General features: G+C 38.5%; 1 protein-coding gene across 4 annotated transcripts; it reads left to right on the plus strand.

The window, feature by feature from the left end:
• Window positions 1-1,665: 1,665 nt before the first annotated feature.
• On the plus strand, window positions 1,666-54,470 carry LOC104586286 (indigoidine synthase A family protein). Of its 4 annotated transcripts, none has more exons than XM_010243459.3 (13): window positions 1,666-2,069; window positions 2,493-2,604; window positions 3,566-3,676; window positions 4,409-4,491; window positions 23,394-23,453; window positions 41,242-41,302; window positions 44,904-45,010; window positions 45,114-45,191; window positions 53,504-53,549; window positions 53,652-53,772; window positions 53,854-53,939; window positions 54,165-54,245; window positions 54,348-54,470. In XM_010243459.3, exons 1-12 carry the CDS (start codon window positions 2,007-2,009, stop codon window positions 54,236-54,238), a joined length of 1,002 nt encoding a protein of 333 aa, XP_010241761.1. In that variant the 5' UTR covers window positions 1,666-2,006; the 3' UTR covers window positions 54,239-54,245; window positions 54,348-54,470. The 4 variants fall into 4 exon arrangements, with proteins under 4 accessions (XP_010241761.1, XP_010241762.1, XP_010241763.1 ...); XM_010243460.3 differs by having other exon boundaries at window positions 1,706-2,069; window positions 54,165-54,241; XM_010243461.3 differs by lacking the exon at window positions 23,394-23,453 and having other exon boundaries at window positions 1,718-2,069.
• Window positions 54,471-72,089: the final 17,619 nt, after the last annotated feature.

Genomic DNA, 72,089 nt, shown 5'->3' on the forward strand with positions numbered 1-72,089 from the left:
ACTCTTGGCGCTTGTGTAGGTTTCTCCTCATCACTCTCTTCATTGTCACTAAGTTTGTCAATGAGGGCATTGACTTTCTTTCTTTCGCATTAGATAATCACTTGTCCAATGCATTTTGTTGTAGATGAAGCAAGGTGCTAGAGGTGTGGTGGGTCTCCTGGTGTACTTATAGCCCTAGAAGTTGTTGGCTTCTTATGGCTTCTTTCCTTGTTGTTGATAAATTAGCCTGTTGGGGTATGGTTGCTTTTCTCAGGTGGAAGTTAACTGTGGGTTTATCCCACTTAAGCTTGTGCTACATGGACTAGGTGGCTGGTGGTCTGCTTCATCGGGCTTCTTCAAATCAACAAGTTGCTCAACCATGGCCATGGAAGTTGCTAGGTCTTTCACCTGTCGTTGTTGTAGCTCAAGCTCAACCCATGGTTTGAGTCCATCCATGAAGTTGAACAAGAAGTCCTTGTTAGACATTTCGAAGATCTCAAGGGTCAAGGCTGAGAATTCTTGGACATAGTCATGTAGCGAGTCCTTATGCTTCAAGTTCTTCATCTTCTTTCGTGCAAGGTACTCAACATTCTCAGGGTAAAGTTGGTGCTTGATCTCTTATTTGAAGTCGGCCCAGGTTGATGGTGCGCGTGCCGCGGTCAATGTCCTAACAACACCTATGCTACCATAAAATGGCAATATCATTTAAATACATAGTAGCCATTTGTACCTGAATTTGATCATCATAAATGCTAGTGGCAGAGAAATATTGTTCAAGTTGCCACAGGAAGCTGTCAAGCTCACAAGCTTCTCGAGCACTCGAATATGGTGTTGGTTGTCATATCTTGATGGGTGTTGGGGTCAGAGTAGATGAGGCACAAGAGGAATTGGCTATTGCCCTTTTTAGAAGTGTCACCTCGTTCCCCATCTCATCTAGTTATGCTTGAAACCAATCCATTAAGCCTTGAAGGCTGCTTTGGGATGGCCCCGCTTTCGAGTGTTGCAACGTGCCTTGGATCTCCCTGAAGGCGTCATTGAATTGACCTTCTAGTCCCACCACCATATTCTCCATTGTCTCCATGTTGAGGTGGAGTTCATCAACCCGATCTCGGGTCTCCCCTACTGTTGCCTCGTAACATAGGATATGCATGTCCATGCTTGCTAATTGATCAATGGATTTGTCCCACTTGCTTGTTTTGGTTGTACAACTCTTTAGGGCTTGATTTTTGGTAGGCTTGTCGATGGGTGCCTCATCAGTGTTGTGGGCTTGAGCCAACCCATGTAGTATGTCATCGGTGATGTCGCAATTGCTCTTTATTGTTTGTGCTGAATGTGGGCTGACCAATGGGGTCCAATGTGTGTTGAATGTCACGGTTGCTCTGATACCAACTATCATGAGACTAGTCATTAGGACCCCATGCGACACTTGGTATGCATTGAATAAGCCTACGAAATAAAGTAATAACACAACAAAGGGAACAAAGATGACACAAATTGGTAAAAAACACTTTTATATTATAATAGTTAGTAAATACAAGCACACAAGTTTGTGTTGAGGGACATCGTATTTAACCTTTACATGGTCTTGACACCACTCAACTAGCTATCTCTATTATCACAAAAAATTGCATTAAAATATTAAAAAATCATACTATATAATTACAATAATAATATCTTCATTTTCCCATTCTCCATAGAAAATGTGTAAATCCCCCCAAAGACACTTGATGGCGAAAAAATGGTCACTTGTGACAATTTGGTGAGGACTAATGTCACATGTCGCTGTGGCCTCTGGGTGGTATGGTACACTCTCTGGAAGGTTTCAACTTTCAACCGCCATGGCTGGAATCTCTGAATTGGGTTTGGAATATGATAACCATCAACGGCGTATAGAAAACGAGAAAATGGGAAAGAACCATCGACCGCAACCGGCTTGGGGAGTCAGTCACTGAGGAAAGGAAACTTAAAAATATATTTTCTTTGTTTTATTGTCGCTCTCTCGCATCTTACCTCTCTCCAGACCAGACATGTCGTCGAAGGCACTCTCGAGGCTGGTTAATCTTCGCAAGCATTTTCAACACACAGACAAGGTAGATAATGATGATCCTTTGCTTTCCCTTTCTGGGTCTTCTAGACCTTTTTTGTTTGAGTAAATTTGAGGTCCAGATAGTTAATCCCCTGTTAACAGTCTACCTCTCCTTGCTTGCTTGCAATTGGCAAGGCAAAAGAAAAAAAGTAAAGAAAGATTAGTTTATTCGTTTTGACTATGACTGTGTTCATAGGTTCTGTTGCAGGAATTAAAATGAAAGAAATACTGATCATCGGCTATATATTAAATATTTGTTTTGTTTCCTCCTTTATAGTTTATTATAAAAATTAGCAGCATGAAAGCTCTTTTCATATGTACATCGATTGACGATTGACTTTTCTTTGCTATTTCTCGTTTATATCTTAAAATGTAGTATGGAAATAGGGTAATTTGCAAACTACTTAGTCTAGATTTTACTTCATAGGGCGATAAAGATGGTAATGGTGGATGCTACTTGAAGATATCACCAGATGTTTCTGAGGCTTTATCACGTGGGAATGCAGTGGTTGCTCTGGAGTCCACCATTATTTCACATGGTATGCTTTTTTTACATATTATTCAACCAGGTTTAGTGGATTCAATTAGAATGTTTTTGGCAGCAGACCAGTTACAAGGATTATTAATTTTTTATTTTGAAAGAAAAGCTTTATTGAATTATCAAGAAAAGGCGAGTGGGGGGATGGGGCGTGTAACCTGATCCTGAAAACAATACAAGAAGCAAACACTCTATTCATTAGCCTAGAGCAAGAAAACAAAGAATTTCAGGAGGAATAACGGGTGAAAACCAACGATCTCTGAATTGCCTCTGATTGATTTTCGATCATTGTCTCTCAAACATCCTAGACTTAATACTCTTTTTCTTTTTCTCCATTGTCACTCGTTCTTGATTTGGGTCATTCTATTGGTTGGTTGGGTTTTCCTTCACACCATCAGAATTGACTTCCTTTGCTGGGCTGGTTATACATTCAGTATTCATTGTTTGTTTCACCTGGAAGAACTTTGTATACTCATTTGATGGGATTTTCTAATGAGTCTATGGAGTTATTCACTAGCACTAATTACCATACCATCCCAGCAGCTATGCTTCACACAATAGGCAGAACAAATTTAAACTTTTTTGTTACTGTGCTTAAGTGGTACCTTGTGCATTCCTGCTTCTTTATCACAATTACACATTTGGCTTGAGGATTTTTTTGAACATCTTTATTAATACTATAATAATGTTTTGATCGGTGCCATTGCTCGGTGCAATGGGAAAGTCTTAGGCTGACAAACTTGAGAATGAGGGGTTCAAGTTGAGAATGTCCACTTTGTGCTGGAAAATGCCAAAGGTTTGGTCTGTATCTGGTTCACCCTTCCCAAGACCCCCCATAGCTGGGATCAACTTTGGGTAATGGTCCTCTCTCTCCTACTCAAAAAATAAGAAAAAAGTGCATATTTACATGATGAACCTTTATGTTATTTACACTCTTGACTTTATTTATAATTTCCATTCAGGAATGCCCTACCCTCAGAACTTACAGACTGCAAAAGAGGTGGAGAGTATTGTAAGGGAGAATGGAGCCATTCCAGCTACAATTGCTATTTTGGATGGTGTACCATGCATAGGTATCTTTCTTTCATTCCATATTTAACATTTATTAGAAGTTCTTGTTAGAAGGATTCAAATGGTTTGAATAAGATTCATTAAATAAAAATCAAGAAACTACAAATAGAAGAGGGGAGATAAACTTTCTTATCTCTCCCCCAAAAGGTGAAAGCGAAAATTATGTTCTACTGATGATAATTCTATTCTAAAAAAAGGTAATTCTATTAAGGGAACACTATCATACAATTGTTTTAAAAAATCTAGAATTTGAATGTGCTACATTTATATAATAAAAAAGTTTATTAAATCCATTGCTTAGCAGAATATGTTGCATAGGTTTTATATCTAAGCGCATTTCAATTAATTAAAAAATGAATCAAAGGAAAATAAATCAGGAGGAACTGCATATGTCTATTGGCTCATGCATGCTTTACTAAAAAATGCATTCAAATCTTTGATTAGCATACTATTGCATCAGGGTTTTTATTTGAGAACCTTTCAATTAATTGAGCAATCAGTGGGAAAGAGAATCAGGAATAACTGCACATGGTAATTGGTTCCTATGATTCGTTTGATGTGAACAGTCTTGAATATCAAACCAATATTGTGTTACCATGGTATTTTTTTTTTAAATTCAGCTGTGCTTCTGATTGTAGGGTGTTGACAATATATAGATGGGAACCTTTGACAAGCTTCACTCCTGTCCATCTATTTTTCCCCTTTCATGCAAATTCATTTCTTTTTTTTGGTAGGTCTGAATGATGAAGAGTTGGAGAGGCTTGCAAATCTGGGCACTAGAGCTCAAAAGACAGCTCGAAGGGATATTGCACATGTTGTGAGTTATTGTCTAATCGAGTATAAATTGAAAATTGATGAAACTTGTATCCTTACAGAGTCATCATCATCATCAAGCCTTATCCCAAGTTCCCAACTATATGGTGTTGGTTACATAGAAAACACTCTAACTATTGAATAGGAAGAGGTCTTATTGGAAAGCATTTGCAATGGGACATAGAGATCAATGTAATCCTTGGTTATAACTTTGTGTTCTGGTTCCTAATTGTTAAACTTATATATGCTGTGTATATTGACACTGACATATTATCACATCTGTAGCTCATACGGGCATCATTTTCCATTCAAGACTTTCCTAGCATTTGGGTCAGATTTTTTTTTTTTGACGTATAAATAGAAATTTCATTAAAGATAAAAAAATTTACAAGAGAAAGGTGAAATTAAATCACCCGAAGGAAGAACCATTTCACCCCTACTTCACAAAGCAAGCTTATAAACACAGGACCTAGACCAAAAACAGGATTTCACCTCCCAGAGACCATACGAAAACAAAATAAAAAATCCACTCTCAAGATGACATCAACTCCAAAACATCCCTAAAAAACAACAAACATCCACACCAATTTACTCTAAAAACCAGAAGAAACCACCTCCCTACCCTCCTCCCGACAACCACAATTGCTCCACGTCAAGGACCTCTTTCTGTCCCTCTCCCTCATCCCACGCCTCTCCCCCTTCCTTTGGAATGATGCTCTTTACGCACTCTTCCTTTTTCTGTCTCTCAAACTCTTCAAAAACCCTTCTTACAAAAGATTCACCGCCCAGAAAAAAAAGACCCAAAGCTTTACCTACTTCCACATCCCTCTCCACGAAATTTCTTAAATCCAATCCTCCATTCTTCCTCTTCTCAAAATCTGATTTCAATTCTCCAACATTCCTCCCAGCTTCACCAAAACCCTCTTTTTCCTTCACCTCAAGAACTCCATTCCACTTCAGTTCCCCTTCTTCAGAACTCAGAGCAACAGTAATCTGCCTGCCTAATTCATCAAAAGTCTTATGAATTGTGGCTTTTTTCTTGTGAATACTCTTTTATATTTATTACTAGGACCAGCCCCAAAAATTCCATCTTTCAAATACGAGAACACTTTAGTAACGTTTACAAGATGAGACGTGATCCTCTAGGCTTCTTCACAGCCATCGACCCTTCACCAGTAATCACATGAACAGGCCAACCTTTTCTTACCCAACTCGACTCCAATCCTTCCAACTATCACTTCTTCAATTAGATATTCATTGCTATTCCTTTGGCTACCAATATCGGCCTCCCCTTCAAAGCCATTGGTCTTTTGTCAGCACACTGTTGAAGATTAATTAGTTTTATGATGTTTTTCTGAGTAGATGTTTATGTTAGTTGTTAGATAGGAGGTGGGGACCATAGTAGTTATGTGAGTCCAAATTTTATTATGTTTTTTGAGTGTTATATATGCTGTTTTATGTTTTGCTGCCCTATAAGGGCATAGTTGTCTTTGTACTGTTCTATTATTTTAGTATAAATAATAAGTGAAGGGGGCGGCCATAATTATTGCTCTCTTTTCTTTCAACTTCTCTTCTTCTCTTCTTCTCCTTCTCTCTTCCTTCTCTCTCCAAGAAACTACTTTCTTTCATATATTTTTTTTTAATTCAGCAGATTTCTACTTGGTATCAGAGCAACGACTAGGGTTTCTTGAAGCATTCTCATGCAGCCCTAGATCAGCCGATTGCATGAAGAAGTAAAGGGCTGATCGATCTACTATAGATTGCCCAGTTCTTGGAGTTTTTGGTGGGATCTAGACATTAGGAAGGTCATCTACTGTTCGGCATCAAAATCAGGGAGAACTGGAGTACGGGGAAGAGTCCCAGAAAAGTTGGGACTCTTTGTTTTTGATATGATCTTGGGCGCCCAGGTATTGTTAGTTTTCTTTTGATTTTCTGAAGAGGGTGGTTTGGTTTCTAAAATTTTCTAGGCCTCCCGGAGTGATCGATTCACTTTTCTCTCTATTGGGAGGCATGGGGAGGAGAGAGATTTCCCTCCAGCTAGGGTTTTCTTCTTCCGGAAGGGTTGGTTTCTGTGTGTGTGGTATTAAATTATTTTTTGAAGATCTCCAATCTATGTTTTCTTACTGTTGAACTGTTTGAAGTAAAATGGAGAGTTGGAATATCGAGATGAAATCTACCGGTACTGTGGGATTGGGTGTTGGAGGTAGTAGTGATATTTTTGGGTTTGGGATCATTACTACAGTAAAACTTGATGGCACAAATTATTTGGAGTGGGCACAATCAGCTAAGATGGCTATTGGTGCTCGTGGAAAATTAGGGTATCTCCCAGGCAGGGATGAACCCTGAATTTGACATTTCTAGGCAGCATATTCTTTCTAGGGAGGGTGTGACACTCTCTCAGGCCTATGCTTTTGTCTCTGGAGAGGAGAGTAGGAGGAATGTAATGCTGAGATAGGCTGGGATTGACCAGTCGGCTATGGTTAGTACAACAAAACCTAAGCCGAATGGAGACAGGGGGAGTAGTGAGACTAGAAGGGAAGATAAGAAGGACTTGGTGTGTGATTATTGCAAGAAGCCTAAGAATACCAGGGACACTTGTTGGAAGCTTCATCCAAATCTTATGCCTGCTCGGATAAGAAACAATAAGGGAAATGCAAATGTAGCCACTACAGGAGACTCTTCAGCCCCTCTCTCCCAAATTGATTGGGAATCCATTGCAGTAGCAGCAGTGACAACAGAATTGGAGAGATTTGGACAGCTTATGAGTAAGAAAGATTCACCCAGCCCTAGCCTTCCAGATGGACAGCAGAATGCAAGAGCCAACTACACCACTTCCTTTGCACATACAGGTAGTCCATATGCAACTGCGAATCTTGCATCCACTTCAGGTAAGGAGGGACCTCCCTGGATTATAGACTCAGGAGCATCTGAGCATATGACTAATGCCCCTACCATTTTCAGTTCCTATCAGTTGTGCTCTGGTAGAGACAAAGTCTCTACAATAGATGGTTCACAGATGCCTATTGCTGGGAAGGGGACAGTTACAGTGACCAATGATATAACTCTCTCCTCTGTTTTACATGTCCCTAGACTTCATACCAACCTACTATCTATTAGTTCTTTGACAAAAAAATTGAATTGTTCAGTGACCTTTCTTCCTAGTAATTGTGTTTTGCAGGATCTGGAGTCAAAGAAGATGATTGGGAGTGGTCGTGAGGTGAATGGAGTCTACCTTCTGGATGAGATTCCAAGACATTAGGGTCATCATGTTAGTAGTAGCAGTAGTAATTGGTCAGAGTCAGTAAACCAGATTATGCTTTGGCACAATCGCTTGGGACATCTTTCTTTTAATTCTTTGAAATGTCTTTTCCCAAAGTTGTTTGAGTCTGTTCAATTATTTACTTTGGAGTGTGAGAGTTGTCAGTTAGGAAATGCCAGAGAGTACTTTGAGAAGTACTTTTGCTTTTAATATTGTTCACACTGATGTATGGGGGCCATATCAAATCCCTTCCATGGGAGTATTCCGTTACTTTCTCTTGTTTGTGGATGATTATACACGATATTCTTGGCTATATTTGATGAAATCACGTGATGAGGTTCCTAGCTTAGTACGACAATCCCACCAGATGGTTCTCACACAATTTGGAGTGAGAACTAAGGTTTTTAGATCAGATAATGCCAGAGAGTACTTTGAGAAGGATCTAACCACGTATCTCTTAGAACATGGTGTAGTTCATCAGAGCAGTTGTGCATATACACTACAATAGAATGGAGTTGCTGAGAGGAAAAACAGACACATTGTGGAGGTGGCAAGGAGTCTTATGGTGCGTGCTTCAGTCCCTGTGCAGTTCTGGGGAGATGCAGTTCTTACAGTCGTACATGTGATTAACCGTGTTCCTTCACGGACTTTGGGGTTTAAGGTGCCATTTTGCCTCCTTTTTCCAGATGGAAAGATATTTCATATACTTCTAAGGGTTTTTGGCTGTGTTTCTTTTGTTCACATTCTTGGCCCTCATTGCAAGAAATTTGATCCTAAGGCCAAGAAATGTGTTTTTCTTGGGTATGCTCAGAACCAAAAAGGGTATTGCTGTTATGACCCAGTGTCGAGGAGCAGATTTGTCACTATGGATGTTACATTTTTTGAATCCACATTCTTCTTCTCGAGTGGTTCTCCTCAGTGGGGGAGTTTTGGGGAGGAGAACTCACAATCTGTTCCTCTTCCTGCTTCTGTGGTGCCTCCATCGGTTCAGCCAGCACCTGCACCATCAGTTCAGCTAGCACCTGCACTATCAGTTCAGCCAGTACCTGCACCTCTAGTTTCATTATCTGAGCCACTACGGGCAGCCTCACAACAATATCAGCGCCGGTAGATGATGGTTGACTCCACACATCCTCGACCCACACCACTCTCTGTCAGTCTTTCTGAAACTCCAGATTCGGCAGATACAATTCCAGGTATTCCTCTTGAGCCTGTTATGTTTTCTGATGATAATGTTTTTGTTCCTAACACCACTGTTGCAGCTGATCCCACTGACCTTGATCTTCCCATTGCACTTCGTAAGGGGAAGAGAAAGTGTACAACCTACTGCATTTCACACCATCTTTCCTATAGTGCCTTATCACCCTCCTACCGTGCTTTTCTTTCTTCCCTGGATTCTGTGTCTATACCCAGGAATGTTACTAAGGCTCTCTCCAAACCTGAGTGGAAAACAACCATGCAAGATGAGATGGATGCTTTAGTCAAAAACCAAACTTGGGAAATAGTTGATCTTCCCCCAAACAAGGAGACAGTCGGATGTCGATGGGTATTCACAGTGAAGTATAAGGCCGATGGCAAGATAGAGAGGTACAAGGCAAGGTTGGTAGCAAAAGAGTATACTCAGACCTATGACGTTGATTATCTGAAAACCTTTGCACTAGTAGCTAAGATGAGTTCAGTTTGTATTCTTTTATCTCTAGCAGCCACCTATTCATGGCCCTTGTTCCAGCTTGATGTCAAAAATGCTTTCCTCATGGTGACTTACAGGAGGAGGTATGTATGGACATTCCAGTAGGCTTTTATGAAAATGTTGGTAAACGAAAGGTGTGCAGACTCAGAAAATCTCTGTATGGACTGAAACAGTCACCTAGGGCTTGGTTTGACAGGTTTAGAGGGGCACTCATTCGTTTTGGATACACACAGACACAATCTGATCACACCCCTCTTTGTGAAGAGGAGAGATGCTTTGGTGTCAGTTTTGATTGTGTATGTGGATGATATAGTGGTGATAGGAAATGATCTAGAGGAGATTGATGATCTCAAAAAATCATTGCAGCAAGAATTTGAGATCAAAGATCTTGGTGAGCTCAAATACTTCTTAGGGATTGAAGTTGCAAGATCCAAGCATGTGATTCTCATTTCACAGAGAAAGTATGTACTTGACCTACTACGAGAGACTGGGAAGCTGGGGACCAAACCAGCAAACACTCCTATTGATCCAAATCACAGAATTAATGGTGTGGATGGTGAATTGGTAAAAGATGTGTGAAGATATCAAAGAATGGTGGGCCGACTGTTGTATGTGTATGACACGACCATATATTCAGCACTGGGAAGCTATTGAGAGAATACTTGCATATCTAAAAAAACACCCTGGCAGAGGTACTCTTTTCTCAAATCATGAGAATCTGAAGCTAGAATCTTATATAGATGCAGACTGGGCAGGATGCTTAGATGACAGGAGATCTACATCAGGAGTGTGCACCTTTGTAGGTGGAAACTTGATCTCCTGGAAGAGTAAGAAGTAAGCGGTTGTGGCAAGGTCAAGTGCAGAGGTTGAGTATAGATCCATGTTTCATGGTGTCTTAGAACTTCTTTGGGTTAGATCTCTTTTGAGTGAGATTGGGGTGAAAGCAGAAGAACCTATGATGTTATACTATGATAATCAGGTTGCAACCAATATTGCCCACAATCCAATTCAGCATGAAAGGACAAAACACATTGAAGTTGATAGACACTTTATAAGAGTTGCAGCTGGTTGATGTTCTCACTAAAGGGGTGGCAAGGAACAAGCTTGAACATGATCTACACAAGTTGGGAATGTGTGACATTTACTCCCAACTTGAGGGGGAGTGTTGAAGATTAATTAGTTTTATGATGTTTTTCTGAGTAGATGTTTATGTTAGTTGTTAGATAGGAGGTGGGGACCACAGTAGTTATGTGACTCCAAATTTTATTATGTTTTTTGAGTGTTATATATGCTGTTCTATTATTTTAGTATAAATAATAAGTGAAGGGGCGGCTGGAATTATTGCTCTCTTTTCTTTCAACTTCTCTTCTTCTCCTTTTCTCTTCCTTCTCTCTCCAAGAAACTACTTTCTTTCATATTTTTTTAATTCCGCAGATTTCTACTCACACGATGTCCTCCCTCACTTGGTTTAGCAAATACTTTGTAGAAGTCGAATCACATTCATGACTACAAACAACTTATTTGAGTCGTTCAGAACCATCAGAAACCCCACACTATCCGTCATCATTATCTTTCCTACTAAAGCCGTCTGAATCTCTAAAGTTTAAATGCAGTTGTAGACTTGGAGCAATTGTCTTCTATGACCTTCAAACTCTTCTCCTCCCATGCTTCTTTCTTCCCTCAGTCCAGATCCAAATCTCATTTTAACCCAAACCCACTTCTCACATAAGGTTCCTTTCTTTTTACTGCCCCTATCCCACGTAACCAAACCACTCGAGTTCCTAGAGATTCTTTTAAACCTTCCCAAATTGCCCCTCCCTCTTAAATCTTTCAACTTCTCCTACTTAAATCCACTGGCCCTTTCTTTTTAAAGCGGGCCCACTCAGGCGCCTCTCGACCCTAGAGCTCACAGGTGTTGAGTCCCCTTCCTCTTTCGAACCCACCTCAGCCATCCCCTCAAATTTTTAAAACACTTCACCTCATTCCCTCCCTGACTCTTTGCTTCCCACCTCCACTATCATCAGGACCCGCCACACTGCCCCCATCAATTAAACGTTTGCCTATAATTCTGGAAATAGCCTCATCTTCAACCTCTGAGACCTCCTGTTTGAACTGATCATTTGTCTTCCACACATTCTCAGAAGACCCCTGAAAACTTTTGCAGTTCACCTTCCTCCACAAAACCATGTTTCCAACCCACCTCATCGGATAAGAGCCTTCAACAACAAGACACAGATCGTATCTCTCCAGAAAATTGAAGAGATAATGGCGAAGACACCATTTGGATATCATCATTTTTTTTTCTCTTTTTGAGAGAAGGTAAAGTATCATTTTATTAATATGGACAAAAAATGTATAGCAAGATGATGTACTAAGGAAACAAGAAAAAAACTGTTCCCTCTAGCCTTGATCCCCACCCTGCTTTACAAAAAGCATAGCATGTTCAAAAAAGTATTCAAAACCTACACCCCTCAACAGCCTTTGACCAGACAACCAAGAAAACATCTTCCCCACAATTTTCTGAAAATGGAGTCAACGGAACTTGCTCTTGAAGACCCAAGTGTTTCTTTCTTGCCATAGACACCAGAATACCACTGCTGGGGTTAAATTCCACACCAATTTTCCTCTTTTACTCAGACCTTGCACCCTCCAAACCCTTTACAAAGTCTTCTACCGATCCTGGGCAACAGCTTTGCACTACAAACAAGTGTGAAATTCTGTTCCAGATCTCTGAGGAATAACTGCAGTACAGTAAAAGGTGATCCACTGTTTCCAGTTATCCTTTGCATAGAACACAGCTAGTTGAATCCAGTACAGCACCTTTCTGATAGAGGTTGTCCCTTGTAAGTATTCTGTTGAGGTAGGCCGTCCAGACATAAAAAGATATTTTTGAAGGCACATTTTTATACCAGATTATGTGGGTTGGAACTGAATGTCCTGCACTGTCCAAGGCCTTGTAAAAAGATTTAACTGTGAATCTACCAGTCTTCTCCCGCTTCCAGATTCTACTGTCAGACCTCGCTGACTCCACCTGTGTACTATAAAGGAGTAGCAGTAGTTCCATCCACTCCTCCACTTTCCAATCATTTAGATGCCTACTGAATTGTGGGATACATACCAAGATACCATCTTGGATTTGCAAGCTTTCAGCAACCTTAGCTTCTTTGTTTACTGCGACTTCAAACAAAGCATGGAACCTTTCGTAAAAAGGCCTCTCCCCACACCAAAATCCTTCCAAAATTTGACCCTCTCCCCATTTCCTACCTTGAAATTCACACCTTTTTCAAACAAGTGATAGGCCTTTTCAATTTCTTTCCAAACCGAGCACCCATAGGACTGATTTGAAGTTCCTGGATCCCATCCAAAATTTCTCACTACACTTGACCTGGACCACCCTTATCAACAACCCTCCTTGACTGTCCCCAAATCTCCAAAACCACTTTGCTAGCATTGCAGTATTGATGTTTTTCACCCTTCTAACCGCCAACCCCCCTAAGGATTTGGGCTGACAGACCTTGTTCCAGTTTACCAAGTGGTACTTCTTCTCTTTACAGCCTCTCCAGAGGAATTCCCCCATCTTTTCAATGTGATGAACTCCAAGTCGATGGAGCTTCTTTGAGGGAGCTCCTTCCTCTAGAAACAGAATTAAGAGAGAGAGAAAGAAGAGAAAGAGGGAAGGAAATAAGTTGGTTATGATTTCCCTGGGAATTCTGTTCTACCCATAGGCCTTATATAGGCTTTCTCACTTATAAGCTCATCATTACCATGAGCTATGCATGTGGGTGGTTATGACGTGGCCTGCAGTTGTAAACAAATCGCAGGGGAGGTTTGTAAAGCTTTGCTTGGGCCACTACTGCTGCTGCATGGGCTTCACGACCCATGTGGGCCTGGCTTTCCTGAACAGTATGGGCCTGGTGATCTGATGGTGGGTTATCCGCCTGGGATCTATCATCTCCCCACCCTTAAGAACGACCTTGGCCTCAAGGTCAAGATGGGGAAATTGTTCTTGCAACCGACTGAGGTCTTCCCAAGTGGCATCTTCTGGGGGAAGGTTCGTCCACTGAACAAAGGCATGCTTCACCACTTTATGACCCATCTTTATCCAGCGGATGTCCGTGATGACATTGGGCTCAACAATCATCTGCCCTTCACTCGTAAACTCAGGCAATAGTGGCTTCACCAAAGCTGCATCTGTCCGGCATGGTTTGAGGAGCGAGACATGAAATATTGGGTGGAGTCGGGCAATATTCGGCAAGTCTAGTTTGTAAGCCACTGCTCCCACTCTCCCTGAAATGCGAAAGGGGCCAAAGAAGCGGGGTGAGAACTTCTGCTAAGCTCTTTTTGCCAGTGATGACTGTCAGTAAGGTTGTAGTTTCAAGTAGACCAGGTCCCCCACTTGGTATTCCACCTCGCGATGTTTCTTATCATACTGCATCTTTATGTAATTCTGAGCCTTGAGTAAGTGACTCTTGAGTGATTGAAGTGCTTCATCTTTGGCTTCAAGCTGCTGTTCGACCTCCGCAACTGCTGAAGTGCCCTTCTCATAGGGTAACACTGAGGGTGGCTCCCTTCCATACAAGATCTTGAATGGGGCGGTCCCTATAGTAACATGATAAGTGGTATTATACCGAAATTCAGCCCATGGGAGCCATTTCAGCCACTGAGTAAGTTTCTCTCCTGCGAAACATCTGAAATAGGTCTCTAGACAATGGTTAACTACTTTTCTGATTGTCTGTCAGTCTGTGGGTGGTAGCTGGTGGAATGATAAGTGAGAGTACCCTGTGTCCCGAAAGTATTCTTCCCAGAATCGGCTTACAAAAGTGGCGTCCCGATCCGTGATGGTAGTTGTTGGTGTACTGTGGAGCTTAGCCACTTCACGAATGTAGGCCTGAGCTACTTGAGATGCCTTGTAGTGGTGGGAAAGCACAACAGTGCGTGCACTTTCTCAATCTATCCACAACAACCAGTATAAAAAACATCCCTCCAGACTTAGGCAATCCCGTAATAACGTTCATAGTTACCTCGTCCCACACCTGATCTGGAATGGGTAGGGGCTGTAGCAAACCTGCTGGAGTTTGGGCCTGATATTTCTGAGTTTGGCATACAGAACAACTTGCAACAAAATCCTGTACCGCCTTCTTCATTCCCCGCCAATAGAAGTGGGCTGCTAGGCGCCTATAAGTCCTGATCATCCCAGAATGACCTCCCTCTACTGATTCATGGAACAACTTCAAAAGGTCTGTGTGAAAAACAGATTTAGGCGCTATCACCAGTCGCCCCTAGTAGAATAAGTCTGAACCCACCAGGGAGTACCCCGCTACTTGGTTTGCCCCTGATCCCAACTGCTCCCGAATCAGTTTTAATTCATCATCTTGTTGGGCTTCTTCCTTGATGCGATCAAGCAAGGGGTGGAGAGGTCTGTAGGCTGTCAAAGAGTTCATTTCCTCTCTTCTGGATAAAGTGTCAGCTTGTATTGGATGGACCAGGTTTGTATTCAATGGTGAAATCAAAGCCCATTAACTTGCTGGCCCATTTCTGTTGTTCAAGGTTAAGAATCCTTTGTTCCATCAAGTGTTTGAGACTCCTCTGATTAGTCCTTACTGTGAATTTTCACCCCAATAAGTATGCTCTCCATTTGTGCACAGAAGAGCACCAAGGCCATCAGCTCCTTGTCGTAAGTAGACTTTAATTGGGCTTGGGCTGACAGGAACTTACTGAAATAATCAATAGGGTGTCCCTCTTGCATCAGAACTGCATCGATTCCTTTGCCCGATGCATCACACTCCACCACAAAAGGCTTGGTAAAGTTGGGTAATGCCAAGGTAAGCGGTGTAGTAATTGCTTTTTTGAGGGATTCAAATGCCACTTCTGCTTGTTTTGATCAAGTAAAGGCTTCTCTCTTCAACAGAGCTGTAAGAGGGGCGACTAGAGATGCATAGCCTTTTATGAACCTTCTGTAGTAACCGGTGAGGCCCAGAAAACCCCACAAACTCTTAATGGTCTTGGGTCGAGCCCATTGAGTCATTGCCACAATTTTCTTAGGATCGGTCATTACAATACCCTGCGAAATTACGTGTCCCAAATACTGAATTTGTGTCTGGTCGAATGTGCACTTGGTGGGCTTGGCGAATAATTGATGTTGCCGGAGAATCCCAAGGTTAACTCCAAATGTTCTAAATGAGAAGTCCAATCACTATTATAGACAAAGATATCATCGAAGAACACCAAGATAAAGCACCTGAGGTGGGGCCAGAAAATATCATTCATGAGGCTCTGAAAAGTGGAGGGCGCATTAGTCAACCCAAAAGGCTTGACCAAAAATTCATAGTGGCCATCATGGGTCCTAAAGGCTGTTTTGTGGATGTCTTCTGGGTGGACCCGAATTTGATGGTAGCCGGATCGTAAATCCAGTTTGGAAAAATAAACAACATGCTTCAATTCATCAAATAACTCATCTATCCTTCACAGTGATGCTATTGAGGGCCCGATAATCAACACAAAAATGCCACGTTCCATCCTTCTTCTTGACGAGAAGGACTGGAGAAGAATAGGGACTGTGGCTCGGTTGTATCAATTGCTTGGACAACAAATTAGCTACTATTTTGTCAATTTCAGCCCGTTGAACATGTGGGTATCTGTAAGGCCTGACATTGGTGAGTTGGGGCCCCATCTGAATTGGGATGTGGCGATCATGAGTACATACAGGAGGTAGGCTGTTTGGTTCTCCAAAGACATCTTGATATGCTGCTAAGAGCTGTTGTAAAGTGGGGTCTTCCGTAACAGTATGGGTTCCGTTGTCACAATAGATAGTGGGTCCTACTCCCAATGAGCCCAAATAAACCAAGGTCACTGCATTGGAGTGAAGGCTGTAATTGATAACATGTCGGGCTGAACCTGCTGCCGGTTCGGTTGGCCCAATTCCCTTTAAATGGCATTGCTTCCCATTCGTCCAGAAATCCATAGCCAAGATGGTCTAATCACATACTGTCGGCCCAAGGAGCTTAAGCCATTGGATCCTCAGGACTAAGTCATCCCCACTAAAATCCAAAGGATATAGGTCCACACTGAACACATGGCCTTGAATTCTAAGGCCCACGACCCTGCACAACCCATCACATGGAATTTGCTATCCATTAGCTGCCTTAACAGCAAAGGGAGTAACCGCCTGAACCTCTAGGCCCACTTGTCGAGCTAGGTCCAGAGTGATGAAGTTAAGGGAACTCCCACTGTCAATTAAGATGCACACTTTTCTACACTTAAGTACACCATACACTCTCATGGTCTCAGTGGAGTGGAGCCCGGGCGTGGTGTGAAATCTCTGGGTTTTCCTCGACGGAGTCTTCCGCCTAGTCGGAGACCATGGGTCTGGTATCCACATCTTCACTCTCATCTGGGTTGTCAATAATTTGAAGGAGGAACATCTGTTGGGCCTTGCACTTATGGCCCGGAGAAGATTTCTCCTCGTAGTTATAGCACAATCCTTTTTCCCGACAGGCCTACATCTCAACCTAGGTGAGTTTTCTCATAGTGGGGGCCGGTGGGTGGTGTGGTTGAACCGGGGTTAACTTGGTTTTGGATGTCAAGGACTTGGGAGACGATTCGAGAATTCCTGGCCGTTGATTCCTCCTAATCCGGTTCAACTTGTCTTCATGCAGTTGGGCTAGGCTCACAGTGGCTAAAACAGTAGGGGGTTGCAAGGCTTTTCACTTCCAATCTAATGTCTTCCCTCAAGCCACCAATAAAACAGCTGGTGAGAGCATGTTTCGGCCATCCATGCACTCTCATGGCTAGCCGCTCGAATTCAACTTGATATTATCGAATGGAGCTAGTCTGTTTTACTCTAGATAAAGCTTCATCAAAATTTTTGAAGCTGGAAGGACCAAATCGTATTTGTAGGGCCTCAGCAAAGTCTAGCCAGGACAGTTGCGGGTGTGAACGGCGGTACCATTGGTACCAGAGACTAACCTCTCCACTAAGATGGATGGAGGCAATCTGTACTCTCTGACTTGCCGGAATCTCATGAAAATCAAAATTCCGCTCTACACGGTAGATCCAGGGGGAAGGATCGTCACCTGAGTACGTGGGGAGCACCAATTTGGGGTTGCGAAGGTTGAAGGTGCCATTCAGTTGAAGGGCGCCGCTGCTCGATTCCTCTTGGTCCGCCTCCTTGCTTGGCTGGGTTGACATCCGTTCGAGCTGAGACACCACAACAGAGAGGACGTCTTTAATACCTCTCAGTTCTCCCTCCATCCAATCGATCCTTTCTTCTTGTGATTGGTTGCGAGTGGTGGGCATGGTTGATCAGGGGCTTTGTTACCAATTGATGAACTCTAAGTCGACGGAGCTTCTTCAAGGGAGCTCCTTCCTCCTTATATAGGCTTTCTCACTTATCAGCTCATCGTTACCACGAGCTATGCATGTGGGTGGTTATGACGTGGCCTGCGGTTGTAAACAAATCGCAGGGGAGGTTTGTGAAGGTTTGCATGGGCCGCTACTGCTGCTGCATGGGCTTCACGACCTGTGTGGGCCTAGCTTTCCTAAATAGTATGGGCCCGATGATCTAATGGTGGGTTATCCGCTTGGGATCTACAACAATGATAGCAGCCATTCCTGCTGGAATTGGGTACATAGATAAAAGATACATCGGGAGGGAGGATAACACACTTTTCACCAGGGTAACCTTGCCTCCATAAGAAAGGTATTTAGCTTTCCAGGTGGCCAGTTTCTTTTCATGTCTTTCTACAGTTGGCTTGTAGATTGTTTGGAGTTACATTTTGCATCTAGGGGCATTCCCAAATATTTTAGGGTTAGCTTTCCCACTTTGCATCCCCACACTTTTGCCCAACTGGTCAGCTCTTGCACCTCACCTACAACCACTAACTCACTTTTGCTTATGTTGACTTTCAGGCCCGAGATTACTTCTGTTAGAGTCGGCTGTAGAAGGGTAGTATAGGCTTTTTACATTAAATTATATGTTAATTGTACTGTGAATAGATGCTAAGTTAGCTGATGTGGCTCTCACTTAAGTGAGGGTATAAGAGTAATTATTGTTTGTTTAGAAAAGTATAAATAAAGGTTGGTGAGTGGTGGAATGAAGAATTGAGAGGGGTAAAGTGGAAAGGTGTAAGGTTCCACAAAAAGTTGAAGAGATTGAGAGCTAGGATCAAAGAGTGGAATCGGGAGCATTTTGGAAGGGTAGAGGATCGAAAGAATATTTTGATGTCCAGGATTGATGAGCTAGACTCCAAAGAATTCCAGAGAATTATGAATGAGCAAGAAAGGATTTTGAGAAGTAGCTTAAAAAAAGAATTGGAAAAGAAGTTCTTCTTAGAGAGGAGATTTCCTGGAGGCAAAAGTCAAGACACAAATGGATCAAAGAAGGGGATGGCAATACAAAATTTTTCCATGCGTTGGCTAATGGGAGGAGAAGAAAAAACTTTGTGGCCAAATTAGAAGTGGATGAGGAGGAAGTCACAAATCAAGATGAGATAGCAAAAGTGTTGGTGGTTCACTTTAAATCAATTGCAGGGAAGCCTTTGAATAATAGACTAAGGCTGGAAGGTCTAGATTGGCCCAGGCTGTATGAAGAGCAAGCAAGCTGGTTAGAGAGAAGTTTTGAAGAAGAGGAAATTAGGCATGCAGTGTTTTCAATGGACATATCCAAAGCCCCTGGGCTAGATGGCTTCACCATGGCTTTTTATCAAGACTGCTGGAATGTGGTAAGAGAAGATCTTTCTGCTGTGTTTAAGGAATTTGAAGTTAATAACAAAGTAAGCCCTGGAGTTAATTCTACTTTCATAGCTCTAATCCCTAAGAAGAAAGAAGCAAAAAATCCTAAAGATTTTAGGCCGATCAGTTTGGTGACTAGTATTTACAAAATCCTGGCTAAAGTGTTGTCCTTGAGGATTAAAGTAGTGCTACCCTCCATCATTAGTCAAGCCCAGGGAGCATTCGTGCAAGGGAGATAAATAACAGATCAGATTCTAATAGCTAATGAATGTGTGGAGGATATGAGAAAGTCCGGAAAGCAAGGCTCTTTTTGTAATCTGGATTTAGAAAAGGCCTATGATCTTGAGGATTGGAGTTTCTTATTAGAGGTCCTAGGGTGTTGTGGGTTTGGAGTTAGATGGTGTAATTGGATAAAGGGCTGCATAAATTCTTGCCACTTTTAGGTCTTGGTTAATGGGGTAGTCAAGGATTTCTTCCCAGCTTTTAGAGGGTTAAGGCAAGGTGACCCCCTTCCCACTTTTCTTTTTACCCTAGTTGTAGATGTTTTCAGTAGTTTGATCTCTAAGGCAGACATGGAAGGTGCAGTGAGAGGTTGGAGGATAGGAAGGAATGGGATTAGGGTGACCCATTTATAGTTTTCTGATGACCTAATAATCTTTTGTGAAGGGGGTGATAGGAGAATAGTAAGTAATCTCAATTCTTTGATAAAGCGCTTTGAGAGAGTATCAAATCTTAAAATAAACATGGAAAAGAGCTGTGTGGTGGGTGTGAATCTAGATGAGAGGACTATTGAGTTGGTAGCTGAGTATCTAGGTTGTCCCATTTCCTCTTGGCCCTTACAGTATTTAGGTCTTCCTCTAGGAGCCAACCCTAAGGAGAGCACCTTTTAGGTCCCGGTTCTAGAAAAGTTTGGGAAAAGGTTAGCCTCGTGGAAAAGGAACTATATTTCTTTAGGGGGTAGAGTTACTTTACTGAGAGCTTCCTTAGAAAATCTGCCGATTTATTACTTTTTCTGTGTTTAGGATTCCTGTTAGGGAGGCCAAGAAATTAGAGAAATTAATGAGAAATTTTCTTTGGGAGCCAGGAGAGGAAAAAAGGGACACTTAATAAATTGGGGAATTGTGTGTAGGAGGAAAGAGGAAGGTGGGTTGGGACTGGGGAACTTAGTTTTGAAGAATAAAGCACTCCTTGGGAAATGGTTGTGGAGATGACCCTTAGAACTGAGAGACTTTGGCATGAGGTGATAGATACATGGCAGTTCGGGAGATGGATGGGATGCTGGTGTATCGTGTCGAGCCACTTTGGCAACTCCTTGGAAAGCAATTCAGAGTATTCTTCCTTTTTTCCTCAACTGTATCAGGTATGATGTCAATTCTGGTACTTTTGTTTTGTTCTGGGAAGACATCTGGGTGGGCAAATCTGCCCTTAAGGACAGTTTCCCTTCTCTCTATTCCATTTCTTGCTACAAGGGTAAAACAATTTCTCACTTTCTCCCAAATCTGCATCTCCATCTTCTCTGAATTGCGACTTTGGGTTTCGTAGGGGCTTGAGGGATCATGAACTCTCCTGTGTCTCAGATCTTTTGTGACTACTTGAAAGTGTTTTTTTTTGGACCCTTGAAGATCTGATGTGAGACTTTGGTCTCCTAACCCAAAAGGTTATTTCACGTGTGCTTCCTTCTTTAAGTTCCTTTGCTCTCCATCGGGACAAGTGGGTTTCCCAGCTAAGGAGATTTGGTCTAAACCTATACCTCCTAAAATTGTTATTTTCTGCTGGGAGGTGTTCTATAGGAAAATCAACACTTCAGACTTATTGCAGAAGAGAAGGCCTTCTATGTGTTTGTCTCCTAATTGGTGTGTACTTTGCAGGGCTAATGGTGAGGATTGCTCTCACTTACTTTTAACCTGTTATTTTTCTGTTGCTATTTGGGGTTGGATCTTTGCTTTGTTTGGTTGCAGATGGAATTTGACCACAACCATAGATCAGATCTTTGATCCTTCCTTCTTTGTGTGGCCCACAAAAATTGGTAAAACAATGTGGAGGTGCATTAGAGCTGCTGCTTTGTGGACAATTTGGGAAGAAAGAAATGCGAGGATCTTCCAAGAGAAGGAGAGAAATATTCAGAATGTAAAGGATTGCATTTTGACTAGGGCAATTCATTGGCTGAGATCATTAGATTCCTTTAAAATATATTCCTTTGATGACATGTGGAGGAACTGGATTGCAGTGGCTAGTAGCAGTATCAGGAAGAACAGGGTACCAGCTGTGTGGGTGCCTCCTTCAGAAGACTGGACAAAGCTGAATTTTGATGGTAGCAGCCAAGGAAATCCGGGTCCATCAGGGATAGGTGGGGTGCTGAGAGATAAAGAAGTAATATATTAGCTTTATTCTCAGGCTCTGTGGGTATAGGAGACTCTATTAGAGCTGAGCTTCTAGCGGCAGTACAAGGTATTCAGATTGGATCTCATGTCCATGTTGTATACAATAGAATGGAGACTCCAATCTTAAGGTTGAAACCCGAATTGGATCTCATACTCTCCTACATGCCTCTCTATGTAAGATATTAGAGAGCTCTAGAAGTGAACTTCATTCTACCCTAGAGAGCAGAGATCAAACTACACAAACTCGTGGTCAACAGATCCATACTAGAGTGCTGTAGAGGCCGTAGACAAGGGAGCAATGTGATTTCTGTTAGTGGGCATCTCTGGGCAGATTGGATCATATATGATTGAAAACTTTTCATATGCGATATTCAGCCTTAGAGTGTACAAATCATTCACTTGTAGGTATGATTAAATTAGAAAAATTTAAAATAATCACATTCATTATGGTGATCTTGGGTTTATAGTGAAATCAATTTGCTTTCTGTTTTCTGTTTTTCACTTTTTCATTGGCCTTTGTATCAGTTGGACATTAAGAATGCATTTCTTTATGGTGATCTCAAAGAAAAAGTTTATATTGAAGCAATCACTTGGGTTTGCTGCTTGGGGGAGTGTAGGGGAGTAGTTTGTAGGTTAAAGAAAGCATTGTATGGGCTTAAACAGTCACCTCGAGCCTTGGTGTGGCAAGTTCAAAGATGCATTTATTGGGTTTAGCCTCATAGATGTTAGTTAGATTATTCGGTGTTTAGTAAGATCTTTGGTGCAGGCAAAATCATTCTTGTTGATTATGTGGATGATATTGTGATAACAAGGAGTGATATCATAAGGCATTGGTGAGCTGAAATTATTTTTACAAGAGAAATTCCATACTAAAGATTTGGGCATGCTATGGTAATTCCTGGGGATAGAAGTTATGAGATCAACTACTTTGATCCCATTGTCACAACATTACTATACATTGGATGCTGATAAAAAAAGAAGGTTAGTATACATTGGATTTACTTGAGACAGGTATGATGGAGCATTGGAGTGTAAACCAGCACCCATTCTTATGGATCCCAATTCTAAACTTGCATTGGATCAAAGGGAATTTGTAGATGATCCAGGACATTATAGAAGGCTGGTTGGGAAGCTCAATTATCTATTATCGTCCTGATGTGTCCTCTGCTGTTGGAGTTGTGAGCCAATTTATGAGATGACCTCAGGTTCCTCATCTTGAAGCAGTATTCAGGATTTTATGATGCTTAAAGGGGGCACCAGGTATATATTGAGATTGTGGATACTTAATCTCTCTTCTAGTAGTTGGCCCTAATCTGACTCCTCTTTTCCTTCTCTCTTTCTTTCTTTTTCACTTTCTTTCTCTTTCTCTTGCTGTTCTGACCATATAACAGATGCATTTTTAAAATATTTTCATAACATGCATCTATTTCAGAAAGTAACAAGGCAAAAATTTTCTAGAGCATTGTTCTTTTTGCAGTCTGCTGGGGGTATTTGAAGAGAAAGAAGCAGAAGAATTTTTTATAGGAAGAAACTGATCTGCAAGAGTTTATGTGCTGATATTGGAAATAACATTCTGAATTGGGTTGTCTCATTAGGAATTTGAAGATGTTGAGAGATCCTCTTTTTGGTTGAATTTTCGGTTTACTCTGATTATTGTATTATTTCAAATGACGATATGTAACTGTTTTTTCTCATTTCTTTCCCTTTTTTTTTCTGGTGAAATCTTGTAGTTTGGAGAGATGGAAGCGTTAAATTTATATTTTGATAAAGTGTCATTTTATTTATTATGAAAAAATTCTTTTAACTTCCCTAGTGCCATTACATACTAAAGTCTTCGCTGTCTGCAGGTGGCTACCAGAGGCAACGGTGCAACAACAGTTTCTTCGACAATGTTTTTTGCTTCTATGGTGACTAGTCTTTTTTTAGGGATATTGTCTAAAACTCACCATGACTTTTTTTGCGTTTCTCTTAAATTTACCATGAGTTCTTGAAGCATCCAAAGAGCCCCCTATTAGGGATTTTTTTTTTGATCAATAACAGAATTTCGTTAGATTAATAAGAAATAGGTACAACAATCCAGAGAGTTAAAAAGACTTAACTCTATACAAGAGAGCAAAATAACATCTTACAATACAGCCCAGTACAATTGATCCCTACCCATCCCCTGCTTTGCCAAAGCATTTGCAAACACATTTTCTATTCTTTTTACCCACTAAAATTGGATGTCCACCCCCCTAGTTAGCCATTTGATTTCCTTTCTTTCATTAGAAAACATCCAAAGACTACCTCCCCTCTGTAACCAGCTTAACACCAACTTTGAGTCCCCTTCAATAATTAACTTTTGTGTATTCAGTTCCTTACTCTTTCTAATACCCTCCAGAACAACGTAGATCTCAGCTCTAAAAGAGCCCCCAACCCCAATGGAGCACAAATACATTGCAAACACCTTCCCCTCCTCATCTCTGAAGACACCCCTACACTTGAAGGGCCTGGGTTACCTTCATTACTCCCATCAAAATTTAACTTTATAAATCCATTGCTAGGAGGTGACTGGTGACCACACAGGAGCAGCGGAAAACCGAGCCGATGCAGAGTTAGCCACTTCCATTTAGTTGTTCAACAACATAACCGTAGAAACATCATCAAATAGCTGTACATATTTTATCCAATGCACCACCTTGACTGTTGTTAGAGAATATCAACCTATTCAAGGACCTCACCTAACAGATTAAGCTTTTAGGTTGAATGGTTCTTTGAGATGGTATTAGAGCCATTTTGACCAAGTGGTCTAGTGTTCAATCCTCGTTACCCCCATTATAATTAAATAAGTTTCAGCACAAGGTATGGGTGGGCCTGTGCTTGTTCACGCTTCAAGCCCAATGGGCTTTTGTGTGAGGGGGCGTTTTAGAGAATATCAACCTATTCAAGGACCTCACCTAATAACTTAAGCTTTTAGGTTGAATGGTTCTTTGAGAACTGTTATGACCTCAACAATGCCTTCTTTACTTCTTTCCTTTTAAGAAAAATTTCTGTGATTCCTTTCCTCCCATAGAGTCCAGCAAGTAGCAGCCCTCATACATCTTCACATAATCCTACCCCTTCTCTTTGGCCATCTAAGGAACGAGGAGCACAACAAGCTTTGGATGATGTTTGACGACGGGGTGGGGGGGGGGCACCTGCAACCAAAAAGAGAAAGAAGCCAATCCCAAATAACAGAAGCAAAAGGGCGAGAAATTAATAAGTGGTAGGAGCTTTCACCATTAGCCTTATAGAGAATGCACCAACTAAGAGATAAGCACCAATAAGGCCTTTTCCTATGGAGTAAATCACAGGTATTACATCTTTCCAAGAAAACTTCCCAATAGAAAGCTCCAACCCTCGGAGGAATTGGCTCACCCCAAGCTTCCTTAACTGGTAAACTTTGTGCAAAATTACTGGTAGAATGCAAAAGGGAATTGAAGAAGGAAGCACAAGAGAATGTCTCAAAGGGAGTTAGGATTTGAATCAAATTCATTGCATTTTCAGCTTCCGAATCCCTTAGGCCTCTCTTAACCCCAGATCCTAATCAAACCTAAAGTTGGACTGAGAAGGAACCAGAAAACTAGACACAAACTTTCCCTTGTACCAGGAAAGTGAGAAAAGAGAAGGAAATTGGTTTTTCAAAGGTAAATCACCCACCCAAATGTGCTCCCAAAATTTTACCTGATTCCTAGAATAAAGGTCATACCTGATGTGCTGTAGAAAGGAAGGTAGAATGGCATGAATGGATTTACAAGGAGAATCTCTAGTTGACCTTGCCAAAGACCCTCCTGTATCCTAACCATCCTCTGCCTGACCATAAATACTGAAAATAACTCTCGTCCACAACTTCCCCCTCTCACCTTCCAACCTCCACAACCATTTCCCCAACAAAGCCTCATTTTTATTTCGAACATTACCTAGTCCTAATCCTCCACCAGCCCTACTTGTAGAGACCAAATCCCAATTTACCTTTTGATTCTTCTTCTCCTCCCTTGGTTCCCACCATAAGTCCCTCATCAACTTTTCCAATAATTTACTTATCTTCGATGGGATTCTAAAATCTGATAAGTAATACACAGGCAAACTTTCCATTGTTGACTTAATCAATGTGATTCTGCCTCCCAGAGATAAATAGTTCTTCCAAGCGGCTAGCTTCTTCTGACACCTATCAATTACAGGGTTCCAAAAACTTTCTTTCTTTGGGTTGTCACCTAAGGGCATCCCCAAATAGTTCATAGGCCATTGAGCCACCACACACCCCAAAGCTTCAGTCCTTTCCCTTATAGCTCTCTCTTCCATATTAATCCCAACTACACAGCTCTTATCAAAATTCACCTTCATATTAGACATCTGCTCAAATACTTGGACCACCAACTTCAAGTTTCTGGCCCATCTCACATCCTCCCCCTCACAAAACAAGATAGTATCATCAGCAAATCGTAAGTGAGTTATAGGTATATTATCTTTTCCAACCCTACATCTCCTCACTAGACCTCTTTAATCTGCTCTATCAATTAACCTCCCCGACACTTCTGCAATCAAGGTGAAAAGGAAAGGAGAAAGGGGAGGTCTGTAACCAAATCCAAGCCCAACGATGGGGAGGCATGTGACAACTTAAAGGCTCGTGTGAGTCGAATGGTAGGGGCAATGATGGTTGAATTTCTTGGTTCATCATCGTCTTCCTCGATTAGGTCATGATTTTTAGGCTTTGGAAGTGGAAATTCAACAGTGAGATCGTCCCTCCTAGAAGTTATTAAAGATTGAGGGCATGCCAGTGTGACTGACCATGAACAAAAATTGGTGCCTGTGAGGTTTTGGAAGGCAAAGAGATGAAGGTGCTAGGGAAGGGAGAATGAAGAAAAAGGTACCAGAATTGAACAAAAAGGTACACATGAAAATTTAGGGAAGGAGATTAAGGTAGGGGGTTTTGTGGAGGTATTTGAGGATTCTGATAAGGAGGAAGGCTCATGGGTGGTGGCTGCAATTAACATTTGAGTGGAACAGGAGCTGATGGATCAAATAGTAGTAAACTGAACTAGATGAATGAGGCGGAAACTAACATAGAAGTAAGTTTTACTGCTTCGGTTAACCTGGTAAAGAGGTAGAACAATCAGCTGAGAAGCGTGAGGAGAGCTTTCAAGAGATAAGAGAAGGAATCAGAATTCATTACAGAGGGAAAAGGTAGAGAATCATAACTGGTTAGAAGGAATCAGGGAGGGGTATGGAAAAAACAGTTGGGGAAGAAGAAAAAAAATAGTAATATCATTTTCAAAGTTTCTTAAAGGAAAGAAAATACAGAAAAAGACCATTAGAAGAGAGACAAGAATGTCTTGAAAAAGAGGAAGATGATTCAAAAGAAGAGATTATAATGGATGAAACCAATGTTATTGAAATTTGAAAAACCAGTTGATTTGGAAAAGACTGTGAACATAGAAGTTGAACTGAGCAAATCTTTGGGTATCCGTTTTTCTTTTTTTTTTTGGCGAGGAGAGAGGATTTTGCTAGAAAAATATTCAGAGAATTAGAAGAAAAATATCCAATGCCTTTGAGGGAGGCTGATGGAGATCTTGAAGAAAATTTCTCAATGTCTGAAGATAGTCACAACAGTATCATTTCAGATAGGCTTGAAGGAGTTGTCAATGAGGAACCTGTGGTTTCATTGGAGCTCAGGAAGGATACTGTAGCAGTTAGAAGATTAGAAACCAGAGAAAGCATCAAGATGTCTTGGTTTCAAACGTCTTTGATAGACTCAAAGGGGGTCTATTTGGGATTGGACCAAACAAGAAAGTGACGAAGATCAAGAAAGTCTCAAGGAAGAAGTGATTTGTTTGGAGTTTAGTTATGACTTAGTGGGGTTGTGGTTGTTTATGTTGTTTTTGTTCTAACTGGTTTTGGTTTTTGTTTTTTTCTTGAGTTTGTTTGAGTTGAAGTGTAATTGCTTCAGGTTGTTTTGGAGGTTTGTTGTTGGTGGGATATTTTAGTTGGGGTTCTTGGGATTCTGTGTTCTCTTGTTTTGTTGGGTTCTGTTTTTGATTGGAGATTTGGAGGCTTCGGTGGGAGTTGAAGTTGTTTCTTTTTTCTCTTTCAATTGTTGTCTGGTCACTCTCCTTGTAATTTATCTTCTTATTAATAACTTTTCATTTTATTACCCAAAAATGAAAATTTTTATCAACAAAAGAACCAAGAAAAAGGGAGAATAAGAGGAGAGGAGAGAGAAGAGAGAAAGAGAGGAGAATCAAATGACAGCCCAAAAGCTTGCTGGCGGTGCCAACAATTCTATTTATATTGGGGCAACCCATAAAGGAAGGCAAAAGTACAATAGTGCTTTTGTGGCACTTAAAGAGATAAAAAACTAAAAAAAGCCTCAACACAACACTTCCCCTAAAGTTGGGGCATAGGTATCTGTCATGTCCAACTTGTCACAAAGATCATGGTACCGCAGGTGAGGTAGTCCCTTGGTAAACACATTTGCAAGTTGCTCCTTGGAACTAACAAAGGGAGTGCACACTTCCCCACTTTCAAGCTTCTCTCTCTAAAAAAATGTTTGTTTACTTCTATATGCTTTGTTTTGTCATGAAGGACTGAATTGGCAGCAATATTAATGACAACTTTATTGTCACAGTATAGTGATATTAGGGAAGTATCCACAAGATTTCTGCAACTTCATGAGACATGGCTCAATACTTTGCTTTTTTACTAGATCTTGTTGCTACATTCTGCTTCTTACCCCTTTAAGTGACTAAGTTACCTCCTATGAAGGTACAATACCCACTAGTGGACCTTCTATCATCAATTGATCCAACTCAATCAGCACCAATATACACTTCGACCTTTAGGTGGCCATTCTATTTGAACAACATCCTCATTCTAGGAAATTTCTTGAGGTATCTAAGGACCTGCTCTATAGCCTCTATACCCATTGCATGGGCAATATCTGGTTTAGTCATGGACAAGTAAAGAAGCCTTCTCATAAGTTTTTATAGTGTCACTGCCACAATCACCTAACCTATGATTTGGGTTGATAAGAGTGTTAGAAAATTTTAACCCAAGTTTACCATGCCTTCCAAAAGATCTAGGATATATTTCCTTTGTGAAATGAATATCCCTTCTGAAAGAATGGTAGGATCCATCCAATGGACGCCATAAAGGTTGCGGAATGGGTGGGCGAATTTCAAAAAAAATTTCCTACCTTCTCCCAACTGCGAATCATATTCCATAAATTTAGAATACAATATTCAAGGATCCTACTTGAACCATAATCAAACCAGATCTGTACCAAAAGGTAAATGGGAGGAATATACCTGATCCGGAGAAGCAGTATCTCCCAAAGTTGGTGTTCACGCCCAAAGAATGCTCCAAGATCTGTTCCTGCTGAAGATGACACAGCTGTGGATGGAACAGAACCAGCAGGGTGCGTCCTACACACTGGATCCTTCACAAGAATCCTCTGGAAGAACTAAACACTGTAACCTTTTCAGTCTTTCTTGCAAGACTGATGTCAAGAACAGATTTCTTGACTTTCTTTTCTGCAAAGATCCAATCTTGCAATGACAGATGGCGGCGGCAGGAGGAGAGAACCAAAACCGAAAAAGCTGAACTGCTTTTTCTCCTTTTCTGGAGAGTATGAAATCTGATCTCTATTCGCAGGAACCTTTCTTGCAATTTTCCTTGGTTCGAATTCTCTTGTTTTTCTCCTCCTTTCTTCTTGATTAAGAAACCTCCTAAATCAGGAGTTATCCCAATCCAAATCAGTATTTAGATAGGGGATAATCTTAATCCTTTGTGCAGATAGAGTTAGCTTACTCCTGATCTTATCAGGAGGTTACCAGATTCAAATCTAACTTGAATTTGGTCTCTAAGAGTGGATAAGGCTAAAGGCCCAATCCTTTTACTAACTTCAATCTCAAATTCGCCCCATGGATGGGTGATCATATCAACCCACCTCGAAATGGGCTTTTTTGGCCCATTAAGTGTTCAGTGTCTAATCACATTCCAATCTGCTACCCAGTTGGGCTTCTTTGTATGGCGTGGGACCCAAGCATTGATCTACACACCAGCCACATGGGTTCGGCCCAGCCTTTAATACAAGGCCCAGCCGAATTCACTGAAAAACTCAATGAACCCCTTGAGTCCATCATATGGACCCTATGGGCCCAACACTTACATTAAGTGGTCCCTGGGCCAAGCCATCTTATAAAAACCCAGGGACTGTGGGCAGGTGCAAGATTAGCCCATCAGGTATTATCCTAAATGGTCTTACACTTAACCTCTCAGCCCTTAATGATCAAGCACTGCCCGACAAGAGAGGACCTCTCCCTCGGCTACAAGGAACAGTGCCGCACTCCCTTCTCACATGGATCTCGAGAATTAAAACCATTTGCAAACATTTTGAAACCGTACATATATATAAATATATTAATTTTGCAAAACAAAATTCCAACGATTGAAATCAACTGCCGGCAGTTTGGTTTCCATCAGAGAGAGTGCATTCCCGATCATTACCCTTTGTCCGACAAAGTGGCTGATTCTGTCACTATGACCACCCACTCAGATGAATTCTCAAACTGCCCTAACATACCCAGGTTTTGATCCCCGCTAAGGACCTCACTGATTGGCATATCAAAGGCGGCCTGATCCAGCACCTAGTGAAGTGTCATAATCGAGTCTAGGGGTCAGGTGTAACTTTCCAGTTTTTCCCATCTATTTCCAAGGTCCAGGGCAAGACTGGAAATCTGGTCCGGTTCAAGGATTCAAGTAATCCCATACTGCATGTGCCTCAGGTCTTACCCTGATGGCTGAGACAGGCCATCCCAACACTTGGTGGCACATCAGCATCAGTCTTGGCAGGATAAATCTCCCCAGACTTATCCAACGGCTGTGAACATTTAAAACTAACATGAATCTCTATAAATGTCCAGTTTTAGGGTTTTACCCAGAATTAAACCAAACAACATGAATCAAACATGCACTTTATTTATTTCCACTAAATAACAGGTACATCAAATCAGATTGAAGCTAAGGGCATACATAAACTGTCTAACAGCTCCCAGTTGCACTTAGGTCCAATCTGGTAGAAGCAGGAGTCCCATACTTTCCACGTGTTTCTCAAACACCTTCTGTGTCAGTGGTTTAGTCAATGGGTCTGCCACATTGTCCGCTGACGCTACTTTCTGAATTAGGACGTCCCTTCTACCAACGATCTCCCGCAGTACATGGTACTTTCTCTCGATGTGCTTTGACTTCGAGTGAGCCCGAGGCTCTTTAGCCTGGGCGATCGCTCCATTGTTGTCACACAACAACGGGATGGGTGATGTGCTGGATGGGATCGCTCCCAATTCGTGTATGAACTTCATCCACACGGCTTCCTTGGCAGCTTCACTTGCGGCAATGTACTTTGCCTCGGTTGTGGAGTCTGCAGTGGACCCCTGTTTGCTGCTTTTCCAGCAAACAGCACACGATCCTATCATGAAAACATACCCAGATGTAGACTTTCTATCATCTGGATCCGACTGGAAATCGGCATCGGTATACCCTAGAACTTGCAGTGAACTACCATCGAATACTAGACAAAACTCTTTTGTCCTTCGAAGGTATTTGAGTATGTTCTTCACAGCAGTCCAATGCTCCTGCCCTGGGTTTGTCTGGAATTTGCTTACGACACTCACCGCCTGAGCTATGTCCGGGCGAGTGCACAGCATGGCATACATGATGCTCCCTACGGCTGAGGCATAGGGAACGTCTCTCATGCTCTCAATCTCCTCAGAAGTCTTGGGAGACATCTTCTTGGAGAGAGTGACTCCGTGCCTGAAAGGAACATTTCCTTTCTTGGAGTTTTCCATGCTGTATCTTTTGACAATTTTGTCAATATAAGCAGCCTGGGATAATCCAATTATCCGCTTCGATCTATCTCTATAGAGTCGAAGACCCAGTATGTACGAAGCTTCTCCAAGATCTTTCATGGAGAACTGCTGTGATAGCCATACCTTGACCGAAGTCAACATTCCTACATCATTCCCAATGACTAGGATATCGTCCACATACAAGACCAAAAAGGTGATCTTATCCCCACTGGATTTCCTGTAAACACAGGGCTCATCCGGATTCTGCTCAAAGTCAAACGTTTTGACTGCAGAATCAAAACGGATGTTCCAACTCCTAGAAGCCTGCTTAAGTCCATATATGGATCTATTAAGTTTACATACCATGTGTTCCTGACCAGCAGCAATGAAGCCTTGCGGCTGTTGCATGTAGATATCTTCACTAAGATCTCCATTCAGGAACGCTGTTTTGACATCCATTTGCCAAATCTCGTAGTCATGGTACGCTGCTACAGCTAGCAGGATCCTAATGGATTTAAGCATGGCCACGGGCGAAAAGGTTTCCTCATAGTCGATGCCTTCTTTCTGAGTATACCCTTTCGCCACCAAACGAGCTTTAAAGGTCTCAATCCTGCCATCGGGGCCCTTTTTCCTCTTGTAGATCCATTTGCAACCAATTGCTTTTACCCCGGAGGGCGGATCCACTAGAGTCCAGACTCCATTGGTCTCCATTGAGTCCATCTCAGCTCTCATGGCCTCCACCCACTTCTGGGAGTCTATGTCTAACATAGCTTCCGCGTAAGTCATGGGATCCTCTTCACTAGTCAAGGCTTCCACCAGGTAACTATCCTGGTCATAACCATATCGGACTGGTGGTCTGGATACCCGGGTGGTTCTTCTAGGTTGGTCATTACCTGGATTTTGTGGGACATCTCCCACTGCTCCTGAGCTCTCCTCATCAAGAACTATTTCCTGACGATGGGTGTCCAGGATGTAATCGGATTCTAAGAATCGGGCGTTTCGACTGCAGAACACTTTCTGCTCACTTGGGTCATAGAATAGATAACCCACCGAATCCTTTGGGTAGCCTATAAACAGGCAACGGCTGGTTTTAGATTCCAACTTGTCCGCATTTGTTCTTTTAACGTGTGCAGGACAACCCCAAATCTTCAAGTGTCTTACACTCGGCTTCCTTCCCGTCCAAAGTTCATATGGAGTTTTCAGAACTGATTTGGTTGGAACCCGATTCAGCACGTAGATAGCAGTCTCTAATGCGTATCCCCAAAAGGATGTGGGTAATTGTGAGCGCACGAGAAGCGATCGGACCATGTCCAACAAGGTCCTATTCCTCCTCTCTGAAACACCGTTGAGTTGAGGTGTAGCAGGAGGAGCTAGTTGTGACACTATCCCATTGTCCCTCAAGTAGTCCCTGAATTCGTCAGAGAGATACTCGCCACCTCGATCTGATCGAAGGGCCTTAATTTCTCTCCCTAACTGTTTCTCGACTTCCTGTCTGAACTCTTTGAACTTTTCAAATGACTCAGACTTATGTCTCATTAGGTACATGTAACCAAATCGTGAAAAATCATCTGTAAAGGTGATGAAGTACACGTGTTGATTCCGTGTCCTAACACTCAGGGGACCACATACATCAGTATGTATCAGGTCAAGTGTGCCTTCAGATCTTTTAGGCTTACCGTCAAATGGCCGTTTAGACATCTTACCTTAAAGGCAAGGTTCACAAGTGGGAAGATTTTCTATGGTTAGAAAATCCAAAGGACCATCCTTTACCAGCCTTGTGATTCGGTCAATACCGATATGGCCAAGTCGGTAATGCCAGAGGCATGTGGGACTTACTGTATCACGATTCCTTTTCTTGGGATTTTCGACCGACGTAGTTTCGGTTAAGTTAGTTTCCAGAGAGGGATGTAGAACATAGAGACCGTTCTCTAGTTCTCCGCATGCGATGAATTTATTATTCTGTTTAACAGTAATCATATTACTAAAATAAACAGTATATCCATCAACACACAGTTTTGAAACAGAAATTAAATTTCTTCTCAAGTTCTGTACATAAAGACAATCTTTAAGTACAAGTATTCATTCTTTAAAAACTAATTCTACGGTTCCTATTGCCGCAGCTGCAACACTTGCAGTCGTCCCCAAGAACAGTGTCACTTCACCTTCACTCAACCTTCTGCTAACTTTGAACCCCTGCAGTGAGTTACACGCATGAGTTGAAGCCCCGGAGTCAACACACTAGGACACAGAAGTAACTAACATATTAGTTTCTATGACACAAGTTTCGATGTTACCTTTCTTAGATTCCAGGTAGGCAGGACAATTCCTCTTCCAGTGGCCGGTCTGCTTGCAGAAGTGACAGACATCAGATGCCTTGTTCTTCTTCTGCTTCTTAGGTTTGGTAGCTTTCTTCTGAGGCTTCTTTGCCTTTCTCTTTTTCTTGCCTGATTTGTTAGCTTCAGCAAGCATAACCACAGGTTCATCCTTCTTGAGTAGATCCTCGGCTCTCTGCAACATATTGCTGAGTTCCTGGACGCTGACATTTAGCTTATTCATGTTGTAGTTCATTGTGAACGCATTGAAGGAAGAGGGCAAAGAATTTAGGATGGCATCCACTTGCGTGCCAAGATCTAGCCCGGATCCAAGAGCTTCAAGTTCATTAATGTATCCCATCATCCGTAGACAATGGTCATGAACTTTCTGCCCTTTGGTCATCTGCGTGGTCATGAACAATTTCAGGACCTTCTGTCGAGTAGAACGGTTCTGCTCTTCATACATTGTCCTTAAACTGTCCAATATGTCCTTGGCTAGTTCGATCTGATCGAACTGCCTCTGTATTGAGTTGTCTAATGAGGCAATGACAAAGCAGCGGGCTAGGGAGTTCTTATCCTCCCAATCTTTGTAGTCCCTCCTACGAGCCTCAGAAGCCCTATCACCCGGACGTTCTGGGGCAGGATTTTTCACTACCTTGTCTAACTTTTCGGAAGTTAGGACCAGCATAAGATTTCTGTACCAGTCGGCATAGTTTGGGCCCTTAAGCTTGTTATCGTCTAGAAGCTTTGCAAATTGACCGTTTGCCATTTTCTGATAAAACAGCAAAATCATTAGTCCACAACCTTAGTTTGATTCATGTTACCTACATAGATATGGCTTTTAATCTATGTTCCATTCCCATTTGTTCATCTCTGAGATTTCCCTCCTTTCTCAGCGACGGAGACAACGAAATGTCTCTGGAAATGTGGGAAATCACATGGGGTGCGTGAAGCCAACTGTTTCAGCTGCATAACCCCACCACCTTTCTGTGACGGATCATATCCACTCATCAAATGAGTTTCCCTTTGGCCTCTGTCAGACAAGGTTTAGAGCCGTTTTCAGGTAAACCTTTCTGTCCAGTGAGTGCTTACCCATCATATTCAGGTTACGCCAAGGTACCGTGAGAGAGTTCCCATTTTCTGGTGAAGCCCCTCCCACATCGGTCTATGACGCCCCTATCATCTTATGAAACACTCTAATAGATCCAACAGCAAATGGATAGCCCAATTTTATGGTGCGTTTCCTCATTACTGAAGGACCCATCATTGTGCTAATGACGGAAGGCCTTTAGAGAGTCCATCATATGGATCTCCCTATCACATGCATTCATATTTGCTGGAGGGAACAAAATTACGCCCTAGTTCTAATTTAGGTCAAACCAAAGTGGCTCCCACTGACTTTCATAAAGTTAGATTTCTGGTGGGCCTTAATCGGCTAGGGGTTCCGTACGCATCCCTTTTCAGGGTTGTGGAGCCCACCAAGCAAAGAGGGGGTCATCCAATGACCTCTAGGGACACCATGGCAATGATGTGCATTCAGCCATGGTGTGCGCAAGAGCCACTAACGAGTCTTCATGGGTCAAGTACTTATGGCCCATGGTCGCAGCACATCAAACATCCAAACATCACATGTAAAGGAGGAATTGATCTAATCAATTAACTGTTGTAAAGCCCATTGAACAGCCCATTTAAAAACCAAGTCATTAACAATTAATGTCTACTAGGTGTATGGGCTGAATCGCAGATAGCAGTTCGGCCCATACAGCTCATCTCACAATAATGGGCTTTTGCAGTTTTAACCCTTTAAAACAGGGCTTTACAAGTGGGCCGAATTAATCCTTGTAATTGAACATCAGATTTGGAACAGCAAGTGTGAGAAATATGGACTGAAAAACAGTCCCTTTCGAATCCCAGATTCGGTCCAAACAGTTTTGGTCCAATCTAGTCCGAGAGGATCCAAAACTGATTTTCAATTCAAGAATTAATTCATGAAAGATCTGAAATTAATAATTTTGATTTCAAACAATCACAAATCAATCTGTGGACTGTTCGCACCACCTGCAAAACAGAGGTTAATCACAAGGGTTGCAGTTTCACAAACTGCAAATCGCAGAAAGCGATTTCTCCAACTGCAAATCTCCAGCGCCGCCTTCTTCTTCCTTCTTCTTTAATCAAGAAAAATAAAAAAACAGAAATCCTATTTCTATTAATTACATTCTTGATCAAATCCTATACATTCAGTCTAAAAATAAAAAAAATTATTTACAGACCGAATTAAAAGAAATAGAAAAGAAAAAAAAGGGTGCGCAGACCATCTACGCCAAATCTGCACTGCGATCTCCAGGTTCGAACAGTCCATTAAATCAAAATAAATAAAGAACAATTCTAAATAAATTTTGGATTTAATAAAAATTAATTTCAGATCAATCGCCCTTAACAAGAAATAGTTTCTTGAAATAAAGAAAACAATCTGCGCAAATCTTGAAAGAACACCTTCTATCCATCTGCGCAGGGTCAGATCTGATTTTCTTTTGGTTCAAGATTCGAACCTGTGGCTCTGATACCACTGAAAGAATGGTAGGATCCATCCAATGGACGCCATAAAGGTTGCGGAATGGGTGGGCGAATTTCAAAAAAAATTTCCTACCTTCTCCCAACTGGGAATCATATTCTCTAAATTTAGAATACAATATTCAAGGATCCTACTTGAACCATAATCAAACCAGATCTGTACCAAAAGGTAAATGGGAGGAATATACCTGATCCGGAGAAGCAGCATCTCCCAAAGTTGGTGTTCACGCCCAAAGAATGCTCCAAGATCTGTTCCTGCTGAAGATGACACAGCTGTGGATGGAACAGAACCAGCAGGGTGCGTCCTACACACTGGATCCTTCACAAGAACTAAACACTGTAACCTTTTCAGTCTTTCTTGCAAGACTGATGTCAAGAACAGATTTCTTGACTTTCTTTTCTACAAAGATCCAATCTTGCAATGACAGATGGCGATGGCAGGAGGAGAGAACCAAAACCGAAAAAGCTGAACTGCTTTTTCTCCTTTTCTGGAGAGTATGAAATCTGATCTCTATTCGCAGGAACCTTTCTTGCAATTTTCCTTGGTTCGAATTCTCTCGTTTTTCTCCTCCTTTCTTCTTGATTAAGAAACCTCCTAAATCAGGAGTTATCCCAATCCAAATCAGTATTTGGATAGGGGATAATCTTAATCCTTTGTGCAGATAGAGTTAGCTTACTCCTGATCTTATCAGGAGGTTACCAGATTCAAATCTAACTTGAATTTGGTCTCTAAGAGTGGATAAGGCTAAAGGCCCAATCCTTTTACTAACTTCAATCTCAAATTCGCCCCATGGATGGGTGATCATATCAGCCCACCTCGAAATGGGCTTTTTTGGCCCATTAAGTGTTCAGTGTCTAATCACATTCCAATTTGCTGCCCAGTTGGGCTTCTTTGTATGGTGTGGGACCCAAGCATTGATCTACACACCAGCCACATGGGTTCGGCCCTGCCTTTAATACAAGGCCCAGCCGAATTCACTGAAAAACTCAATGAACCCCTTGAGTCCATCATATGGACCCTATGGGCCCAACACTTACATTAAGTGGTCCCTGGGCCAAGCCATCTTATAAAAACCCAGGGACTGTGGGCAGGTGCAAGATTAGCCCATCAGGTATTATCCTAAATGGTCTTACACTTAACCTCTCAGCCCTTAATGATCAAGCACTGCCCGACAAGAGAGGACCTCTCCCTCGGCTGCAAGGAACAGTGCCGCACTCCCTTCTCACATGGATCCCGGGAATTAAAACCATTTGCAAACATTTTGAAACCGTACATATATATAAATATATTAATTTTGCAAAACAAAATTCCAACGATTGGAATCAACTGCCGGCAGTTTGGTTTCCATTAGAGAGAGTGCATTCCCGATCATTACCCTTTGTCCGACAAAGTGGCTGATTCTGTCACTATGACCACCCACTCAGATGAATTCTCAAACTGCCCCAACATACCCAGGTTTTGATCCCCGCTAAGGATCTCACTGATTGGCATATCAAAGGCGGCCTGATCCAGCACCTAGTGAAGTGTCATAATCGAGTCTAGGGGTCAGGTGTAACTTTCCAGTTTTGCCCATCTATTTCCAAGGTCCAGGGCAAGACTGGAAATCTGGTCCGGTTCAAGGATTCAAGTAATCCCATACTGCATGTGCCTCGGGTCTTACCCTGATGGCTGAGACAGGCCATCCCAAAACTTGGTGGCACACTAGCATCAGCCTTGGCAGGATAAATCTCCCCAGACTTATCCAACGGCTGTGAACATTTAACCCACTCAGATGAATTCTCAAACTGCCCCAACATACCCAGGTTTTGATCCCCGCTAAGCATCTCACTGATTGGCATATCAAAGGCGGCCTGATCCAGCACCTAGTGAAGTGTCATAATCGAGTCTAGGGGTCAGGTGTAACTTTCCAGTTTTGCCCATCTATTTCCAAGGTCCAGGGCAAGACTGGAAATCTGGTCCGGTTCAAGGATTCAAGTAATCCCATACTACATGTGCCTCGGGTCTTACCCTGATGGCTGAGACAGGCCATCCCAACACTTGGTGGCACACCAGCATCAGCCTTGGCAGGATAAATCTCCCCAGACTTATCCAACGGCTGTGAACATTTAAAACTAACATGAATCTCTATAAATGTCCAGTTTTAGGGTTTTACACAGAATTAAACCAAACAACATGAATCAAACATGCACTTTATTTATTTCCACTAAATAACAAGTACATCAAATCAGATTGAAGCTAAGGGCATACATAAACTGTCTAACACCTTCTTGAGATTGAGCAACTTCAATTCCAAGGAAATAATATAGGGGCCCCAAATCCTTCACTTGAAACTGGGTAGCTCGAATCTCCTTTAATCTTCATATTTTTGTGACCCAATCACCCATGATCACTATGTCATCGACATATACAATCAAGACTGCAATCCTTCCTTGCTCCCTTTTCAAAATGAGTGTGTGGTTTGATTGGCATTGATTAAACCCCATATGCTATATCACCAAATGAAACTTGTTGAACCAAGCCCCTGATGATTGTTTCAAATCATATAAAGACTTCTTTGAGTAGTGGGCTTTATTTATGGGCTTGTTTTTTGTCTTTTATTATTTCTGTAGGGCATTCAAGGAATTGTACTCAGATTAAAACTGAAAGAAATAAAAGATATCTTTGGGGGCTATAGAGAGGGATTGAACTCTTCTCTTCTCTCTTCCCTTATCGTCTTCTCTCATCTCCTTCCAAAAGCTTCTACTAAAACTTCTCTTTCTTCTTTTCTTTTCTTTTCTTTTCTATATTTTCTGAATTATTACAGGTGTGTTCTTAGGCTTTAGAAACCTGATCTGATACCATGTTATCAACAAAAGAACCGTGAAAAGTGAGAATAAGAGGAGAGAGAGAGAGAGAGGAGAATCGAATGGGAATCCAAAAGCCTGTTGGCATTCTCAGCTATTCTATTTATATTAGGGTGGCACCAAGGATTAAAATATCGACACGATACACTCAATATGGGGCGCATCGTATTGGTATCGGGCTGCACCGATATGGGATACGCTACAACTGCAGGTGTATCCTACCAGTCGTGCGTATCGGTCTGATACGCCACCGTATTGGCGTGTATCACATGGTATCGGCCGATACGTGCCGGTACATAAGTGTATCGACCATGGTTTCGACTAATGATGCAGCATCTCACAATAAAAAAACGAGAGTAGTGTGACTTGAACCCACGTTGGTTAATACGCACCCAATGCCCAGGCACACATTTACCCACAAAGCCATTTGTTATTTCGTGTTAGTAAGTGTAATAAAATAACTTTTATTAAACTTAATGTTTACATGCATACAAAAAACAACATACATTTATTTTCAAAACTTCAACTATAAATTAAAAAGAACAATATTCAAAATTAGTATTTTATAAATAAATGGAATAAATGATTTATAAGATCCACATATATAAATGAATTTTAATTTTGAAATTTATGCAAATAAAATATTCATAATAGAATAATTATTTTAATACTTAAATTTTATAAATTTGCATATGTTATATATCTTAAATTTTTATAAATTATTAATTAATATTTTAATTTACATTAAATAACAATGTATTTATTATTTAAAAAAATAAAAGTATTGTTTACGAAGTATTTGAAAATATAATATAAATTGAATCTATCAAATCCACTGATCTACATTTTATATAAAAAATAATTTTTAACTTGGAAATTTTATAAAAATAAAATATTAATAATGGAATAATTATTTTAGTAATTAAAATTTATGAATTTTCATATGATATGCATTTTCAAAATTTTAATAGATTTGATATATTTTATGTTAAGATTATATATTTTTATAAATTATTAATTGATATTTTAATTTACATTTTATAATAGCATATTTATTGTTTACAAAAATATAAATATTATTTATCAAATATTTAAGAATTAATTTTTTAGTTGAATTTTTTGTTAATGTTAAAAAATAAAAATAGAAAAATAGAGAAATGATATAATAATTCAAATATAATAATTGCATATGCTTTATGTCTACAGTTTAATAGATAATAAAATAATATTGGCTTTTGCATATATTAATTTGTAAAAATCTATATAATATTTGCTTTGGACTCTTGATTGATGCATTATTAATAAAATTGTATAATATCTACATGTCCTACTATATTAATTATGATATATTTCTTCATATGTATATATATACCATTTAAGTAAACAATTCCTATGTATTTATATATTATTTTTAGTTGTTTTTGACATTAAACTTAATGCTATTAATATTATGGAATTTGTGTGCATTTTCTTAGCATATCCAAGTGTTTCCATATTTTTTCGTTCGTATCCAAGCGTTTCCGTATCCGTATCCGTATCCAAGTTCGATACAATACCCGATACCGATACTTTAATCCTTGGGTGGCACATAAAGAAAGGAAAAAGTATAATAGTGCCCCTGTGACACTTGAAGAAATAAAAAACTAAAGCTAAAGCCTCAACACAACAGATTTCATTGAAGCTTACCACTAAATCATCCTTTAAGAAGTACTGACATCCTTGAAAAAAATCCCATTGTAAAACCATCAGGACCAATGGCTTTTTTATCTATCCATGCCAAAAATGGTACTGCTTACCTCCATATCAATTCCAGTGCCATAGCTTTTTCCTTTTTAATATATAACAGGCCAATCCAGTTCCAGCAATTTAGCCCTGGTGGAGAGGAGGGAATAAATGAGTTTGAAGTGGTCCACAAAAATTTTAACTATCTCCTGATTAGTTGCCGTCTTCCCATTTATCACTATTCTATCAATGAGATTATTCTTAATCCTTATAAGTTTTAAAGAGTTGAAGTACTTGGGATTCCCATTTCCTTATCAAATTCACTTGCACCTTGACCTTTTGTCTCCAAGAAATTAATTTTATTAGTAATTTTCTAATTTCTGCAGGTTGGTATTCCTGTGTTTGTTACTGGTGGAATTGGAGGAGTACATAGACATGGTGAATCTAGTAAGTTGTTGTCTTTAGATTCTTACCTGATACTCTGTAACCAATTTAATGGTTTCACTTTTGAACTCATTTAGTTTGATTACCTTGTTAATAATGCGAAGATCATACATTCAAGATTTATATGGCTAGCTATTACTCTTTTAAGTTGTATAGAAATGCATAAATCCATGCATACTTCTGTAATTAGAACCTTCGATTCAAGAATTAAAAACTATTAGTCAAGAATAATAAAAATTATGATATCAAAGCTTCAAAATTAAGTGAAGTTCTTTAGCTCTGAAGAGGAGATGATATATACACACACACAAACAAGAAATAAAGACTTCAGAACAAATTCCAATATTCTATTAGTTGCAATCTCTTAAAATGCTGAGGGGTGAAGTAAGATGTTAGAATCTTCTAATGTATAAGGTGTAAACCTTGAGAAAGTCATCAAAAACAAAGAAAAAAAAGCCTTGAGGCATGAAGGCTTGATATCACATTATTTCAAGAAAAAAAAATGAACTGAAATGAGAAAAAAATGTAGAACTATGCAACAAGGAGTGGAATGTTATAAGAATAATATATGGATATATTGCTCATTATATGAACAAGAGCTTTCTTTTAAATACTTATTGGCAATAAGGGTGGCTTTTAATCTCAACCAAACTAATAGATATTGAAAACCTTAAAACATTTACCCAAATAAAAATTACAAACCTAGAAATTCAAAGTCAATTATTGTAATGAAAGCCTACTTAATTTAATGCTGAAAACCATATTCTCGACGTAAAGCATCCCATAGTGTGATGAGAGACCGGATCTGCTTCTCACACATGGTGCCTCACACTGACCTCACAGATACATCCTATCGTGCATTGGGAACATCTTCTGTACTTATGTGTTATTATTTACGGGAGATGTTCCCAATGCACGGTGGGATGTGCCTGTGAGGCGCTCTATGTGAGGAGCAGATCCCAATTCGTGTGGTGAATGTTCATTACATTTTAGGCATGAACCTAGGTTGAGGCTCATTTTTTCCCAAACCCTCACCTCATTTAAGCCTCAAGGCTTAAGGTTCATATGCTTTTTAAGACATTGATTAATTGTCTCTAGGTAAAAACTCTGTCCTTACATACAAGGTTCAAAGTATCGATACACCCTAATACGGCACAAGGGGTGTATTGGTATTTTCAACCTTGTGCTCATTATATTTTTATTACTTTTTATCAAAAATAGGTCACGGGGTAGGTCTTAACCCCATCTACCCCCTGAAATAGGCCAAACTCCCCAACCCTTCTTATCTAGTGTATTGGTTACCCACTAATACGATGCATATCCGCCGATTAGACCTGTTCATGGGCCGGGCTGGGCTAGGCTCAGGCCGGGCTTTCACTCTGTATTAACAGATTTTTCTAAGGCCCGTGCCCGAGCCCGGCCCGACCATCGGGGCTACAACTTTGGCCCGAGCCCGAAATTTAGCCCATGTTGTTACTATTACTGAAGCGGCTGAATAGAGAGAGAGAGAGAGAGAGAGAAATTATAAAGAAAAAATAAAAAATGTATATATTAAATTATAAATATATATATTTCAATAAATATTATATTATTTATATATTTTATATAATAGATAAAATACATATTATGTATTTTATAAAATATATAATGTTGAGTCGGGCTGGGCCGGGTTTTTTTGACAAATCACGAGCCCGGCCCGAAACACAGTCGGGCTTACTGTGTTAGGCCCGAGGTCAGGCCCGCGGGCCTAATTACATGACCAAGCCCGACGGGTGTGGGCCGGGCCATCAGGCTACCCGGCCCATGAACAGGTCTACCGCCGATATGGACCGATATGTGACAAAATTTTGAGCCTTGCTTACGTATAATCTATCAATGATTCAAACTGGGTAATGCCAAATGTGTCTCACTTTGATTGGTTGATACAAAAATCCAATGTTGATCCCAACTATCTGGGGTCTTGGGAGCGGTGGACTGGATACACACCTAACCTTTTGCATTGTTTTTTTTTTTTGCACAAAGTTGCACTTGTTTGCCCAGGATATTATCATCATCAAGTGATAATTTCTGATTGGCTGATGCAGCAAAAATGGATTTGGGACATCCAACTCTGCATAAGCTGGAATTTGACTTCCAAACTTGGGAGACCTATTTGATAACTGCTGAATTGGCTTAAATGAAATAGTAGTCACTTTTCCTTTTAGTGTATAAAATAGTCATATAATGAAATACTTATGGATAAAATAGTTAACGCATTCTGCTATTCCGCAATCAAGGAGCTGACCCCCTACTTATTTAGTTATTCACCAAAAGTGATAATTAATTCAATATATCCACAAATTCAGCAATAATCAAACATTTAGGATAAACAAGCTTTTGACATAAATGAAAAAAAATAAAATAAATTTTCCAATTTTGCCTCTTAATGTTTTTCCTAAACAAGTAAAAGACTTCAGAGGTGATAAATCTTTGGCCCATTGTGTCAGAGAAGCAGTTTAAATTCCTTGGATTCAGAAGAAGAGCCAATTAAATGAGGGAGCGTATTGCTAGATTTTCTTGCACATGATTGCTACCACCCTTCTATAGATGGTGTTGTTCTGATTACAAGGAAGCTTGGGCCTTTATCTGGGTCAAGGACTGCAACTAAGTCGGATCAGATCCCATTTGAATCCAAATTCGATCCAGTTAGAGCCAGTTCCTCCCTTGATCCTAACAATTTGGATTGAATTGAAAAAGTCGATCCTAACAAACTTGGATACCGCCACGACCTGATCTGATCCATTAGTTATGAAATATTATATATTGTATATTGTTTATATTTATTATATACTTATATTCAATGTATTATTTATATAATTATATTATATTATAATATATTATTATTTTATATCATCAAGTTTTTTTTACACAATCCAAATTGAATTGGATATTGGAATTCGAATTTGAATCATAATCTTGGAAATCCAATGGATTCTTATTGAATTTGGATTGGTAGTACGTCTTATCGAATCAGATTGGATATACCCTTTACTGAATCTGAGTTGATCTGTTTGCATCTCTATCTGGATCTACTGGACCAAGGGTTTAACTACCAGTAAAAGGGACAAATAGTCAGTAGCATTTTTCTAAATTTGTGGACAGCTGAAGAAAGCAACCAATAGTTCAAGAGATTCTTGAATCAGGAATCCCACACCATGGAACACTTGTAGTAAGTAGCATTTTTCTAAATTTGTGGACAGCTGAAGAAAGCAACCAATAGTTCAAGAGATTCTTGAATCAGGAACCCCACACCATGGAACACTTGTAGAGATGCTGTATTGCCTGAGACATAGGGTCACTTGTGTGATACTTATGAATTTCGAGTATGGTTGACCAATTGGATTATCTGAAAGAGAACAAACTGATTCCCAAGGAACATCTATGCCACAGATTCAAAGTTCAATGCTGGTAAAAAAAAGAAAAAGAAAAAAAAAAGTGTAGGTATAAATCTATGTTTACCTTTTTGGTCCTTTGAAATGGTATATACATGTTCATCAAATCACTGTCTGATTTTCTATTCCTGTTTTTATTATGAAATTCATTAATGGCTTCAAATACAATGCAGCAATGGATATATCTTCTGATCTCACTGAGCTAGGAAGGACTCCAGTAGCAGTTATATCTGCCGGTGTAAAATCAATCTTGGATATTCCTAGAACCCTTGAATATTTGGTGTGTATATTTTTTCTCCATAATATTTTAGAAATAGCTTAAATATCTAATTTATTATTTGCATTTGATATACATATTTTTCATTTTTATGTTTCTATTACAGGAAACACAGGGAGTTACTGTTGCTGCTTATAAGACCCATGAATTCCCATCATTTTTCACAGAAACAAGTGGCTGCAAGGTCTTAGCCTTGAACCTTGTTTTTATCCAATAAACCTTCATTTTTCAGTTTAAGCTTAACTTTACTGAATTTGTTTTGGAGGTTTAAAAGCATTCAGTGATAATCAAATTGCATTTTATTATGCTTCAGTGATTTGAAGTCTTGTTTTGCTTTTCCTTAGGAGAAAATGGTTACTCAACTATTAACTATATCTACTGATTTTAGCAATCAGTGGGGAAAGCTGAGGTTATGGTTCCTGTTATTATTATTTTTTTTTCTTAGAGCATGTTGTATTTCAATAAATTTCCTTTACCTATCAAGGAAAAAATATATACATACTGTGGATTTGTTATGGACTTTGAATTAATGTTAACAATTCTGCCCTTAGGGAGTTACCCTGTCCTGCTGGGCCTGTAAAACTGAGTATAATATTACTATTATGGTCTCTGATCCCGAAGGTCCTGCATTTCCAAGGCAACACCCATCAAAATTAAACTTGATTAAACCTACTTCAGGAGGAGAGCAATCTAGTAGTCTTTGCTTTTTGCTAATCTGAAAACTAGCTACTGTTTGCCATCCCCTTAATAAGTCGTTTATGGATATTCCTTTAAAATCATCCGTCACCAGCACCCAATTTTCCACTCTGATCAAAGTGAGTTCTATAACCTCTTGAACTGATTTGTGATTCTCCCCAAAAGGTCTAGCATTCCTTTCACACCAAAGCCCCCATAGTACTGCACCTCTCATACACTGCAAAAGGACTTTCTGGCAAACTATCCTTATCATTGTTCACCATACTTCTAATGTCAACATTATGGTAGTGCTGTGACAAGAAAGGTAGGTTAACAGTGATAGAACTTTATGTCCTCTGTAATAAATTTATGTAACATCTAAGGTGGATTCTCATATATATAGAATAGAGGCAATAACGTGTATTACATAGAGGACTATATGACTACAATCATTGAAACGTGTGATTAAAGACAACTACATAGTTGCATGATTACAAAGTATATATCTACATAACTTCCCGAAAAATAAAAAAAAGTCAAACAAGTTGAGATTGAATCTTTACTGCAGTCATTAATAACAAATACCCATTGCATAGCTATGAGAAGAAAATATTTTGAAGCAAGGAATCTTGTGAAGATTAGAGACTAGGTCCAAAGTTTTTACCTCCCCTTGAGATAAATGACATCTGGTCATCATACATATATGCTGGAACCAAGGTGTAGGACTCACCACATGCTTTATCATTTGCATACAACATGCCTCAGGAACTTTTTGTTTCCTTCAAGCTTGAGATACTGGCTAATGGTACGACTGTGGTTCAACAACTGAATGCCCTTGAGAGATATCTCAGTATAATAGATAGCGTTGTGCACGTGCGCCTTCAAAGACTTGAAGAGCACCCCTGTGGTTGGGATTTGCACTTGCTTGTCTTTGCAAACCCCCTTAATGCATTGATGATAGGTAGATGGCACCAAGTGAAGCTGATTAATGAAGGGTCTTCCCAATAAAGAGATATACCATCATCCTGATAACAACCTAGAACTCTTCAGTAAGCTTGTAAGGTCCCAATTCCACATTCCCCATTACAGAACCCATCATCATCAAAATTCTTACATTAAAGTGCATCATCTCCATAGGCAAACCATTTACATCTTTCTCTAAAATACCATTGATTCTTAATGTATGAATGGAAATGACATTAACGGAGCTTCCTATTTTCATTTGTACTTGATGCGCTTCATAACTTTTCAACCTAGCCATGATCCTCTGCCAACATATCTTCTAGGGAACTTGATTTCCCAAGTATTCCTGTCATTGTTGTCTCTGGGCCAACTTCTGCTATAGCCTGTAACATCTTATATTGTCTCTTTTGGAGCAATTTCCATTTGAAAAAACTGCTGCAGGTGTAGATTCTGTGTGAGTCTCACTAAAAGAGGATTAACTGAGGTTTGATTGTGCAGTGCTGCACCGATGACATTGACACTTGCTCCTAGAGAGCGAGTCAGGAGTGGGTCCATTTCCACAGTACCATTAACACCCTTCATGTAGTCTTCTACCTAGACTAACTTACTCGAATAACTTGAGAAGCTGGTAGCAGTCCATGACATAGTTTTCAAGGTGCCAAGGCAAGGCTAGGCGACAGGGGAGCGCCTTGTTGCCTAGTCGCCTAGGCGCCTGCCTAGGTGATGGATTTTTTAAGTATAAAACATATATTCTAGGGTAGTTCCCTAGGTTCCATAACCATATTTCCTTAATAATTAAACATTATTTTCATAAAAAAAGTATAAACTTCATGTTTAAGTATAGAAAATCAACATATTCATAACAAAAAGAAGAAAAGAAAATTCAAAAAGTATGGGCTATTTTGTTATAGGAAAAGAAGAAGAAAATACAGCATTTAGCAATGCGACGTCTAGGCAGGCGCCTAGGCAACAAGGCGCCCTTCGTGGCTCGCCTCACCTAATCGTCAAGCAGTTTTATACTATGTATCATAAAATACTTTTTTATTCTTTATTTTTTGACATTATAATTATAAAATAGGCACTATTAGACTAAAATATTCATTTTGTGTGTTTATATACTAATTTCTTTTTATTATTTTCTTATTTGTTAGGGTTTAATCAATACAAACATTGGTTTTTCTCTGGAGAGACATTGTCCAAAGGGGGAGGATTTGTCACAGGTGTTTGCTCTTCCTCTTCCTGTCCCAGTTGAGTCTTTTGCTGAGTCTCTTCCTCCTTCAAATGAGTCAAGGGAGGATCAGTCACTTCACTCTCATTCAAGTGTTCCTATTCCTCCTCCTTTACCTCCTCACCCTCTTTTTAATCCCAGGTTGTACCAACGGCAGAGAACCAGAAATGAGCAGGTTGTTTCCCCACCAACACATGAGCCCCATGCACTTCCAGTTACAGGTGAGACAACAGGTACTATTACAGTCCCTTTGGAGCCATCCTTCCCAGGCTTTGATATCCCCATTGCTATTAGGAAAGGAAAAAGGAAGTGTACTGCACATTGCATTTCCAAACACCTTTCTTATAGTTTGCTCTCTCATTCATATTTTGCTTACCTTTCTTCTGTTGCTTCTAACCCAATTCCCAGGTCTGTGTCAGAAGCTTTTACTATTCCAGAATGGAGGGATGCTATGAGAATAGAAATTGATGCCCTGCACAAGAATGACACTTGGGAAGTGGTTGATTTGCCTGAAGGGAAGGATCTAGTAAGTTGTAAGTGGGTTTTTACTATCAAATATCATGCTGATGGCACCATTGAAAGGTACAAGGCTAGGCTGGTTGCAAAAGGTTATACACAGACATACGGGATTGATTATTTGGAGACCTTTGCCCCTGTTGCCAAGATGACTTCTGTGAGAGTTCTGCTATCTTTGGCTGCATACTCAGACTGGCCACTTTATCAACTGGATGTAAAGAATGCATTTCTGAATGGAGAGTTACATGAGGAGGTCTATATGTCTCTTCCTCTAGGGATGTATGAAACAGATATGAAAAGAAAGGTCTACAGGCTGAAAAAATCTCTTTATGGACTCAAACAGTCCCCTAGAGAGGTTCCTTGGCCATTTACCTGATTGTGTATGTTGATGATATTGTTGTGACTGGTAATGATGTCTCAGGGATTAATGATCTCAAATCTTTCCTTCATACAGAGTTTGAGATCAAAGATCTGGGGGAATTGAGATACTTTCTTGGCGTAAAAGTTGCTAGATCCAAGGATGGGATCCTTATCTCTCAGAGAAAGTATGTTATTGATTTGCTCTCTGATACAGGGAAGATGGGTGCTAGACCAGTTGCTACTCCTATCGATATGAGCCATAAACTCTCTGCTTCAGATGGAATATTGTTAGAAGATAAGGGAGTCTTCTAGAGACTACTTGGAAAACTTCTTTATCTATGCATGACTCGGCTAGACATTGCATATGCTGTCAGTTGCATCAGTCAGTTCATGCATGCTCCCAGGGATACTCACATGGCAGCAGCAGAGCGGATCCTGTGTTATTTGAAGGGCTCCCCTGGAAAGGGAATTCTATTTGCTAAGCATGGCCATATGAAACTTGAAGCCTACACAGATGTTGATTGGGCCAGAAACATTGATGACAGAAGATCTACTCTGGGTACTGTAGCTTGGTGGCAGGTAATATTGTCTCTTGGAGAAGCAAGAAACAATCAGTTGTTGCTTGATCTTCAGCCGAAGCAGAATACAGAGCCATGGCTCATGGAGTTTCTGAACTATTGTGGCTTAGATCTTTGATGGAGGAACTGGGTATTGAGCATGATAAGCCAATGATGTTATACTGTGATAATCAGACCGCCATCAACATTGCTCACAAAGCAGTGCAACATGACAAAACTAAGCATATTGAAGTTGACAGACACTTCATTCGAGAAAGAGTGGCTTCTGGAGAAGTGTGTCTACCTTTGATTACCTCTGAAGGACAATTAGCTGATTTTCTCACCAAGGGCATTCCCAAAGCTAAACTTTAGCATGATACTGGCAAGCTTGGCATGATTGACATCTATGCTCAGCTTGAGGGGGAGTGTAGAAAAGATGGACCGAATGGCCCATAGGTTGTTTATCCTTTTTTATCTTTTATGTTCTTTGCTGTAATGGGCCTTAATCTGGGCTTTATTCTTTCTTATGTTATGTCTTTTTAATTCTCTGCCCGACTAGGGGCTTCTCTATAAATTACTAAAGTTTAACTTAATGAAATAGAATTAAGGGAGTAAGAGAAGAGATTATGTGCAAAAAATCTCTCTCTGAACCCAAGTTGCCGCCACCTTCTTCTTCTTCTTCTTCTTTCCTCTTGAACTCTGATTTCTGCTACTTTCTTTTGAATTTTTGCAACTTTCTAAACAGTCATTTCTTCACAAAAGGCTGTTTTTCTTCTTAAACAAAGATGATTTTTTTAATATCGATCTCAAGAAAATAACTTACTTCATGAAAAGATGAAGTCCAACTTATCTCTTATTGTTGTCGGCCTCAAGAAGAGATGAAAAACTTACTCAGAAAATTCCGATTGCCACCTTCAATCTTGATAAAAAAAAAAACTGCTACCGGCCTCAAGAAGAGATGAAAACTTACCTAGAAATTCTGATCGCCACCTTCAATCTTGATAAAAAACTAATCTTGATCCCTTTATCCTTCTCTGATTCTTCCTGATTACCAAGAACATTCTCCAATATTTGGACAGCTGCTAAAAACATCTGGTAGCCTCCAAGAATCAGCTGAAAGGAATGATCTTTCTAAACTTCCAGCCCTAGGCAATTCTCATGTGGTTGGTTGGATTTGACTCACATGAGAAACCCTAGATCGTGCTGTGATACCAAGTAGTCAACAAGACTACAACTAATTTATTCTTTCATTCTACTACCATTGAGCAATTGTTCCAAACCTCTCGATATCTCAGATAGCTGGGACCAACATTCGGTAATTGCCATTTTGGTCTTGTGATTAGCTGGTCCTAAAGAAACTTTGAAACAATTGAATTTATACTAGGTTGTTGTCTTCTAATTTATTCTTTCATTCTTTCATGCATCTTTTCTATATATATCTATCCATCTACCTATATATATATATATATATATATACACACTCACACACACATACACGACCGAGAGTTTCATCTTCTAACGAGTATGAGAGAGAGAAAGAGCTCTATTTTACCCAACCTCACTTTCCTTTCTTTGGGAAACCCCTCCTTTTGCTCTAACTCTCTCTCTCTCACATAAGCTTTTCATCTCTCTTCTTCTTTCATTTTACTATAATTGTCAAGGCAACACCTAGCGTCTAGGCACTTTTTGGGGCTTGCCTCGCCCAAACGCCATGTATTTTATATATATACTCATGAAGTTTTATAACGTTTCTTATATTTTTTATATTTTGAGTATATAATATTAAGATAAGCATGATACACGGTGTCATTCTTTTATTTCTTCCATTAAATAGTATATTTTTTATTAGTTTCTAATTTTGTCTAATAGCTATTTGGAGATCGAAGAAATGAGGATCATCGTCAGGGTTCTAGTGATACCAATTCATTTTGTTAGGGTTCTAAGTCTTTAAAGAAGCAAGGTAAATCAACAATCATAGAAGGTGTGCTATTCTTCTTCTTCTAGAACAAAAATTAGGGGCAAAACAAAGCAGGGGCTTCATCCCTTCTCTATCATTTTGAGGTTTTTATTTGTGGTATCTTTTCCTAAGACAAGAACAAGGGCTCCATCCCTTTTACTCATGTTTCTACAACAAAAATAGGGGCTTAGCCCCTTGTTCTGCCATTTTTTTAACATTAAGCGATGCCTAGGAAGGCGCCTAGGGGACTAGGTGACTAGGCACTCCCTTGTCGCCTAAATTCACCTTGGCACCTAGAAAACTATGTGTTTTACAGGTTTTGCTCTTTTCACTGTCATAACGTAAACCATTCTGGTCATGATCATGTTGACCATAGCCACAACAGCCTTGATTAATGTGAACAAGAGGTAAACTCTCACTCTCTTCTCCACCTCCCTCAGCTCTATCTGCGTTTCTCTTCACTTCTTTCTTTTTTATACTGTTTTTTAATATATTTTTCTCAAATCATTTCCCTTTATTTCATCTCTTCCACCATCTCACCTTCTTTATTGCTCCCTTTCTCCAAAGGTGTCTCTATTTCTCACCTTATTTCATTGATGCTCTTCTTAAATTTAATACTTGGGAGATGGTGGATTAGTTAGAGGGGAAGGAGTCAATGTGATGTAGATAGATGATTACTGTGAAGTATAATGCCAATGAGATTGTAGAAAGATGTAAGGGTAGATTGGTGGCAATAGGTTAGACTTATGGTGTGGATTATATGGAAACCTTTGCTCCAATGCCCAAGGTGAATTTTATTAGAATTCTTTTATCTCTTGCCTCCATTTTTGTGATCATTATTTTAGATGGATGTAAAAATTTTTTCCTTAATGATGACTTGTAGGAGGAAGTTTATGTGGAGGTACTTCCAGGATTTTATGAGATAGGAAAGAGGGTATGTAGGTTAAAGAAGGCTTTGTATGGGTTGAAAGTGTTCCAAAAGCATGGTTTGACAATTTCATGGTGTATTGTTGAGATTTGTATATAATCAGTCACAAGTTGATCGTACTCTAGTAAGAGAAATGGCTACACAGATGACATTGTAGTGACATGCAATGATGAAGTAGAGGTTGCTTCCTTGATGAAACTTCTTAGTAAGGAATTTGTGATAAAGGATTTGGGATAGTTGAGGTATTTATTTGGTATTTAGGTTGCTAGGTTGGAGCATGACATTTTTTGTCCGAAAGGATATGTGCTTGACCTCCTTAAGGAAATAACGAAGTTGGGTGTTAAGCATATTGGGTTGGATGTATTGATGATAGGTTGTCTAGATCAGATTACCATACCTCTATTGGTGACAATTTAGTATCTTGGAAGATCAAAAAAAAAAAAAAAAGAAAAACAAAATGTTGTTGTTCATTCTAGTGCTGAAGTGGAATATAGATTTATGGATGGTGTTTCTAAAGTTTTATGGTTGGGATCATTACTTGGATTATTGGGGCTTGATTTTGAGGAGCCATTGATGTCGTAATGTTATAACGTGCTGCTATTAACATTGCACATAACTCTATACAGCATGGTAAACTAAACATATTGAGGTTGAACGGCATTTTATTTGAGAAAGAATTATATCTGATGAGGTGTAATTGCATTGCGTTTCTTCCTACCTGCTGCTGGCTGATGTCATTATTATTTGTGCCATAAAATCCAACCTAAAAACAGATTTACACAAGTTGGGAATGATCAATATCTATTCCCAACTTGAGGAGTATTGAGGAGATGTTTATGTATTTATTTTTCCATTATTTATCTATTTACATGGGGTTACATCTTCTGTTTTATGTTTTTATTCATTTACGAAGTCACAGGGTAGGTTGGTCAATGTGCATTTCTTTTAGCTTATTGACATATATACAGGTGAAGGAGGTGTAAGCACAACTTTTTGCTTTCTCCATATTCTTTCCTCTTCTTTCTTCCCTTCCCCTCTATTCTGTTCTCTCTTCTTCTTTCTTTGCATCAATCCTATTGATTCAGATCAGCTTTATTATTTTTTCTCACTTGACAAGTCTTCTTTATAATACTTTGGATTTAGGCCACTATTTTCATTTGAAACCATGATAAATATTTGAAAATTTTGTTTCAAAGATACATCTTTTTTCAGATTACTTCTTTTTGACATTCTAATCAGGAAGTTGGCAAGTCCATTTTCTATTTATTGATATAGCAAAAGGGATTGATATTGACATTAATGGTGAATTTAGGTGCCTTGTCGGGTGAACAGCCCAGAGGACTGTGCTCGACTCATAGGCAAGTGGAATACAAATCCGTCTATTTCATGAATCGTTTTAGTACCTTAATTATTTTTCGTTGTCATTATTGTTGTTCTTGTTGCTTTCTTTCTCATTGCAGATGCAAACTTGAAACTCGGTCTGGGAAGTGGTATTTTGATTGCCGTGCCAATTCCAAAAGAGCATGCTGCCTCAGGAAGTCTGATTGAGATCGCAATACAGAAGGCCCTTAAAGAAGCAAGGTTCAGACTATTTCCATCTTTTTCTTCCATGTAATACTTCTAGTTTTCTTCTTTTGTACTAAACTGTATGTGGAAATGCAGAGATAACAATGTGACAGGCAATGCTGAAACACCTTTCCTGCTTGCAAGAGTGAATGAACTAACTGGAGGAGCCTCACTGGCTGCAAGTATCCTATCTCCCAGTATGAAAATATATTATGGTATTTGTGCATATTATATGATTCTGGTTGCCACGTTTTATGAGCCTATCTATTAGATTTTCATATTGGACAATGTAGACAGCACAGAAAGGACTACAACAGGAGACTGAATACATGAAAATATCTATATATTTTCTTCTTTACTACTTTGTAATCTTACTTTTACTTGGAAAGACCTTAACTTGGTCATAGACATAGCACTTGTGAAGCACAATGCGTTTGTTGGTGCAAAGATTGCAGTAGCTCTTGCCTACCTCAGGAAATAGTTGGTAGGTAAGTTTCCATTTTCCCATTTACCTTCTCTGATATGTATGTTTCCAATTCATCCAATCTGTTATTTTTTACCATCACTAAAAATTGATGTCAAATTTTCAGGTGATGCTGAGTCCTCATAAATGTAGGAATATGCTGGAGTCTTTCATGGTCAGAATTATCTGAGATAGTGTTTTATAATAGGATGAGATTCAAAAATAATATATGTGGTGGTTTCTTTACTTATTTTTTTTTTCTTCTCTTTGTTTAACTTGTTCGTTTCCTTCTTAGTAGGGGAGGGGTTGTATGAGGAAGGGGGTGTTCGTAAGGAATGATTAACGATGGCCAAGTTTATAATTTGGAGTTATGTCCAGTCATTATTGATGGTGCAAGCCATTTGCTGTGACTGGCACTTTTAGGTACATGATATATCTGCAGGAGCATAATCTCCTGAGAGGACTTGGGAGAATATTTGGATTGTTAGACAACATCTACATCCCCAAACATGGGGAGGCTAGACAATGGAAGGTTGATCTAGGGGTATTTGTTCCCTGGAATCAATGGGTTACAAATTCCAGAGTGAAATTAGAGCAAATTGGGAGTCTTCTTAGAAAAGAGTAGAATATCTTTTAACATTCACCTAGTCATGTGGGTGCTGGCCAGTAGAATCCTGATTTTGGGATACTGATTTCCTGGAGTCGATGGAAACTCATCTACTGGGTTGTTTTAGAAATACGGGATGGTTGTGTTTGGTTCCTTGGTGAATGAGTGAAAGGGGCAGTTGTTTTAAGTGACTTCAATAAAGCATCTCCTAGTGTTAAGTTCAGCTTATCACTTTGTCAAGTTATGAAGAGAGTAATGATGAGGTCGACACTACTTGCCTATGGCTATGGCCAGAAATACCCTAGAAAAGATGAACTACATGCGGTAAAAATCATTGTCTGAAATGTTTTACTGGGCCCAAACTTTCTTATTTGGACAATCAACATTGGCAGGCTATTCATCTTTTCTCAGCAGATGACTATTTACAAGAAAGTAGAATGTGGATACAAAAGCAATTTCATCTACAACAAAATAGGAAAAAAAGATAGGGTAAAGACTTCCAACTTTTTTATAAATTGACTCAATCTCATGGATGGATGGTGTGTATACCAAACTGCCTCTCTCTCTCTCTCTACATGGCCGCATCTGCACAACAGTTTTGGCATCTGCGGGTAATTTTCCATCTTTTAGGTAATCTCTATATGGCTGCCTCCAATCTACTTCTGACATATTTAAGCACTTTTGCTTATCGATCATTGGTAGGCAATCTTGGCATTCCTCCTACATTTCCTTTGCCTGTTTCCTCATTTATGGCCAATAATAACCCAGTCTCTATAGTTTTTTGTATAAGGTGATCATCTGATTTCCATAGACCTACTTATGGCCCTCTTCTAGGACTCTTTTACTTTATTCAGCCCCCAAACATCTTGCTCCCACTCCATCTGCCATCTTATGATATAAGACATTTCCCAATATTTAGAATTTTGTAAGGAAGTGATTGTCTTCTATTGATTTCAGAGGGTTTTGTAGCTTCTGTATAATATTGTATCTTCAGTCTTCCTCAGTTATGCTATCTGTGTGCTCCACAAAATGTTCTAGCACCTCTAGGGTGGATTCTTCTAGCTTTTGCACCATAATGCTTTCTTTTGTCCTGAAACTGTATACACAACCCATAGTTGCCAAGGCGACCAACGCCTAGGCGACAAGGCACCCTTTGAGGCTCGCCTCGCCCAATTGCCTAACAGTTTTCTACTCCCTACTATAAAATACTTTTTTATTCATAATTTTTTTGAGATTATAATTATAAAATAGACATTATTAAACTAAAATAATCATTTTGTGTGTTTATATACTAATTTCTTTTTATTATTTTCTTATTTATTAGGGTTTAATCAATACAAACATTGCTAAATGCTGTATTGAACCCTCAAAGACTTAAAAACCTGAACCAATAAGGAAGAACTAAAAATTTTATCTAATCAGCACATTTTCCTCTTCCATATATTCTTCTTCTACTACTACCAATACTTTTTATTTTCTTCTTTTCCTATAACAAAAATAATGGTTCAGTCCCTATATTTTTTGAAATTTATTTTCCTTCTTCATTTTTCTCATGAATATGTTGATTTTCTATACTCTAATATGAAATTTATACTTTTTTTAAGAAAACCATGAATAATTATTAAAGAAATATTGTTATGGTATCTACGGAACTATCCTAGGATCTATTTTTTAACATAAAAAAATTCATCGCCTAGGCAACGCTTAGGCTGCCCACCTAGGCAACTAGGCGACTAGGTGCCCCCCTGGGCGCCTTGAAAACTATGACACAACCTTAATGTTGCTAGTGAATTAGCATATTTATTTTTGGTTCTATTGATGTGCTGAAAACTAACAGCTAAATCGTAGTAGAGTTTATTTATGAGTGGCCAGTAAGGTAATAGTGTGATACCCTTCATTCCCATTTCTCCATTTGATTGTTGAATCACCAAGGTTGAGTCCCCATACACTGATTTTCTTTCCTCCCATTTCTCGTGCCAATAATAGCCCTTGTGGCTACTCGACTTAGAGGGGGGACAATGATGGTACATGGAGTGGATGGAGTCTCCATCTAAATTTTTATGAATTGGGAATTTAGGAAAACTCGGGATTTTTGCAAGAAAAACATTTTGGTTTTCTTGGTGACTCGTTGCCCAATGGAGATGAGATTCTTAGGATCCAGGGACCAAGGTACAGTGTGGGAAGGTGTTAGGCACCCCACACGTGCCCAGTTAAACCGACCTCTACTTCACCAAAGTAAGATAACTAACAAAATATAACTGAAGGGAAATAGAAGAATTGGAATTAATGAATCCTAGATGATTATGTAAATGAGTGTTGTGGATATTTTTCTTTTTTGGAAAGGAAAGTTATTTTTGGTTGATGCATACACTATTTTCCTATGGTGTATGATGTTTAATTGTACTTGATTGATACACTAAAGGTGAAACTATTTTGATACGATGATGCAGAACATGGGGCAGGTTAATGTGAAGATTAAGCTAGAACCATGTTAACAGCTTTTTTACCGTCAAAATGGCTTAGGTGTTCTAGGGGATACTAAACTGGCTATTAGGACTTATTCCTATCAAATGATGTTCTCTTGGGAGCTAAGATGTATATGACTTGAATGAAGGATGACCATATTAAGAGATATTAAAATATGCAACTAAGTGGTAAAGGGTGTAATGACCAAGAATTAAAGCTCTGAAGGGAATAATTGAAATGGTGGGGCTGAAAACCTTGAAATTTTAAATTAAAATGGACCCCTTTTGTATTTGAACACATGACTACAATACCTAGACACGGATCTATAAAAGATGTATGCAATAATAAGATGAAATGCTAGTGAATGATCTTTTGGGTGCCGAGTAAGAGAATGAGTAGACTGATTTCTATTCTAATCAAATAGTAATAAAATGATGCTGCATATGTTAGGTGAAATAAGATAGGAAACTGGCAAAAACACTGTTCATCTTTAGAATGCCATTGGTTTAAGCCTAATCGACTACTTCAAAAGAAATGACAACTAATTAACAAAAGCATGCTAATCAAATAAAGAATTGGTTCGTAGAACAAACAAAAAAAATAAGAAACTAGCTCATGATTTAAGCTGGAAATTAAACTAGTAAATGGAGCAAATCAACATACCAAAACGACTAGAATCATACGGAAACAACTATAACCATATATGCAGGGACTAAGTGAGGATTTATTATCAACATTACTAAAAATGTAGCCCATGGTCTGAAAAAATTGCTGAGTGTCTGAAAAAAATTCCATTAAACTGGTTGCATTTCTTTCGATGGAGCATTACACGACCCCAACGACATATTCTGCCCTAAGACACTTTGATGGAGAGCCCTGGGTCGATCTTTTAATCGCAGTATGTTGCCTAAATGGTGAGGGATGATGCTGGATGTGTTTGCTTCTCTGCTATACTATCGTTACTTCGACAACACTTCATGCTTCACTCATGGACATAAACACAACTTGGTGGTTCTTTGACTATAATACCGGAATGAGGGGAGTATAGGGATGTTGGAGAGTGAGTGGGAAAGGCCTTGGACGCGAGGGGATGAAGGCTAGATCTGCTTGAGACGTGAAAGGGGATATTCTCTAGACTAATGGGGTAAAGTTCTCTCCCTAAGCTAAATTGTATGTCTTGAGTGTGGAAAGGGGGGGGGGGGTATTTATAGATTTTTTGAGAGGGGAATGGAGGGACGAGATAAGAGACAAGGGAGATCAATGGGTGATGTTTAAAGGGCTTTTGGAGGGGCATTGCTTGAGAGAATGGACTGTCAAGACAATTTTGGGATCTCAATCAATCAAGATAATGAGTGGAATGTTTCACCAATTTACTTAAATTGGACATTACAAATTTAGGTGATTGGATTGATTGATTGGAGGTTCATATCTAGTCAAATATTGGATTCTAAGATGGTTCTAGAGGATAGGAGAAATGTTTGGTCGTGGGATGCCCTAGGTTCGAAGTTGTAGTGAAGAGGATTTCAAACGGAAGGCTTGGATTGAGTCTAGCTTCAAGTCTCAAGATGGAGGGGTTAATGGTGTCGGAATTATATACATTGGACTCAAAATTTTGAATTATATCCATCTACAAGGTTGGATTTCAGATTTCATATGGAATAGGGTTTAGGATAAAAAATGATCCTGATCAGACAATTGAAACTGGTTTCGGCTTCGAGTCTTGAGATAAAGGGATAAACAGTATTGGATTTAGGTGATTTTGGTGTCATTGGATTTAGATTTTCGGGCTCTATATGCCTATAATTTTGGATTTCTGATTTGACGTGAAATGAGGTTCAGGATAAAAATGACCACGATCGAACGATTGGAATTGGTTCCAGCTTCGGGTGTTAAGATGAAGGGATAAATGGTGTTGGATTTGGAGGATCTTAGTGTCGTCAGATTTAGATTTTTGGGCTCTATGTACCTATGGTTTTGGATTTCTGATTTGATGTAAAATGAGGTTTAAGATCAAAATGACCCCGATTGGATGATCATAATTGGTTCCAACTTTGGATGTTAAGATGAAGGGTAAATGGTGTCGGATTTGGGTGATCTTGGTGTCATTGGGTTTGGATTTTTGAGCTATACATACCCATAGTCTTGGATTTCTAATTTGATGTGAAATGAAGTTTATGATCAAAATGGCTTCGATCGGACGATCGAAATCGGTTCCAACTTTGAGTGTTAAGATGAAGGGGTAAACGATGTCGGACTCGGGTGATCTTTGTGTTGTTGAATTTGGATTTTTGGGATCTACATACCTATGATTTTGGATTTCTGATTTGGTGTGAAATGATGTTCTGGATCAAAATGACTCCGATTAAATGACCAGAATTGGTTTCGACTTCGGGTCATGGGATGAAGGGGTAAACAGTGTTAGATTTGGGTGATCTTGGTGTCATTAGATTTGGATTTTTGGGCTCTGTATACGTATGGTTTTGGATTTTTGATTTGGTGTGAAATAAAGTTTAAGGTCAAAATGACTCCAATCGGACGATTAGAATTTATTTCGGCTTCAGGTCTAAAGATAAAGGGGTAAAAGGTGTTGGATTTGGGTTATCTTGGTGTCATTGCATTTGGATTTGGATTTTTGGGCTCTACGTACCTATGATGTTGGATTTCTGAAGTTCAAACTTTTGTGAAATTCCAAAAACACCCTTGAGTCAGCTGAGAGGTTAGTCAAAACATACTTGAAGCTCAAAGTGTTGTAGAAAAACTGAAGAGCACAAAAATGGGTATCTACATCCCCGGTGTCATTCTTCATACTTCACAGCATTATGTGACTTGGGTATTGTAACTTGAAAGCTTTAGCTATCTTAGTACCTTTAGGAGATTGTAGTATTATCCCTGCTCCTCCTACTACGGTCGCAGCTCCATCAAAGAATAGTTTCCACTCTGTTTTTGCAACTATAGGTAGGGGTACATTGCTAACAGGTCTTCTAAAGCTTGGGACTTTATTGCTTTGGGTTGTACCACTTTTATTGAAAACTCACTTAACCTCTTCAACTATCTCACCATTTTCCCAAATAGAGAGGTTTTTCTACTAGGTACTTGATTGGGTCACTTTTGCTTACTACCAGAGTTTCTTGTCCTAGTGGATAGTGACGGAATTTTTGGACCGCAAAAATTAAGCTTAGACATTGTTTCTCTATGTCCATGTTGTTTAATTTTCTCCCTTCAGTACTCTACTTGCATAGTTTATTGGTTTTTCAACTTACTCTTCGTTTTCTTTGGGCCAAAAGCATCCTATTGCTTCAGGATTAGTTGCTATGTACAATAGGAAAGGTATACCTTTTGTATGTGGACTCATGGTTGGCATTGGCCAATGCTTCTTTTAAACTTCCTATTCTTCCTAGTTAGCTCCATTAGTGGTTTGGCTGCTAATGCTAATCTAGGGATAAATCTTCTGAGGGAAGATGTTTTCCCTAGAAAAGTTTTCAGTTGGCTTTCTATTGTTGGTTGTGGAATATTGAAAATGGCTCTTGGTTATGGAATAACACTACCAAGTGGTTATCCCACTTCTTTGACTTTATGACAATGTTATCTACATAACATTCGATTTACTTGCTTAACATGTCATCATATCATGAAAGATGCATGTCATCGCCCTCTAGTAAGTTACCCCTGCATTATTTAGTTCGTAAGGCAAAACTTTGTAGTAAAAATTGCCTATAAGAGTTTTGAGTGTTGTGTAAGCTGCATCTACTTGGTTCATCAATATTTGATTGTAGCCACTATATGAATCTAAGAAGTACATTTCATTCCCTGTAGTTGAGTCTAGGGGTGGATTCGAGCTGAGCCAAGCCGAATAGTATGAGGCTCGAGCTCGGCTTGCCAAAGTAATACAAGGCTTGAGCTCGGTTCGAGCTAGAACCTTGAGCTCGATTTGAGAAAAAATATTTTTATAAAAATAAAAAATATTTTTTATTTGATATTTAAAAAATTAAAAATTATAATAATTAATAATTATAATATTTTTGTTATATATATATATATTCGAGCTCTCACGAGCCAAACTCTACTAGGTTCGAGTTCGACTCGTTTATTAATCGAGCCTATAAATTGGGCTCGAGGTTGGCTCGTGGCCACCCCTAGTTGAGTCTAACAGTAGTTCTATGCAAGGTTTTAAATTTCGCAACGTATCGACCGATACGGGCCGATACGTATCATTTCGGAAGAGTTCCGATACACGAAACATGTCTAATTATGGGGTTTTCGTATTTTTCGTCTGTATCAGACCGATACGGGTCCGTATCGGTTTTGTATGGCGTCGTTTGGCCAATACAATCCGAAACGCACTGATACATACCCGAAACGGATTGATACACATTATGTATTAGTTGAATTTAATTTCCTTCTTCTTTTTAAATTTAAATTTAATTTATCTCTTCTCTCTCTCTCATTAATATCAAATTTAAATTTAAATTTTTCTCTTCTCTCTCGTTAATATCAATTTTAATTAAGTCTTAAAGTTTGGGACCTCACTAAATGCTAATATAATTTAATTAAATGCTCATTTAAGTTACCTTTGATTACAACATTTAATAATGTCATTAAATATTATTTAAGTGAAATAACTTGTTAACAATCACAAACCAAATGTAACAAGTTTCGACACCAAGTCATTTGCTTATAACAATAATTAATTAACCATTATGCCAACATTAATTACTTATTAGAAAGACATGTCTTTTTATACTTAAAGTAGTCTTTCTTGCCTTGGTGGATGTTTCCCGACAAATGCTATAAATTTGATTATTAATATTTATATAATAATAAGATGAATACAAGTTATATTGATTTATTAAAAATTAAGGTATATATTAACTTGTATACATAATAAATATTATCTAATTCTATATATAATAAATATTAACTAATAAATGATTTCAAAAAAAATATTAACTAATAAACATTAGTATATAGACAAACATTTTAGTTCTTCTATTATTTTTCAATGGTTACTAATTATATCCCGATACTTTATATAAATCATTAAAGAATGGTTTTTATGTTTAAATAAATTAGTTATACTCACATAAAACTCATTTTTATTATTATTCATATTTTTAAGGGTTTTTTTTGGATTTTCTAGTGTATACATGCGTGTCTTGATTTTTTGTCTGTATCTATACATTTCCAAAACGTATCTCGATACGTCTCTTAAAATTATTTTTCCGATACACCTTGTGTTTCCGATACTTTGAACCTTGGTTCTATGTTTGGTAATAGAAATTCATCCCTTGGCCATGCCATATTTAATTCGTGAAAATCAACACAACATCTAAGCATCAAAGATTTTCTACGATTAGTTGAAATTAGACCAAGTATTTTTGTGAGTTTTATATAGGTGTACTAACTTGAGTTGTCCATTCTTTTTCTTAACCGAAGCTATACTGGCTAGCTATCGAGGATGTAGTTTGGTTTGACGATGTTAGACAGTTTTGTATGCCCTTAGCTTCAATTAGAATGATGTACTTTATGAGTTTATTGTAAATGAATAAAAGTGCATATTTGATTCATGTTCCCTTGGTATGTTTCTGTGTAATACCCTTAAACTAGACATTTAATGAGACTTGTGTTAGTTTAGAATGTTCACAACCAGTGGGTCGGTCTGGGGAGACCTATCCTGACAAGGCTGACACTGTGGTGCCACCAAGTCGGTTGGGGTGGCCTGTCTCAGCTGCTAGGGTGAGACCCTGGGCACATACAGTGTAAGATTAATTGAATATTTGAACTGGACCAGATTTCTAGTATTGCCATGGACCTTGGAGATTGATGGGCAAAACTGAAAAGTTACACCCGACCCCTAGACTCGATTATGATACTGCACTAGGTGTCGGATTGGGTTGTCTTTGATGTACCATTCAGTGAGATCCTTAGCGGGGGTCAAAACCTGGGTATGTTGGGACAGTTTGAGAATTCATCTGAGTGAATGATCATAGTGATAAGATCAACCCCTTTGTTAGACAAAGGTAATGATCGGGGATGCACTCTCACTGATGGAAACCAAGACTGCCGGCAGCCGATTTCAACCGTTGAGATTTGTTTTGCAAAATATATTTTATATGAAATATAAAAGTATATATATTATGGTTTCTAAAATGTTTGCAAGAAAGTTTTAATTCCCGGGATCCATATAAGTAGAGAGTGCAACACTGTTCCTTGCAGCCGAGGGAGAGGTCCTCTCTTTTCGGGCAGTGTATGATCATTATGGTCTAAGAGGTTAAGTGTAAGACCATTGAGGATAATACCTGATGGGCTAATCTTGCATCTGCCCATAGTCCCTGGGCGTTACAAAGTGGCTTGGCCCAGGGACCACTTAGGGTAAGTGTTGGGCCCATAGAGCCCATTTGATGGGTTTTAGGGGGTGCACTGTCCATAACAGTGTATTCAGCCAGACCTTGTAACAAAGGCTGGGCCGAACCCATGTGGTTGATGTGTAGATCAATGCTTGGGTCCCACGCCATACAAGGAAGCCCAACTGGGCAGCAGTTAGGAAGGTTAAGTGAGCACATAAGCTTAATGGGCTTAAAGCCCATTTCGAACTAGGCTATTTAATTAGTCAATTATGGGGCGAATTCTGAGATGGATTAGTAGATAGACCCTATCCACTCAGAGAGTCCAGATCTGAATGTGATTTAGATCTAGAAACCTCCTAATGAGATTAGGAGAAAGTTGATTTAATCTTCAGATAAGATAAGGGTTTATCCTTATCACCTAAAGAGAAGGCTGATTCAAATATGATTTGGATAAGCAGTTCCTAATTGGATTAGAAGCTGATCTTTTTAGGTTAACAAAAGAAAGAAGGGGGCAACAGCTTTTAGCAGACACAGATTCAGATCCTCTTGAGTGCTGAAATCACAAGAAGAGAGAATTCTGCACCTTGCGAATACTCTCTTGCCGCCTCCTTACTGTCGCCGCCATTATCTTCAGTTCGATCTCCAGTTCTTGGGAGAAATCAAGATCTGATCTTGATACCAATCTTTTGGGAAAATATTGATTGGAGCTGTACTCACAAGCCATTTAGTTGATTTTTGCGAAGGGTCAAGTTCTTTTGGAAGAACATTGCTGATTCTGCTCCATCCTTAACTGCACCATATTCAGTGGGAGTAGATTTTGGATCATTCCTTGGGCGTGAACACCTCCATTGGGAGATATTGTTTCTCCGTATCAGGTACATCCTCCCTCCTACTCCTTTTGGTTCAGATCTGGTTTGGTTCATGGTTCAAGGTTGATCTTTGAAAAATATGTTTTTTTAAAATAGGGAATGTGATTCCCAATTGAAGGGAGAGAAAAATTTTTGAAATTCGCCCCCTTATTTCGCAAGATCTGGGCGTCCATTCGATGGATCTCTCATCTCTTCAGACGAAGCCTAATTTTAACAACTTTTCTATTTCTTCCTTTATTTTTAGCTGAATGTCTAGGTGGAACACTTGTAGTGGCTGCTTTACTGGTGTGATGTTGATTATATGTGAAGGAAATATGCTACTAAACTAAGGTTCAATCCTGTCCTTTCACTTTATGACCATGCAAATACATCTTTGAACTCTATTAGTAGACTGATTAAATCATTCTTGTCTGTTTATGTGAGATTGACCACAATGAAAAATAGTTTCTTTTCTTCAGGGGATTCTGAGATATTGGTTTCTTCTAATTATTCTTCCACTATCTCTATGTTTTATTTGTACTACATATTCTATCCTTTGGTTTGCTTCCTTCTTCGTAGTTATTGTTTTATTTGCTTTCACATTTGGCATATTTTATTCTCTTCTAGTTTCTATTTGCATACAATGTGTGGTGTTAGTATTTTGTTGGTTAATGTTGTGGTTCTTGTTACTAATTGATTTATTTTTTACTAAAGAAATACCATTGCTTGCTAAGCATATTTAAGAATCAACAAAATTATACTGTGAGAAATATCCATTAATTGCTCAATATAAATCACAAAGTTGTCAATATAAGAAGTGCAGAAAAGGAATACATCAGAGTGCTAGATAGGCATCCAAAAAAATGTCACTCCATAAGATATATCCATGGATGGGAGGATGGGTCAAAGGTAGTCAGGTTTCCACCTAGGCCTAGTTTTGGCACAGTTAGTACCAAATGCATGGTTAGAGATAACATATAACTTCTTGAGGTTTCATACCTGATTCGCAGAAGCGAATGTGGAAGACTGTGGATGTAGTTCATGCATTAGGATGATGTCACGATCGGGGTAGGCATCAGCTAGTACCATAGTGTAGTAGAAGGTGACTATTTGCATGCATATGATTTTCTATGATACAAGGCTTCTTCTGAGGAGGGAATTGGTGATACAAGACATCAGATTGGGGTCCCTACTACTCCCTACTGATTGGATGCCTATCGATCTTGATAAGTTGGGTATCCTCTTTAGGTATCATCTCGGTGTAGTACATAGCATCCTGTAGGTGCGCCTTAGTGACCATGAAAGGGGGCCTTATTCCTAGAACCACATGGTATGATGTCCCACCACCACTATTTGGAACTCTACCTTGATACTATAGCATCCAACTTGTACCTACAGCATCTGCGAGCCGAGGGTCTATGAGATGTTGTCTTTGAAATCCATGATCTCCATGCCCAAACTCTTGTCTCTCGTATCCTCAAAACCCATGGCTCATAGAGTGTGCACCAATACTACATCCACTGAACTGCCTACATTGATCAACATCCTCCTCACTTCATACCCGTTAAGGCATCCATTCACATATAATTAAGGGCCTATTGTGGTGGGGATCCACCGCCATCATATATATATCCTCGGGGCCGAATGAGATGACCTCGGTCCTTTGTCCTGTTCCATCTCTCCCCACTTCCTCCAAGGCCATAGTTCTCCACTGAAGCACCTTTGCGGGGATGGTTTCTTCTTTGAAGAACCTCTGGAGATGTTCATTGCCACGAAACCTCTCGGCTAACCCTATGGATGATGCCATGTTGAATACGATCCTGCTAACCATGTTCATGCTCCCCACAGGAGGATGGGGTGGTGGTAGGGGATACTCATTACTCCCCCAAGGAGCATTTGGGAGTGCTCTTTCAGTTGAACGAACTCCTCAAACTACTTCTAGAGCATAATGTTATGCAAGATTGTCTAATGGAACTCGCAAAAGTATTTGCTTTGCTTCTCTTCTTCAATAGGTGGATGAGCAACTAGTGGTCGTTGAATCTTGCCATATGAATGTAGTTTCTCCATGATAGCCAACACTTCTTGTTTGTTACAAGAGAATGGCCTGGTCGTGGGCCTCGTGGCATGTTATATATCCTCCATTTTATTAAGGCACTCTTCCAGACTATAAACCTTACCGGCTAGACTGGCTAGTTGATCATGAATAGGATCATTGTTGAAGAACTCTTCTTGTTGAGCTTGTACCAGTGGATCAAAAGCTGGATCCTCTGGCACTGGTTACTGTGTAGTAGGTTCATTACAAACAAAATTAGTGGTGTTCTTTCTCAGCAGCATCCTGCTATGCATTTGTGAAAAGGGGAATGTCTCTTTTTTGAGGTCAGAACTTAAAGAATATTTTGATATTTGATATGTCTCTCTAAAGATGGATGTCTCTTTTTTGTTGTCAAGGATGCCCTTTTTATAGAAAATAAGGGGAATCGGTTTTGCATGCACATTTTTTGAGAAATCTAGAAATTTCACTTGTCAGTTATGAATGTGGATCTTGAGGTTGTTAGGATGGTGACACGTGTCGAGTTGTGATTCATGGAGCAGATTAGATCTATTGCATGCTCATAGACTCTTATCATGTGTCACGCTTGAGGGGGCACATAGTTGTTGTTGCTTGCTCCCCAAGTTTTGATTATAGTCCGTGGATACTCTTTTAGAAAGTCGGTGTTTTGTCTGTTTCTTCGGTTACTATGTAAGCATGTACGTGTTTTGCACATGGTAATTCTAGATGATGATAACAATATTAATAATGTATCCAAAAATTTCTATAAATATGTATATTTATTTTTTGTTTTTATATGCTTTTTTGTTTTTATTATTAATCGAATGCCTATTGCAAAATCCAAATCTGATTACATAAACACCTCATCTAAATATATGATAATCGGATTGAATTGGGGAGTTTCAAGTATCATTAACAGGTCTACTAGCTTGGTTAAATTCTTCGTTTTATAATATTTTATTTTTTAGTGTTTTTTTTTCTATTCAGTTATCAAAAAATGTAAAATTTAAATAGAGAGAATTGAATGAGGTGAAAAAGTTTCACAATCTTATTTGTCTTTCTAATAGTAGTATAAATATAAAATTATATGTGTTTAGTTTTTTTCTATATTGTTTTATATTTCTGTGTAAAAATAATTTCGATATGTTACACTTACTTTTTGTTTAATATGATAATTAATTAATATTATACATATGCCTGAATGATTTTTTGCAACATTTATGTATTTTTTTCATTTTTATATTTCGTTAATTTTTATTATTTATTTATGACATTAAATGTTAATACACTTGACCCAAAAGTTGAACTATTGATCATCTTTTACAAATAGTAAAATAATTTCATTTTTTGTCAGCTTTAAAGTATGTATTTCATTTTCATTATCAATAAGAATAATTTTTTATTAGACTTATTTTTTCATTTGATTAATAAAAGTACATTAATGTGTAGTTTTTTTTACATTTTTGTGATTTTCTATATTTATTTCTATTTTAAAAATTTTATTACCTAATTACGACCTTATAGGTTTATCAATTTGAATTGAATGGTTGAATTAGGTAGCCATCACTTGGATAAAGAATGTTTTTGTTTTTAGCCAATTTTAAAATATATAGATTTATATTGTTAAAAATATTGACATAGATTTAATTTGTACCATTTATTGGTGAAAAATAACTTAAATGTAGGATTTAATAAGAGAAAATGGGAGTTAATACCTTTAAGTACAAGACTTAATAAAAGGGTATTAAATAAGGTGGAAAATAATAATTGAAATTGCATCTTCAACCCTTACAATTAGAGATGTAATAAATAGACAAATATGGGATTTTAGTAGCCATTAAAAGTTGGTATTAAAGATGTAATGAAATGACTTTCATACCCTTTATCAAACAAAGAAATAGAAATTTTAGTCCAAAAAAACTTCCACTCTACATCCCGCACTTTTATATATAGTATAGATGTAAAGCTTTACTCTTTTGTTCATTTATCAGAAAATTGTAAGATTTAAATAGAGGGAATTGAGTGAGCAGAAAAGTAGTAGTTCAATTTACAATTTAAACCTTACAATTAAATAGGGACTAAATTAAAAAATTAGTATTTTAGTCAATGTTTTAAAAATCGGACCAGATCGGACAGTTGAACTGTTTTGACCTGAGATTTGGTCAGGTCACTGGTTCTGTTTGGGCCTTGAACCGCTATTTTACAAAAACAAAAAAAGAAAAAACCGTTGAAATGGTCAAAGAACTACTGATCCAGATAATTTAACCATTAAAATATTTGATCCGATTAACGGTTCTTAGATTGCTTCCAAATTAATTCCAATTTTTTATTTATTTTAAAAATAGAAAGTAGAAAAAATGATAAAAAAACTTTCATATCTCAAATTTTGTCCGATTATTCCCAATGACCAAAGTTAGGATTTTTAGTTATTCCATTTTGATTTTGAGATTTATCATTTGTATGATTCTTTTTAAGTTGTAACAGCAAAAAAATTGAAACTCCAATGAAAAAAATGAAAAATTGATGCAAGAGGTGAGAGATCAAACACCAACCTTATATTAAAATCTGAGATATACCAATGAATCAAATGATCTGGAGCTAAGAGAGATTTAGTGAGATGAGAGAGATGTAAGAAGAGGGCAAGCGGTGTTGTAGCGACAGTTGAACCGTTGACTCGGAAACCAGAAGCTAAAGTGGTTCCATTTTTGGGTCGGTTTTTAAAGCATTGATTTTAATTAAAAGAAAGTTCCACAATATTATTTATATTTTTAATAGTAGTGTAAATATAGAATTGTAGATGTGTTCAATTTTTTTATATTTGTTTTATATTTTTGTGTAAAAATAATTTCGATATGTCACGCTTACTTTTGTTTAATATGATAATTAATTAATATAATACATGTGTCTTAATGTTTTTTTTTGCAACATTTATGTTTTTTTTCATTTTTATATTTTATTATTTATTATTATTTATTTATGACTTTAAATGTTAATACATTTGACCTAAAAGTTGAACTATTGATCTTTGCCACATATTAAAATAATTTCATATTTGGTTAGTTCTAAAGTATGCATTTATTTTCATTATCAATAAAATTAATTCTTTTTATTATAGTTATTTTTTAAATTTGATTAATAAAAGTATCATAAAGTCTAAATTTTTCTATATATATTTCTATTTTAAAATTTTTATTACCTATCTATGACTTCATAGGTTTATCAATTTGATTCAAATGGTTGAATTGCTTAGCCATTACTTGGATAAAGAATGTTTTTGTTTTTTAACCAATTTTAAAATATATGAGTTTATATTGTTACAAATATTGACATATATCTAATTAGTACAATTTATTGGTGAAAAATAACTTAAATATAGGATTTAATAAGAGAAAATGGAAGTTAATACATTTAAGTATAAGACTTAATAAGAGGGGATTAAATAAGGTGGAAAGTAATAATTGAAGTTACATTTTCAATCATTAATATTAGAAATGGATTAAATACACAAATATGGCCATTATAGTAGCCATTAAAACTGACATTAAAGCTATAATAAAATGACTTTTATACCCTTTCTCAAACAAAGAATTAAAAGGTAATTTTAGTCCAAAAAAAGTTTCACACTACATTCACACTTTTACATGTAATATAGATAATCTACGGATTTAATTCAACAAACATTGGTTATCATTCCACGGTGATACTTAGGTAGTTTTGCTTATAAAATGTACACCAATTTTCATTTAATGACTTTTGCTATAAACAATTATACATGTAACTATTTTTGTTTGTTTTATTGCTATAATTTATGTGCTATGATAGGTTAATCATTGATTTTTATGCTTTTGTAAAACAGACTAAGTTTTCAATACCCGAGAAGGATAATAGGTGCTTTGTGCTCACATCATTTTGCTGGCACCAGATTAAGATAAATTGAAGCTTGTAAATTGTATTTTACATTCTTGTGATTATTGGCAACCATGTTTTTTCAATGATTAGGGGATATTCTTAAAAGTGGGTTATCTTTAGGGAAATAAATAATAATTATATCAAGCCAAACTAAGTGACTATAATATTGACTCTTGAATGAAGTTAGTACCTCATGGTAGTTTATTAAGTGTTGAGTAGGGGGTCACATTTTTTAGGGCTCAGTTTGGGTTAAGCATAGGGTGCAAAGAATATTAGAATGGCCTAGACCCAGATAGGGCTCAGGCCTAACATATAGCCCCATACAAGCTCTAATTTAGAACAATTTGGGCAAGGAAATATAGTTGTCATCATACCACAACTTGAATCCATATATAAAATAACATAATGTACAAGTTATGCTGGAATAAGTAAAACCACTTGTTGCACCCTTCTCTTAATAACCCTTCGACTTTCTCTATTTAGTGTAGCTTTTAAGTGTAAAGAAGGATAATGATGTCCTTTGTTGCCTCCTCATCACTTAGAGCAATAAGACAACAACATAATACAATGATGAGCCAATGGAATTTGTGCCACCTATGTTGTAGGTTGCTAAAGAATCTGGCAATTAAACGAATGCTTCATACTAGAAACTACCCTTCCAAGAATTTAGCAATTAAGTGAATGCTTCATACTAGAAACTACTCGGAAACAGGTAAGGAGGAACTCCAGCAACAACTATGAAACCTTTGCACATACTAGAAACTACCCTTCCAATGAACAAAGCCATTTTTTTGATATAAAAGTAGATTAGTGGATTTCGACAAATTTAGTTTATATTATATTCTCAAGTATTTAGTAAACAATATTTTTATTTTTGTAAATAATAAATATATTTTTATTAATGCAAATTAAAATATTAATTAATAGTTTATAAAATTTTATGATGCATATAATGTTCAAATTTATAAATTTTAACTATTAAATAAGTATTCTATTATTAATATTTTTATTTGTATAAATTTATAGAGAATTAAAAAACACTTTTTGATATAAATGTTGATTTGAGAAATTATTTATTTCATTAGTTTAAAAAATACTTTTTTGAATATTATTTTTTCTAGTCTTTAGTTGGAGTTATTGAACATAAATATATTTTATTTGTCAAGATTATATGTGGACACTAGAATTAATAAAAGTTGTTTTATTTCTGTGATTATCATAAGTTAAAGGTTGGCTTGGTTGTTTAAGGTTGTGTTAAAGTTTTGGTGTTGGGTGATTTGGGTTCAAATCACACTAGCTCTATTTCTTATTTATCATATTTATTTTTATTTAATATGAAAATATATAATATTAGAGATGTGCACATAATTTATAGACAATTTTTTTTGTGTTTTCTATATTTTTTTATTTCTATTTACGTTTTGAGTTTTTATTATATAATTATGACACTATGTTTTGGTCTATTTGACTAGAAAAAAAATCAATCTCACTTTTAGGCAACTTTAAATTTTTTATTCCATTTAGATAATTAATTCTAAAAGTAATTCTTGTTTGTCACACTTATCTATGTTTGATTTTACAAGTTTATACTATCTTAAATATTTCAAAAATTTCTATACATTTTATGTATTTTTTAATTTTATAT

The sequence above is a fragment of the Nelumbo nucifera genome, chromosome 1 (genome assembly GCF_055504915.1).
Source record: "Nelumbo nucifera cultivar China Antique chromosome 1, China Antique-T2T, whole genome shotgun sequence".
Classification (NCBI taxonomy): domain Eukaryota; kingdom Viridiplantae; phylum Streptophyta; class Magnoliopsida; order Proteales; family Nelumbonaceae; genus Nelumbo; species Nelumbo nucifera.

What these genes read in the sequence shown, in the direction of transcription:
- LOC104586286 (XM_010243459.3), top strand. Translation starts at nt 2,007, where the DNA reads ATGTCGTCGAAGGCACTCTCGAGGCTGGTTAATCTTCGCAAGCATTTT. An exon ending in ACATAGACATGGTGAATCTA is followed by an intron (nt 41,303 to 44,903) that starts GTAAGTTGTTGT and finishes AATACAATGCAG; the next exon opens with CAATGGATATATCTTCTGAT. An exon ending in GGACTGTGCTCGACTCATAG is followed by an intron (nt 53,550 to 53,651) that starts GCAAGTGGAATA and finishes TTCTCATTGCAG; the next exon opens with ATGCAAACTTGAAACTCGGT.